The sequence below is a fragment of the Aquarana catesbeiana genome, linkage group LG07 (genome assembly GCF_042186555.1).
Source record: "Aquarana catesbeiana isolate 2022-GZ linkage group LG07, ASM4218655v1, whole genome shotgun sequence".
In the NCBI taxonomy this organism is placed as follows: Eukaryota; Metazoa; Chordata; class Amphibia; order Anura; family Ranidae; genus Aquarana; species Aquarana catesbeiana.
The window spans coordinates 78,290-150,378 of record NC_133330.1 but is presented as its reverse complement, the minus strand read 5'-3'; the positions used below and the strand labels follow the sequence as shown (position 1 = coordinate 150,378).

The following is a 72,089-nucleotide window of genomic DNA, read 5'->3' as shown; positions in this document are numbered from 1 at the left end:
ACAGACAGAGGACGGATCTCCTCCAATCAGAGCGCCACAGACAGACAGAGGACGGATCTCCTCCAATCAGAGCACCACAGACAGACAGAGGACGGATCTCCTCCAATCAGGAGCGCCACAGACAGACAGAGGACGGATCTCCTCCAATCAGGAGCGCCACAGACAGACAGAGGACGGATCTCCTCCAATCAGAGCACCACAGACAGACAGAGGACGGATCTCCTCCAATCAGAGCGCCACAGACAGACAGAGGACGGATCTCCTCCAATCAGGAGCGCCACAGACAGACAGAGGACGGATCTCCTCCAATCAGGAGCGCCACAGACAGACAGAGGACGGATCTCCTCCAATCAGAGCGCCACAGACAGAGGACGGATCTCCTCCAATCAGAGCGCCACAGACAGAGGACGGATCTCCTCCAATCAGAGCGCCACAGACAGACAGAGGACGGATCTCCTCCAATCAGAGCGCCACAGACAGAGGACGGATCTCCTCCAATCAGAGCGCCACAGACAGAGGACGGATCTCCTCCAATCAGAGCGCCACAGACAGAGGACGGATCTCCTCCAATCAGAGCGCCACAGACAGAGGACGGATCTCCTCCAATCAGAGCGCCACAGACAGAGGACGGATCTCCTCCAATCAGAGCGCCACAGACAGACAGAGGACGGATCTCCTCCAATCAGAGCGCCACAGACAGAGGACGGATCTCCTCCAATCAGAGCGCCACAGACAGACAGAGGACGGATCTCCTCCAATCAGAGCGCCACAGACAGACAGAGGACGGATCTCCTCCAATCAGAGCGCCACAGACAGACAGAGGACGGATCTCCTCCAATCAGAGCGCCACAGACAGACAGAGGACGGATCTCCTCCAATCAGGAGCGCCACAGACAGACAGAGGACGGATCTCCTCCAATCAGAGCGCCACAGACAGACAGAGGACGGATCTCCTCCAATCAGAGCACCACAGACAGACAGAGGACGGATCTCCTCCAATCAGAGCGCCACAGACAGACAGAGGACGGATCTCCTCCAATCAGAGCGCCACAGACAGAGGACGGATCTCCTCCAATCAGAGCGCCACAGACAGAGGACGGATCTCCTCCAATCAGAGCGCCACAGACAGACAGAGGACGGATCTCCTCCAATCAGAGCGCCACAGACAGAGGACGGATCTCCTCCAATCAGAGCGCCACAGACAGACAGAGGACGGATCTCCTCCAATCAGAGCGCCACAGACAGAGGACGGATCTCCTCCAATCAGAGCGCCACAGACAGAGGACGGATCTCCTCCAATCAGAGCGCCACAGACAGACAGAGGACGGATCTCCTCCAATCAGAGCGCCACAGACAGACAGAGGACGGATCTCCTCCAATCAGAGCGCCACAGACAGACAAAGGACGGATCTCCTCCAATCAGAGCGCCACAGACAGAGGACGGATCTCCTCCAATCAGAGCGCCACAGACAGACAGAGGACGGATCTCCTCCAATCAGAGCGCCACAGACAGAGGAAGGATCTCCTCCAATCAGAGCGCCACAGACAGAGGACGGATCTCCTCCAATCAGAGCGCCACAGACAGACAGAGGATGGATCTCCTCCAATCAGAGCGCCACAGACAGACAGAGGACGGATCTCCTCCAATCAGAGCGCCACAGACAGACAGAGGACGGATCTCCTCCAATCAGGAGCGCCACAGACAGACAGAGGACGGATCTCCTCCAATCAGAGCACCACAGACAGACAGAGGACGGATCTCCTCCAATCAGAGCGCCACAGACAGACAGAGGACGGATCTCCTCCAATCAGAGCGCCACAGACAGAGGACGGATCTCCTCCAATCAGAGCGCCACAGACAGACAGAGGACGGATCTCCTCCAATCAGAGCGCCACAGACAGACAGAGGACGGATCTCCTCCAATCAGAGCGCCACAGACAGACAGAGGACGGATCTCCTCCAATCAGAGCGCCACAGACAGAGGACGGATCTCCTCCAATCAGAGCGCCACAGACAGACAGAGGACGGATCTCCTCCAATCAGAGCGCCACAGACAGAGGACGGATCTCCTCCAATCAGAGCGCCACAGACAGACAGAGGACGGATCTCCTCCAATCAGAGCGCCACAGACAGACAGAGGACGGATCTCCTCCAATCAGAGCACCACAGACAGACAGAGGACGGATCTCCTCCAATCAGAGCACCACAGACAGACAGAGGACGGATCTCCTCCAATCAGAGCGCCACAGACAGACAGAGGACGGATCTCCTCCAATCAGAGCGCCACAGACAGACAGAGGACGGATCTCCTCCAATCAGGAGCGCCACAGACAGACAGAGGACGGATCTCCTCCAATCAGGAGCGCCACAGACAGACAGAGGACGGATCTCCTCCAATCAGGAGCGCCACAGACAGACAGAGGACGGATCTCCTCCAATCAGGAGCGCCACAGACAGACAGAGGACGGATCTCCTCCAATCAGAGCGCCACAGACAGACAGAGGACGGATCTCCTCCAATCAGAGCGCCACAGACAGACAGAGGACGGATCTCCTCCAATCAGAGCGCCACAGACAGAGGACGGATCTCCTCCAATCAGAGCGCCACAGACAGAGGACGGATCTCCTCCAATCAGAGCGCCACAGACAGAGGACGGATCTCCTCCAATCAGAGCGCCACAGACAGACAGAGGACGGATCTCCTCCAATCAGAGCGCCACAGACAGAGGACGGATCTCCTCCAATCAGAGCGCCACAGACAGACAGAGGACGGATCTCCTCCAATCAGAGCGCCACAGACAGACAGAGGACGGATCTCCTCCAATCAGGAGCGCCACAGACAGACAGAGGACGGATCTCCTCCAATCAGGAGCGCCACAGACAGACAGAGGACGGATCTCCTCCAATCAGGAGCGCCACAAACAGACAGAGGACGGATCTCCTCCAATCAGAGCGCCACAGACAGAGGACGGATCTCCTCCAATCAGAGCGCCACAGACAGAGGACGGATCTCCTCCAATCAGAGCGCCACAGACAGACAGAGGACGGATCTCCTCCAATCAGAGCGCCACAGACAGACAGAGGACGGATCTCCTCCAATCAGAGCGCCACAGACAGAGGACGGATCTCCTCCAATCAGAGCGCCACAGACAGACAGAGGACGGATCTCCTCCAATCAGAGCGCCACAGACAGAGGACGGATCTCCTCCAATCAGAGCGCCACAGACAGAGGACGGATCTCCTCCAATCAGAGCGCCACAGACAGACAGAGGACGGATCTCCTCCAATCAGAGCGCCACAGACAGACAGAGGACGGATCTCCTCCAATCAGAGCGCCACAGACAGAGGACGGATCTCCTCCAATCAGAGCGCCACAGACAGACAGAGGACGGATCTCCTCCAATCAGAGCGCCACAGACAGACAGAGGACGGATCTCCTCCAATCAGAGCGCCACAGACAGAGGACGGATCTCCTCCAATCAGAGCGCCACAGACAGAGGACGGATCTCCTCCAATCAGAGCGCCACAGACAGAGGACGGATCTCCTCCAATCAGAGCGCCACAGACAGAGGACGGATCTCCTCCAATCAGAGCGCCACAGACAGAGGACGGATCTCCTCCAATCAGAGCGCCACAGACAGACAGAGGACGGATCTCCTCCAATCAGAGCGCCACAGACAGACAGAGGACGGATCTCCTCCAATCAGAGCGCCACAGACAGACAGAGGACGGATCTCCTCCAATCAGAGCGCCACAGACAGAGGACGGATCTCCTCCAATCAGAGCGCCACAGACAGACAGAGGACGGATCTCCTCCAATCAGAGCGCCACAGACAGACAGAGGACGGATCTCCTCCAATCAGAGCGCCACAGACAGACAGAGGACGGATCTCCTCCAATCAGAGCGCCACAGACAGACAGAGGACGGATCTCCTCCAATCAGAGCACCACAGACAGACAGAGGACGGATCTCCTCCAATCAGAGCACCACAGACAGACAGAGGACGGATCTCCTCCAATCAGAGCGCCACAGACAGACAGAGGACGGATCTCCTCCAATCAGAGCGCCACAGACAGAGGACGGATCTCCTCCAATCAGAGCGCCACAGACAGAGGACGGATCTCCTCCAATCAGAGCGCCACAGACAGACAGAGGACGGATCTCCTCCAATCAGAGCGCCACAGACAGACAGAGGACGGATCTCCTCCAATCAGAGCGCCACAGACAGACAGAGGACGGATCTCCTCCAATCAGAGCGCCACAGACAGAGGACGGATCTCCTCCAATCAGAGCGCCACAGACAGACAGAGGACGGATCTCCTCCAATCAGAGCGCCACAGACAGACAGAGGACGGATCTCCTCCAATCAGAGCGCCACAGACAGACAGAGGACGGATCTCCTCCAATCAGAGCGCCACAGACAGACAGAGGACGGATCTCCTCCAATCAGAGCGCCACAGACAGAGGACGGATCTCCTCCAATCAGAGCGCCACAGACAGAGGACGGATCTCCTCCAATCAGAGCGCCACAGACAGAGGACGGATCTCCTCCAATCAGAGTGCCACAGAGGACGAATCTCCTCCAATCAGAGCCCATCCTGACCTGTGTGAGGCTGGAGACACAAGGCTGCAGCTAACAATAAGAAATAAAAGGAAGATTTTAGGAAAGCATGGCGGCCATCGGTCAGACCTGCAGGTCAGGTGATCCGGTCACATGACTCTGGACAGGTGAAGGCAGCATTAACCCCTTACATGCCAGAATCTTCCATCTCACACCTGAAGACCAGATGAAGATCTGAAGGAAGTATTTTCATGAGAAGTTTGAGCAGCGGATGACTCGTCACTCTTCTGCTTATTACACATCCAGTCCGGCCAATCAAAGCCACCCCTCCCCCGAGATCAATGGGCCAGATATGGCAAATCAAAAGTGTCCATTTTATGGGCTGATAGGCAGGAGGGGTCAAAAAAATAGAATCTGGGGGGGGGGAGGGGTGGTGATGGGCGCTGGGGGGGGGAGGGGTGGTGATGGGCGCTGCCCTGGGGAATATTTACCAATGCAAAAAATGTTTTTAATTTCCGTTAGTCCGGTGAGTGAAAATTCCTTTGTGGGGGAGGGGTCCCAATCCTGCCTGTGAAGGGGGAGGGACATCTCTGTGATGTACAGAAAGTGCTGCAGCAATGCGACATTTATCTGGTCTATTTCAGGTCCGAATTCAGCCAAAAACTCGGACCGAATTCTGATCTGACACAGAGAACGGGGAAGCATTGGACCCCACGGTGAGCCGCACGGCGGCGTGAACTCCGCCACAGAGGAAGACATTTTATTTCTCTCCCACTTCTTCTCTATATAAAAAGAACATATTATTATATAATTATATATATATTTGGGGACCTTTGTGTCTGTCTGCTGGTTTTTATTTTCTTCTCTGTAAATGTCGCATTGCTGCAGCACTTTCTGGACATCACAGAGACGCACATTTCCCGCCAATTCCATCTCTATGGTTTTCTCTTTGTAAATGTCACTTATCTTGTATTATGTCCTTCAGCAAACAATGGGAAAAATGCATCGAGTCCCCCCAAAAATCCATAGCAGACCCCCATCTGAGCATGCAGCGCCCCTCCCCACTCTGAGCATACCAGCCACACCATTACCAGGATGATGAGAATAAGGGTCTCTCCTAAAGTCTCCACCCCATCCCTTTAATATTGAACACATATTAATTACACAGATTCCGGGGCTAATTAAGGTGATCATTACAATCACTTGGTGCCTCATCTGCATTAAATCATCCTCAGAACCCGAATAATCCAGATCTAAAGGGATGGGGTGACAACCCAGGGGTCTCTCCCCCACAACCCTCGGCCCGTGCTTGTGGGGGTCTGTGGGCAGAGGATGGACGTATTGGACTCCAGAAGCCCCCTTTAGCCCCCCGTTCACATCAGGGCGATTTGTCCCAATCGGTGCGACGCCGTCTTTGCAGCACCAATTCCCAGAGGTAATTCCAGCAATACTCTTGGCGACTTCGGAGCGATTTCAATAGATATCTGAGCAGGAACCCCCCAGATGTCTCTCAAATCACCCCCCAACCTCACACTGAAATATCGGTGTCAGCTGAACGAGAGCCCCCCACCAGATACCACCCCTCTGTGAATGGGTGAGGGGTACATAGAACAATAGGGGGCCCCCCACCAGATACCACCTCTCTGTGAATGGGTGAGGGGTACATAGAACAATAGGGGGCCCCCCACCAGATACCACCCCTCTGTGAATGGGTGAGGGGTACATAGAACAATAGGAGGCCCCCCACCAGATACCACCCCTCTGTGAATGGGTGAGGGGTACATAGAACAATAGGAGGCCCCCCACCAGATACCACCCCTCTGTGAATGGGTGAGGGGTACATAGAACAATAGGAGGCCCCCCACCAGATACCACCCCTCTGTGAATGGGTGAGGGGTACATACAACAATAGGGGGCCCCCAGATACCACCCCTCTGTGAATGGGTGAGGGGTACATAGAACAATAGGGGCCCCCCACCAGATACAACCCCTCTCTGAATGGGTGAGGGGTACATAGAACAATAGGAGGCCCCCCACCAGATACCACCCCTCTGTGAATGGGTGAGGGGTACATACAACAATAGGGGCCCCCAGATACCACCCCTCTGTGAACGGGTGAGGGGTACATAGAACAATAGGGGGCCCCCAGATACCACCCCTCTGTGAACAGGTGAGGGGTACATAAAAAAAAAATATATATATATATATATATATATATATATATATATATATATATATAGTGATAGAGGGGGGGCGCTGTGACTGAGAGGATATAGGGAAGCTGACACGGGATCGGTATTATCAGGTAATGTGAGGATCAGAACTGTCATTTCTCAGTGCTGGAAAACGTATTTTTGTCTTTCTCTGAATTCTGTAGTTCTGGATTGAAACTTTTAGTTCTGTGTCCGGGTTTTGCTGGATGCCTGACTGAGTATACAGGTGTGGGGGACATTATATACTCAGGTGTGGGGGACATTATATACTCAGGTGTGGGGGGTCATTATATACTCAGGTGTGGGGGGGTCATTATATACTCAGGTGTGAAGGGTCATTATATACTCAGGTGTGGGGGGGTCATTATATACTCAGGTGTGGGGGGGTCATTATATACTCAGGTGTGGGGGGTCATTATATACTCAGGTGTGGGAGGGTCATTATATACTCAGGTGTGGGGGGGTCATTATATACTCAGGTGTGAAGGGTCATTATATACTCAGGTGTGGGGGGGTCATTATATACTCAGGTGTGGGGGGGTCATTATATACTCAGGTGTGGGGGGGTCATTATATACTCAGGTGTGAAGGGTCATTATATACTCAGGTGTGGGGGGGTCATTATATACTCAGGTGTGGGGGGGGTCATTATATACTCAGGTGTGGGGGGGTCATTATATACTCAGGTGTGAAGGGTCATTATATACTCAGGTGTGGGGGGGTCATTATATACTCAGGTGTGGGGGGGTCATTATATACTCAGGTGTGGGGGTCATTATATACTCAGGTGTGGGGGGGTCATTATATACTCAGGTGTGGGGGGTCATTATATACTCAGGTGTGGGGGGGTCATTATATACTCAGGTGTGGTGGGGTCATTATATACCCAGGTGTGGGGGGGTCATTATATACCCAGGTGTGGGGGGTCATTATATACTCAGGTGTGGAGGGGTCATTATATACACAGGTGTGGGGTGTCTTTATATACTCAGGTGTGAAGGGTCATTATATACACAGGTGTGGGGGTCATTGTATACCCAGGTGTGGGGGGTCATTATATACTCAGGTGTGGGGGGTCATTATATACACAGGTGTGAAGGGTCATTATATACTCAAGTGTGGGGGGTCATTATTTACTCAGGTGTGGGGGTCATTATATACCCAGGTGTGGGGGGGTCATTATATACACAGGTGTGGGGGGTCATTATATACACAGGTGTGGGGGGTCATTATATACTCAGATGTGAAGGGTCATTCTATACACAGGTGTGGGGGGTCATTATATACACAGGTGTGGGGGGTCATTATATACTCAGGTGTGGGGGGTCATTATATACACAGGTGTGGGGGGGTCATTATATACACAGGTGTGCGAGGTCATTATATAATCAGGTGTGGGGTGTTATTATATACACAGGTGTGTGGGGTGTCTTTATATTCTCAGGTGTGAAGAGTCATTATATACACAGGTGTGGGGGTCATTGTATACCCAGGTGTGGGGGTCATTATATACCCAGGTGTGGGGGTCATTATTTACTCAGGTGTGGGGGTCATTATATACCCAGGTGTGGGGGGTCATTATATACTCAGGTGTGGGGGGGTCATTATATACTCAGGTGTGGGGGGGTCATTATTTACTCAGGTGTGGGGGGGTCATTATATACACAGGTGTGAAGGGTCATTATATACTCAAGTGTAGGGGGTCATTATTTACTCAGGTGTGGGGGTCATTATATACACAGGTGTGGGGGGTCATTATATACTCAGGTGTGGTGGGTCATTATATACCCAGGTGTGGGGGGTCATTATATACTCAGGTGTGGGGGGTCATTATATACTCAGGTGTGGGGGGTCATTATATACTCAGGTGTGGTGGGTCATTATATACACAGGTGTGGGGGGTCATTATATACTCAGGTGTGGGGGGTCATTATATACTCAGGTGTGGGGGGGTCATTATATACTCAGGTGTGGGGGGGTCATTATATACCCAGGTGTGGGGGGTCATTATATACTCAGGTGTGGAGGGGTCATTATATACACAGGTGTGGGGGGGTCATTATATACTCAGGTGTAGGGGGTCATTATATACACAGGTGTGGGGGGTCATTATATACACAGGTGTGGGGGGTCATTATATACACAGGTGTGGGGGGTCATTATATACCCAGGTGTGGGGGGGTCATTATATACCCAGGTGTGGGGGGTCATTATATACACAGGTGTGGGGGTCATTACATACTCAGGTGTGGGGGTCATTGTATACCCAGGTGTGGGGGGGTCATTATATACCCAGGTGTGGGGGGGTCATTATATACCCAGGTGTGGGGGGGTCATTATATACACAGGTGTGGGGGTCATTACATACTCAGGTGTGGGGGTCATTGTATACCCAGGTGTGGGGGGGTCATTATATACTCAGGTGTGAAGGGTCATTATATACTCAAGTGTGGGGGGTCATTATTTACTCAGGTGTGGGGGTCATTATTTACTCAGGTGTGGGGGTCATTATTTACTCAGGTGTGGGGGGTAATTATTTACTCAGGTGTGGGGGGTCATTATTTACTCAGGTGTGAAGGGTAATTATATACACAAGTGTGGGGGGGGTCATTATATACACAGGTGTGGGGGGGGGTCATTATATACACAGGTGTGAGGGGGTCATTATATACTCAGGTGTGGGGGGTCATTATATACTCAGGTGTGGGGGGTCATTATATACTCAGGTGTGGGGGATCATTATATACTCAGGTGTGGGGGGGTCATTATATACTCAGGTGTGGTGGGTCATTATATACTCATGTGTGGAGGGGTCATTATATACACAGGTGTGGGGGGGTCATTATATACTCAGGTGTAGGGGGTCATTATATACACAGGTGTGGGGGGGTCATTATTTACTCAGGTGTGGGGGGTCATTATTTACTCAGGTGTGGGGGGTCATTATATACACAGGTGTGGGGGTCATTATATACTCAGGTGTGGGGGGTCATTATATACTCAGGTGTGGGGGGGTTATTATATACACAGGTGTGGTGGGTCATTATATACACAGGTGTGGGGGGTCATTATATACACAGGTGTGGGGGGGTCATTATATACTCAGGTGTGGGGGGGTCATTATATACACAGGTGTGCAAGGTCATTATATACTCAGGTGTGGGGTGTTATTATATACACAGGTGTGGGGGGGTCATTATATACACAGGTGTGGGGTGTCATTATATACACAGGTGTGGGGGATCATTGTATACTCAGGTGTGGGGGGTCATTATATACTCAGGTGTGGGGGGTCATTATATACTCAGGTGTGGGGGGGTCATTATATACACAGGTGTGGGGGGGTCATTATATACACAGGTGTGCGAGGTCATTATATAATCAGGTGTGGGGTGTTATTATATACACAGGTGTGTGGGGTGTCTTTATATTCTCAGGTGTGAAGAGTCATTATATACACAGGTGTGGGGGTCATTGTATACCCAGGTGTGGGGGTCATTATATACCCAGGTGTGGGGGTCATTATTTACTCAGGTGTGGGGGTCATTATATACTCAGGTGTGGGGGGTCATTATATACTCAGGTGTGGGGGGTCATTATATACTCAGGTGTGGGGGGGTCATTATTTACTCAGGTGTGGGGAGGTCATTATATACACAGGTGTGAAGGGTCATTATATACTCAAGTGTGGGGGGTCATTATTTACTCAGGTGTGGGGGTCATTATATACACAGGTGTGGGGGGTCATTATATACTCAGGTGTTGTGGGTCATTATATACCCAGGTGTGGGGGGTCATTATATACTCAGGTGTGGGGGGTCATTATATACTCAGGTGTGGGGGGGGGTTATTATATACACAGGTGTGGTGGGTCATTATATACACAGGTGTGGGGGGTCATTATATACTCAGGTGTGGGGGGGTCATTATATACTCAGGTGTGCAAGGTCATTATATACTCAGGTGTGGGGTGGTATTATATACACAGGTGTGGGGGGGTCATTATATACACAGGTGTGGGGTGTCTTTATATACTCAGGTGTGAAGGGTCATTATATACACAGGTGTGGGGGATCATTGTATACTCAGGTGTGGGGGGTCATTATATACTCAGGTGTGGGGGGTCATTATATACTCAGGTGTGGGGGGGTCATTATATACTCAGGTGTGGGGGGCCATTATATACTCAGGTGTGGGGGTCATTATATACACAGGTGTGGGGGGTCATTATATACACAGGTGTGGGGGGGTCATTATATACACAGGTGTGCGAGGTCATTATATACACAGGTGTGGGGTGTTATTATATACACAGGTGTGTGGGGTGTCTTTATATTCTCAGGTGTGAAGAGTCATTATATACACTCAGGTGTGGGGGTCATTGTATACCCAGGTGTGGGGGTCATTATATACTCAGGTGTGGGGAGGTCATTATATACACAGGTGTGAAGGGTCATTATATACTCAAGTGTGGGGGGTCATTATTTACTCAGGTGTGGGGGGTCATTATATACTCAGGTGTGGTGGGTCATTATATACTCAGGTGTGGTGGGTCATTATATACTCAGGTGTGGTGGGTCATTATATACACAGGTGTGGAGGGTCATTATATACACAGGTGTGGAGGGTCATTATATACACAGGTGTGGGGGGTCATTATATACTCAGGTGTGGGGGGTCATTATATACACAGGTGTGGGGGGGTCATTATATACACAGGTGTGGGGGGTCATTATATACTCAGGTGTGGGGGGGTCATTATATACTCAGGTGTGGGGGGTCATTATATACACAGGTGTGGGGGGGTCATTATATACTCAGGTGTGGGGGGTCATTATATACACAGGTGTGGGGGGTCATTATATACTCAGGTGTGGGGGGTCATTATATACACAGGTGTGGGGGGGTCATTATATACACAGGTGTGCAAGGTCATTATATACTCAGGTGTGGGGTGTTATTATATACACAGGTGTGGGGTGTCTTTATATACTCAGATGTGAAGGGTCATTATATACACAGGTGTGGGGGGTCATTATATACTCAGGTGTGGGGGGGCATTATATACACAGGTGTGGGGGGGGACATTGTATACCCAGGTGTGGGGGGTCATTATATACTCAGGTGTGGGGGTATTATATACTCAGGTGTGGGGGGGTCATTATATACACAGGTGTGAAGGGTCATTATATACTCACGTGTGGGGGGGGGCATTATTTACTCAGGTGTGGGGGTCATTATATACACAGGTGTGGGGGGTCATTATATACTCAGGTGTGGTGGGTCATTATATACACAGGTGTGGGGGTCATTATATACACAGGTGTGGGGGGTCATTATATACACAGTTGTGGGGGGTCATTATATACTCAGATGTGAAGGGTCATTCTATACACAGGTGTGGGGGGTCATTATATACTCAGGTGTGGGGGGTCATTATATACACAGGTGTGTGAGGTCATTATATAATCAGGTGTGGGGTGTTATTATATACACAGGTGTGTGGGGTGTCTTTATATTCTCAGGTGTGAAGAGTCATTATATACACAGGTGTGGGGGTCATTGTATACCCAGGTGTGGGGGTCAATTTATACTCAGGTGTGGGGAGGTCATTATATACACAGGTGTGAAGGGTCATTATATACTCAAGTGTGGGGGGTCATTATTTACTCAGGTGTGGGGGTCATTATAAACACAGGTGTGGGGGGTCATTATATACTCAGGTGTGGTGGGTCATTATATACACAGGTGTGGGGGTCATTATATACACAGGTGTGGAGGGTCATTATATACACAGGTGTGGGGGGTCATTATATACTCAGGTGTGGGGGTCATTATATACACAGGTGTGGGGGGGTCATTATATACACAGGTGTGGGGGGTCATTATATACTCAGGTGTGGGGTGTTATTATATACACAGGTGTGGGGGGTCATTATATACACAGGTGTGGGGGGTCATTATATACTCAGGTGTGGGGAGGTCATTATATACACAGGTGTGAAGGGTAATTATATACTCAAGTGTGGGGGGTCATTATTTACTCAGGTGTGGGGGTCATTATAAACACAGGTGTGGGGGGTCATTATATACTCAGGTGTGGTGGGTCATTATATACACAGGTGTGGGGGTCATTATATACACAGGTGTGGAGGGTCATTATATACACAGGTGTGGGGGGTCATTATATACTCAGGTGTGGGGGTCATTATATACACAGGTGTGGGGGGGTCATTATATACACAGGTGTGGGGGGTCATTATATACTCAGGTGTGGGGTGTTATTATATACACAGGTGTGGGGGGTCATTATATACACAGGTGTGGGGGGTCATTATATACTCAGGTGTGGGGGGGGTCATTATATACTCTGGTGTGGGGGGTCATTATATACTCAGGTGTGGGGGGGTCATTATATACTCAGGTGTGGGGGGTCATTATATACTCAGGTGTGGGGGGGTCATTATATACTCAGGTGTGGGGGGTCATTATATACTCAGGTGTGGGGGGTCATTATATACACAGGTGTGGGGGGGGGTCATTATATACACAGGTGTGCAAGCTCATTATATACTCAGGTGTGGGGTGTTATTATATACACAGGTGTGGGGTGTCTTTATATACTCAGATGTGAAGGGTCATTATATACACAGGTGTGGGGGGGGACATTGTATACCCAGGTGTGGGGGGTCATTGTATACTCAGGTGTGGGGGTATTATATACTCAGGTGTGGGGGGGTCATTATATACACAGGTGTGAAGGGTCATTATATACTCACGTGTGGGGAGGCATTATTTACTCAGGTGTGGGGGTCATTATATACACAGGTGTGGGGGGTCATTATATACTCAGGTGTGGTGGGTCATTATATACACAGGTGTGGGGGTCATTATATACACAGGTGTGGGGGGTCATTATATACACAGGTGTGGGGGGTCATTATATACTCAGATGTGAAGGGTCATTCTATACACAGGTGTGGGGGGTCATTATATACTCAGGTGTGGGGGGTCATTATATACACAGGTGTGGGGGGTCATTATATACACAGGTGTGGGGGGTCATTATATACTCAGGTGTGGGGGGTATTATATACTCAGGTGTGGGGGGTCATTATATACACAGGTGTGAAGGGTCATTATATACTCAAGTGTGGGGGGTCATTATTTACACAGGTGTGGGGGGTCATTATATACTCAGGTGTGGTGGGTCATTATATACACAGATGTGGGGGTCATTGTATACACAGGTGTGGGGGGTCATTGTATACACAGGTGTGGGGGGTCATTATATACTCAGGTGTGGGGGGGTCATTATATACACAGGTGTGCGTGGTCATTATATACTCAGGTGTGGGGTGTTATTATATACACAGGTGTGGGGGGGTCATTATATACACAGGTGTGGGGTGTCTTTATATACTCAGGTGTGAAGGGACATTATATACACAGGTGTGGGGGATCATTGTATACCCAGGTGTGGGGGGTCATTATATACTCAGGTGTGGGGGGTGTCACAGACCTAGCCGGGACAGAGGCTGTTGGAGAGGACTGTATGCAAGCCTGTTGCCTTTTGATTATGGGCCCTGGATTTTCAATGGATTCATTCTGTTGGGACACATCCTGTGAGGAGATGCTGGTGTCATCAACCTGTGTTTATGTTAATTGAATGAGCTAATGACAATGTCCCCTATACAATGTAGGAGACGGGACGACTGCTATTGTGTTGATATAACTGTGTGAAGCTCGGTGACCACAAGTCTGGGCGAAAGGTCATGTCTCAGTCACCTAGGCTGTATAAAGGATTAGATAATTAGCTCATGTTAATTAAGTTACAGTTGTATTGTTAGAGGAGGTTCCAACGGCATATAAAGTCTTGTAACTTTGATTCATAATAAACAGTCCATGTTAGCAGTGAAGCAAGTGTCGCCTTGTTTTCTGCTCAGAGAGGTTGGAATATCTGATATCTGTATACAGACTGGGAGGAAGTGGTATATGACGGAAGCACTCAAGCGGAGTGTGGGACGTTCCGTGACAGGGGGGTCATTATATACTCAGGTTTGGGGGTCATTATATACTCAGGTGTGGGGGGTCATTATATACTCAGGTGTGGGGTGTTATTATATACACAGGTGTGTGGGGTGTCTTTATATTCTCAGGTGTGAAGAGTCATTATATACACAGGTGTGGGGGTCATTGTATACCCAGGTGTGGGGGTCATTATTTACTCAGGTGTGGGGGTCATTATATACCCAGGTGTGGGGGGTCATTATATACTCAGATGTGGGGGGGTCATTATATACTCAGGTGTGGGGGGGTCATTATATACTCAGGTGTGGGGGGGTCATTATATACTCAGGTGTGGGGGGGTCATTATATACTCAGGTGTGGGGGGGTCATTATATACACAAGTGTGGGGGGGTCATTATTTACTCAGGTGTGGGGGTCATTATATACACGGGTGTGGGGGGTCATTATATACTCAGGTGTGGTGGGTCATTATATACACAGGTGTGGTGGGTCATTATATACACAGGTGTGGGGGGTCATTATATACTCAGGTGTGGGGGGTCATTATATACTCAGGTGTGGGGGTCATTATATACACAGGTGTGGGGGGGTCATTATATATACAGGTGTGCAAGGTCATTATATACTCAGTGTCACGGAACGTCCCACACTCCGCTTGAGTGCTTCCGTCATATACCACTTCCTCCCAGTCTGTATACAGATATCAGAAATTCCAACCTCTCTGAGCACAAAACAAGGCGACACTTGCTTCACTCAGGGCCGGATTTCCCACAAGGCCACCGAGGCCAGGCCTTGGGGCGGCAGTGGTACAGGGGCGGCGCCGCGGCCGCCCACAGGCTATTTTTTTTTTTTTTTCGGAGTATGGAGCACGGCTGCAGCGGGGTGTGTTATTAGAAAGCCACTACGCTGTGGCATTCTGGGAGCTGTAGTCCAGACGAGCACCCTGTGATTGGCCGAACAGGGTCATGTGCGGGCGGCCGTCATGGGCACCTTTGATTGGCCCAGGGGAGCTGGTCACTGTGGAGGCGGGGCTGCTCTGTGGGTGATCTGCTGTGGGAATCCCGCCTCTCTGCCTGGCGTGCTGACTGTATGTCTTCTGAGGTCTCTCATCTGCCCCCTCACAGACAGTGTACCCTCTCTCTATCAGCCCGTCCCTCTCTCTATGCCCCGCCCCTCTCGGTCAGCCCGTCCCTCTCTGTCAGTGCCCCCCCTCTGTCAACCCCCCTCTATCAGCCCACCCTTCTGTCAGCCCCTCCTTTCTGTCAGTGCCCCCCCTCTCAGTGCCCACCCCCTCTCTGTCAGTGCCCACCCCCTCTCTGTCAGTGCCCACCCCCTCTCTGTCAGTGCCCCCCTCTCTGTCAGTGCCCCCCTCTCTGTCAGTGCCCACCCCCTCTCTGTCAGTGCCCACCCCCTCTCTGTCAGTGCCCCCCCTCTCAGTGCCCACCCCCTCTCTGTCAGTGCCCCCCCTCTCAGTGCCCACCCCCTCTCTGTCAGTGCCCCCCCCTCTCAGTGCCCACCCCCTCTCTGTCAGTGCCCCCCCTCTCTGTCAGTGCCCCCCCTCTCTGTCAGTGCCCACCCCCTCTCTGTCAGTGCCCACCCCCTCTCTGTCAGTGCCCCCCCTCTCTGTCAGTGCCCTTCCCTGTCAGTGCCCCCCTCTCTGTCAGTGCCCTTCCCTGTCAGTGCCCCCCTCTCTGTCAGTGCCCCCCCTCTCTGTCAGTCCCCCCCTCTGTCAGTCCCCCCCCTCTGTCAGTGCCCTCCCCTCTCTGTCAGTGCCCCCCTCTCTGTCAGTGCCCTCCCCTCTCTGTCAGTGCCCTCCCCTCTCTGTCAGTGCCCTCCCCTCTCTGTCAGTGCCCCCCTCTCTGTCAGTGCCCTCCCCTCTCTGTCAGTGCCCTCCCCTCTCTGTCAGTGCCCTCCCCTCTCTGTCAGTGCCCCCCTCTCTGTCAGTGCCCCCCTCTGTCAATGCCCCCCTCTCTCTGTCAGTGCCCCCCTCTCTCTGTCAGTGCCCCCCTCTCTCTGTCAGTGCCCCCCCTCTCTGTCAGTGCCCCCCCTCTCTGTCAGTGCCCCCCCTCTCTGTCAGTGCCCTCCCCTCTTTGTCAGTGCCCCCCCTCTCTGTCAGAGCTCACTCCTCTGTCAGTGCCCCCCCCCTCTGTCAGCCGCAGCAGAGTGCACCTTGCCAGCCAGCCAGCCACCCACTGACCTACAGCAGGGATCCAGGCCAGCCTACCGCAGCAGTGTGCACCGTGCCAGCCACCCACCCACCCACTGACCCACAGCAGAAAACCAGCCAGCCACAACAGGAGCCACCCACGGTGACCCACCCACACCAGGGAGCCAGCCAGGCACAGCAGGGTGCTGACCAGCCACCCACTGGAACCAGCCACAGAGGACGTGGGAGCCAGCCACCAACAGCAGCCAGCCACAGAGGACACGTGAGCCAGCCAGCCACAAAGGACACAGGAGCCAACCAGCCACAGAGGACGCGGGAGCCAGCCAGCCACAGAGGACGCGGGAGCCAGCCAGCCACAGAGGACGCGGGAGCCAGCCAGCCACAGAGGACGCGGGAGCCAGCCAGCCACAGAGGACGCGGGAGCCAGCCAGCCACAGAGGACGCGGGAGCCAGCCAGCCACAGAGGACGCGGGAGCCAGCCAGCCACAGAGGACGCGGGAGCCAGCCAGCCACAGAGGACGCGGGAGCCAGCCAGCCACAGAGGACGCGGGAGCCAGCCAGCCACAGAGGACGCGGGAGCCAGCCAGCCACAGAGGACGCGGGAGCCAACCAGCCACAGAGGACGCGGGAGCCAACCAGCCACAGAGGACGCGGGAGCCAGCCAGCCACAGAGGACGCGGGAGCCAGCCAGCCACAGAGGACGCGGGAGCCAGCCAGCCACAGAGGACGCGGGAGCCAACCAGCCACAGAGGACGCGGGAGCCAACCAGCCACAGAGGACGCGGGAGCCAGCCAGCCACAGGAGGACGCGGGAGCCAGCCAGCCACAGAGGACGCGGGAGCCAGCCAGCCACAGAGGATGCGGGAGCCAGCCAGCCACAGAGGATGCGGGAGCCAGCCAGCCACAGAGGATGCGGGAGCCAGCCAGCCACAGAGGACGCGGGAGCCAGCCAGCCACAGAGGACGCGGGAGCCAGCCAGCCACCAACAGGAGTCAGCCACAGAGGACGCGGGAGTCAGCCAGCCACAGAGGACGCGGGAGCCAGCCAGCCACCAACAGGAGTCAGCCACAGAGGACGCGGGAGCCAGCCAGCCACAGAGGACGCGGGAGCCAGCCAGCCACAGAGGACGCGGGAGCCAGCCAGCCACAGAGGACGCGGGAGCCAGCCAGCCACAGAGGACGCGGGAGCCAGCCAGCCACAGAGGACGCGGGAGCCAGCCAGCCACAGAGGACGCGGGAGCCAGCCAGCCACAGAGGACGCGGGAGCCAGCCAGCCACCAACAGGAGTCAGCCACAGAGGACGCGGGAGTCAGCAACATCTGCAGTACCCATAGTTAAGGTAAGAGGAGCGCTACACAGTGCCAATTTTATTTTTACTTTGTGAGAGGTTGGGGGAGGGGTGAGAGTCATGGCACAAGGAGGGTGTCCATGAGGAACAGAGTGAATGAAGGTGTTCACTGTACACTCTGTTAGATAGAGGCCCCCTCCAGGTCCCATTATACCCCTTTTCAGTCTCTAATGGGACCTGGTGGGGACTCTTTCTAACAGATTCTATAATGGACACTGAATGGGCCTCTGTTAGAGAGACCCCCCTCCAGGTCCCATTAGACTCCTTTTGAAGTCTGTAATGAGGGTCTGTGACGGGGGTTTGTGATGAGGCAGGGGGGATGTGACGTAAGGGGGGGGGGGCTAAGGACACTGATGTAAAAGGGTGTTGTGATGTAAAAGGGGGTATGTGATGTAAAGGGGGGACTGAGGACACTGATGTAAAAGGGGGTCTGTGATGTGATGTGAAGGGGGGGACTGAAGACACTGATGTAAAAGGGGGTCTGTGATTTCTGCACTAGCAAAACACAGGTCTCTCCAAGGGCAATAGAAAACAATTGTTTTCTATGTGTCCTGTTTACACTGCAACAGCGCCACTGCATGCTGAGCAGTGTGGTGCAAAATGCATGCTGTTTCTATGCACTGCAACTGAGCTGTGGTGCATAAAAATGAATGAAATGTATTTGCATAAAGAACTAGTTACGATCATCTTTGGGTCAAGAAGGACTGAACAGTTTAGCTTTACTTGCCATTGAGTCAGAACTTTTAAATACTTTGTCCTACGAAGATATTATCGATGAGTTTGCCAAAAAAAGTTAGAACTAAAAAATTGTAGGGAGTTTCTTACTACTATAATCTTTAAAAGGCATTTTCTGCATTACAGAGTATTTTCAGTCTGTACAATTAAAGCCAGTTATTTTCAGTGTTCTCGTGTGTGGAGATATGTTTTTAATTGATCTATTGTAGCAGTCATCGATAAAGGACCAGAATGGTGGTGTGGGTGTGTGTGTGTGGGGGGGGGGCATTGAAGGACCCGGCCTTGGGGCGGCAAAGGGGGTAAATCCGGGCCTGGCTTCACTGCTAACATGGACTGTTTATTATGAATCAAAGTTACAAGACTTTATATGCCGTTGGAACCTCCTCTAACAATACAACTGTAACTTAATTAACATGAGCTAATTATCTAATCCTTTATACAGCCTAGGTGACTGAGACATGACCTTTCGCCCAGACTTGTGGTCACCGAGCTTCACACAGTTATAGCAGTCGTCCCGTCTCCTACATTGTATAGAGGACAATGTCATCAGCTCATTCAATTAACATAAACACAGGTTGATGACACCAGCATCTCCTCACAGGATGTGTCCCAACAGAATGAATCCATTGAAAATCCAGGGCCCATAATCAAAAGGCAACAGGCTTGCATACAGTCCTCTCCAACAGCCTCTGTTCTGGCTAGGACTGTGACACTCAGGTGTGGGGTGTTATTATATACACAGGTGTGGGGGGACATTATATACTCAGGTGTGGGGGGACATTATATACTCAGGTGTGGGGGGACATTATATACACAGGTGTGGGGGGTCATTATATACTCAGGTGTGGGGGGGGTCATTATATACACAGGTGTGGGGGGGTCATTATATATTCAGGTGTGGGGGGGTCATTATATATTCAGGTGTGGGGGGGTCATTATATATTTAGGTGTGGGGGGACATTATATACACAGGTGTGGGGGGACATTATATACACAGGTGTGGGGGGACATTATATACTCAGGTGTGGGGGGACATTATATACACAGGTGTGGGGGGGTCATTATATACTCAGGTGTGGGGGGACATTATATACTCAGGTGTGGGGGGGTCATTATATACACAGGTGTGGGGGGGTCATTATATACACAGGTGTGGGGGGGTCATTATATACACAGGTGTGGGGGGGTCATTATATATTCAGGTGTGGGGGGGTCATTATATACTCAGATGTGGGGTCCTGCATATAGGAAATACAAATTCTAGAAGGAAATTGATGGATGTGAAGGATCGGTGACACCAGAACAGATCCATTGTGAATAAACATTAAGGAGGAACTCCGGGTGGGAAGTTGTAATCGCCGTTCTCCAACCTTTTCCTTGTTTCTCCCATTATTTACCCTGAAGGGTGACTTCAATCTTCTGAGGTGGTCTATGCTAAAACGCAGCGTCTCTCCGGAAGGCGAGTGGTGTGACCGGTGCTGGTCGGGGTTTCCGGCTCATCGGGCTCAGCGAAGGACTACAGGAACATGGCGCTCAGCCGCACACGGGATCCATGGATAAGATAGGATTGGGTCCCACCAGGGTGAAATGCTTTGGGGGGGCCTCTGTTGGTGGAGAACGAGTCCAATTCTCACCACCATTTATGTGGATCCTGTGTGAGGCCGGTGTCTTGCCGAGAAAGTTCCCCCGGCAGATAAGGACCCCCCTGTACTGCGCAGGCGCAGCGCTTGCGCAGTACAAACGACTAGGAGCCGCCGAAAATAGCCGAAGCTGAAAAACTTCAATCAGCTGTACGCAGAGCCTGCGCCCCGAGTCCGGGTTCAACCCCCTCCATCCAAGTGGACCTAGATGGGGAATAAAAAAGTGCCGAAGCGAGGGGCCCGACTACAGGCGCCGTGTACAGCTGATTTCTATTCTATTTAGCTTTGGCTATTTCCTCCGGCTCCTACTGCGCAAGCGCTGCGCCTGCGCAGTAGAGGGGGGTCCTTATCCGCCGAGGGGAACTTTCTCGGCAGAACACCGGGTGCCTTTTTCTTACATTTCCCAATGAAGTCTCTGACTGGCCCCCGGGAACTTACTGCCTGCGCTCCAATGCCCCTCCCCCCTGCTCCATCAGTCTTTCCTTTGTCTCTCCCTTCCCCCACACTGACAGTCTTATTTGATATTTCAGATGGCATGCCGGGGAATGGAGGATGAGAAGCGTGGTGTGTGTGTGTATATGATGGTGGCGGTGGGAGGTCACATGACCATGCAGCAGCACTTCTGTGGATTGTTGTCGGTGAATACTTTGTTCTCTTTTTTTCCCATATACAAAGTAATCGTGTGAATCTCCATCCCAGATGTAATCCACCTTGGTGAGAAGAAGTCACTCCACCGTCTGACGCTGAGAGAGAAGAAAATAATATTATCACAATCATCCCCAATTTCCACCACTAGGGCGGTGCTCATTGTATCAGAACATAAAAGAGCCATTACTCTATCAGCCAGTTTCCAGATGTCAGTTTTTGGATGGAAATAGTGAGAGCTACAAAATCCAGAGCTGAAGAGGTATATTCCTGTGTCCGGGTATCTCTCTCCTATTCGGGGATTAGAACCCTGATGAAGAGGGTCGGAACCCCTGAAACTTGTTGCCGCTGTTCCTGCAGACTTTTATAATGAAATGATTGCACTTGAACTCTAAGTCATTGGCCGGACGCTCTCTTTCTCTTACATCTTTAGCGCCCCCTAGAGGCGGTTTGATTTTGGGAGCTCTTCTACCATTATTATTCTTACACCCCAGACCCTGCAATACCAGTCCGGTCCTCAGACCTGAAATCCTTCCTGGGAGAATGGAGGAACGTATCTGAGAGCGGCACATCCATCCTCCCACCGTACATATAGAAGTGTACTATGATGTCATCCAAGGATTTCACATTCAGAGCCAAGAGGAGGATGAAGCTGCTGGACTGTCATGGCCGCCCTCTCCATTATTTCCAATAATCCTCTCTTATCGGAAGGTGTTCAGAGAAAGATTTTTTATTTGATCCAGAACAGAACATAGAAATGTTCTAACGCTTCAATACTCACAGTCATACATTTACTGGCATCAACCCCCTTCTTCAGAGCTCCGCCCCCCTTCCTCAGAGCTCCGCCACCCCCCCTTCCTCAGAGCTCTAAACCCCTTCTTCAGAGCTCCGCCCCCTGTGACAGACCTAGCCGGGACAGAAGCTGTTGGAGAGGACTGAATGCCAGCCTGTTGCCTTTTGATTATGGGCCCTAGCATTTGGGGGAATGGTGCTCTCTGTGAGCTGTATGCCTGGGGACCCTGGGGTTGGTGTTACTTTGGATTCAGCTCCATGTCCCCCAAAACACACAGACTCTGGAACCCGTTATATGCCATATTAGAATGATAAGACTGAATTATACTGTTGGGACACATCCTGTGAGGAGATGCTAATGTCATCAACTCCAACTACCTGTGTTTATGTTAATTGAATGAGCTGATCACATTGTCCTCTATACAATGTAGGAGACGGGACGACTCCTATTGGAGCTGCTGCTATTATGAGAAATGTCCTGTGATAATTAACTCAGTCTGGGTAATAGGTCATGTCTCAATCACCTAGGCTGTATAAAGGATTAGTTAATTAGCTCATGTTAATTAGGTTATAGTTGTATTGTTACAGGAGGTTCCAACGGCATATAAAGTCTTGTAATTTTGATTCTAAATAAAGTGAGTTCATGTTAGCAACAAGCGTCGCCTTGTTTTGTGCTCAGAGAGGTTGGAATATCTGATATCTGTATACAGACTGGGAGGAAGTGGTATATGACGGAAGCACTCAAGCGGAGTGTGGGACGTTCCGTGACACCCCCCCTTCCTCAGAGCTCCGCCCCCCTTCCTCAGAGCATTTCCCTGGAACGCGTCAATCTTCCAGCCTCAGTGAATACGGCATCACCTAAAGCTGGAGTTAAGTTTTAATCGCTGGTCGAAATGCTGCAGAAGCGGAAATACACTTTAAGTAGACACGTGCCATTCATTTCATTACAAATAGAAATTCAGATTTGTATTATTCTGAGATTTGGATGTTTTCAAGTTTCCAAATGACAATAGTAAAAAAAATTAACAAATCCAACAAATTAGAACGTGACAAAATTAACAAATTATCCAGACTCAAATTTGAAAATGAATTCAAAATGAAAAAACATATTGCAATAAATATACAGCGCGGTATAAAAGTGAAATAAGATGATGATTCCTACTTAGGCTGCTTTTATAGAATAGAAAAAAAATAGAATAAAATACATTAGAAATAAAATAGATTAAAAGGAATAGAATAGAAAAAGATTAGAAAGAATAGAAAATATTAGAATAGATTGAATATAGACGTCTTCCAAAATTCAAATCAGTTTGAAAATAACAAATATATGAAAGCGATTTATTCCAACATAATGAATGACAAAACTAAATTTCAGACAGACTGCACGGATCTACAAGACCCTCCTCAGACCACGCCCCTTCCCCCCATGAACCCGGAAAGGGGTGGAGTCTGATTCTATTACCAGCTCCTCTATGATCGCCTTCTCCCGTTCACATTCCAGAAGGGATCTGTCGGGAATTCCAAGTTGTGCTCCAATATAAACTCATAGATGTTATTCTTCCTGGAATCTGAGAGAAAATCACCAGGAATAAACTCCTCCCATAATACACCCCCCCACCCCCCAATAATGTCACTGGAAATAATGTAATTAGTGTAGCTGCCGACTGTTAATCAGACACTCACCTGTCCCACGGTCCAGCGATGCGTCTGTCCGAAGCCTCACTCCTCTCCCCCTCCTCTCCGCATTGTAATTGTGGGTGCCCGGCTGTGTCTTCACACCCCCCCCCCCCCCGGAATGCAAAGGGGGGGATCCCGAGTATTACTTGTGTTTCAATAAACAGTTCATGTTGAGAAACCAAACGAGTACTGCCTAGTTATTGGTTGTCAGTGGTTGGAATTTCTGATATCTACATTCAGACTGGGAGGAAGCGGTATATGACGAAAGCACTCAAGCGGAATGTGCGACATTTTGTTACACCAATTCACCAAAAAAAAAGTGTCAAAATTAAGGACTGCAAGAGACAGTTTGACAAATATTTTTTTTTTTTTTAATAAAAAGTGTCCCATGATATAAATCCATCAATCACGACACCTGACAGACCCGAAAAATATAAAAAATGGAAAACACTCCGCCTCCATGGGAGGCCCCCCGCCAACTGCTCTCTCTGCACTTAGACAGCTCTTATAGGCAAGGGTGGGGGCACCCAGTGGCGTAAACGGGTGACCCCGCTTCTTCTGATGTCCACATTCCGATAAGCGCCCCCCCCCCAGACCCGACAATTACAGCCCAGGGTTGTCGGGAAGAGGTCCTTGTCCCCATCAACATGTTGAGGGCAAGTAGCCTGGTTCAGGAGTGGGGGGGGGGGCACTCGACCCAAAGACCTGGGTATGGATTTTGGGGGGATTTTGCCTTAAAATCTATAGCAGACTCAAAGGGCCTGGTATGGATTGGGGGGGGGTTCATGCCGTTTTTTTTTTCCTAATTCTGTCATAGGATTCCCCTTAACCACTTCAATACACTGCGTTATATAAACTATATACACTACACTATAGTAACCCTCTACCAACAGGTAGGTGCTAGTTAGGGATTTTTTTTTACCAGGGCGACTGAGCACAGGTACATTTAGGTAGGCCTATGCTTTGAGCTAGGCCTGCCTGTTTTGATCTGGGAGTGGTTAGAGTAGCAGTGGGTGTGACCACCTGTGCTCTGGTTCTGAGGTGCCTCCCCTGCTTTTAGGAAGAATGTTCTGGAAGAGGGGCAGGGCCTAGAACTTGAGTGGCAGTCAGCTCATGTGGGAGCCCTGACCAATCCCCAACTGGTATTGGCAGGGGGTGGGCCTCCTATATAAGCTGAGGTAACGTGCCACTGGAGAGAGTTGTTGGCAGGGTGAAGTGGAGAATGGAGTATTAGACAGCAGCAGGAGGGCACCCCCATCTGAGGAGGGGGGGGGGGGGGTTGCGCGATCGCAGGAGGAGGCCCGGGGAGAACTTTGCCTCTACATGGTCATTGGCAATGTCCTTATTACACGGTCATTGATGAGGAACTCCTGGAGTAGAGGGGCAGGTGAAGCTGTCAGAATGTCCGGTCAAGTTCTCCATCAAGGACTTGGGGGCAGAGAAAGGTCAGTGAGTGTACCACAAAGGAGGGCTTCATTACACGGTCAATGATGAGGGCTTCATTACACGGTCAATGATGAGGGCTTCATTACACGGTCAATGATGAGGAGTCCAGAGGAGAGACTGTGGGGAGTTGTGTCAAACTGATGTTGCCTGAGGACACAGGATTTGCGAGCAAGTCTAGCTGGGAACTGTAGTCCACCGCTCAGAATGTGCTTTTAAACTACTAGGCCCTCCGGGGAGAGGTACCAAAGGCCTCTGGCCTAGTAGCAGCAACCAACCAGAGCCTACAATAGGAACTATTCAGAGTGGGTCCTTCTTGCTTACAGAATAAGATGTGACACATTACACTAACAACTACAGGATAAGTTTGTGCAGGAGGAGAGGATTTCTGGGAACGTCACCCTACAAGGTCAAGAGTGATGTCCTCATCCTTACACGGTTATGGGTGAGGAAGTTCTGGAAGCAATAGTCTGGTGGTGCAGGAAAAAAGACTGTAGCTTTGAACCATGTAAATCCTTCCTTCAGACTCAAACTAAGTGTTAATCTGAAAGATCTACAAATATGATGGCAAAGTGAACTATCCTATGGGCATCCCATATACCCCTTTCCCCAACCAAATCGTACAAAAACAAAAAACACAGCAAACGACTTTTCATTGTCTCTGTAAATGATATATGTGAGTCTGGCAGCGGGGTGATTTGGCGGATGTTTGTTAGTAGTGGCAACTACACCACTACACTATATACTCTACACTGCATTATATACATATGGGGCGCCATACACAGTGAGCAAAGCTGTACATAGGGGTGCAGTGCCGACGGGGGTACATTTTCCCCTGTTTATGTGGCTATACTAATCTGAGCCCTAACAAAAGGACCCCCCTATGGGATAAGTGCATTATTCACATATTCAGACATGCTTCACATATTCAGACATGCTATCGGTCTCTATACTTAAAGGGATTGAGCACTCATCCATTTAAACTAGTGGTTCTGTACCCATGGGCCATTTCTTGGTACTACTGATACTGTATACATTTATAGCAGGAATCTGTGACTACTTACCGCTGTGTGAGATTTATATTCTAATATACTTCTACATGACCGTTGCATATCAGCACCTACCCAGTTTTTGTCCTGAGGAAGCCAATATCTTAGTGAAATGCGTTAACTAGCAAGTTTTTGGAGGCATTACTGATCAGAAATTTTTCTCCTCCTATTTGATACATTATGACATAATTTCTGTACCTTAGATCCAGCCCTCTATAACTGTATCATTAGGTAACTGTGTCCATACAGGGTGTTTGTTATTTGTTTTTGTAATTTTAATTCTGCTGTAATAAAAATGTATACTTTATTGATTTTCCCTCTCATTGTGTGCCCACAAAAGTCCACCAATTTTTGACTTGGTCAATCTTTGTATATATATTTTGGATGTTGGCATGGTGAGGGTCCCCCCTCGCTATGTTACATATCAATTATAAATCATTTTTTTTTCATGAATAAAAGGACAATATTTTTATAATAAATTGTTTATTATATCAGTAATTTCCATTTAAAAAACAAAATACACAAAAAAACAAAAAAAGGGTACACAATATAAAAAAAAGTTCTCTCCCTAAAACATAAAACTTCAGTTTGTTACATTGTTTGCAACTTGTATGTAGCAGATTTGTAGTGCCGATATTCCAGACACAACCCCCCCCCCCCCCCCCCCATTTATCAAAACTGCTATGCAAATGCCTCCAGCAGGCAAATCATCGCTGTAATGTGTCTAATATGTTTATTTCCTATGACCAGCAGCTCCATCTAGTGGCCAAAATGTGGAAATTTTCAAATGGAGGTATTTTAGGAAATATCACACTATGACCACTAGATGGAACCAGCAAAGAAAGGAATCAAACATATTAGATACATTGATTGCAGAGATTATCAATGAGGGCAGTGCGGGGGGGGGGGACCCCAAAGTGACAAATGTAATTTCCAGCATGAATCATTAGAACGGTTTGTAGGTGGCGCTCAGTCATAAAAGTATGAAATCTTCAGAGAACTAGGAGGCTAAAAATGTGACATTACCATGATGGTGACTTCCAGACAAAGTCGATATTTCAATTCTGATTGGATTACTCGCAGACTCAGCCCCCCCCCACTTCAGCCAAGTCTGTAATGACCTTTTCTATTGGTGGACCTGAACATTAGATCCGAGTCCTGGAGAGCTGGAGAGAACTAAAATATCATGCTTTGGATGGGGGTCGCCTTCTACAAGGTGCAGTCAGGTTGGCGGATCCGGTCGGCGCTCACAGGATGACGCAGCAGCATGTGATGGATAATCCTTTGTCTCCACCCGATTCTCCCGTCCATACACAAAGTAGCTGCAGTTCTTCCCCTTCCAGCTGTACTCCACCTTGGTGAGGGGCAGCCACTCTATGGACTGTTTCTGGGGGGACACAGGAGATATTTAGGGTCACAGTACAATCACCACAATTCTTTAGACTGGCAAAGCTGAACACTGAGCTCTGCTTATAGAAATATTGCTGTGAATGCCTCAGTATTCCTACAGCCGTCCTCACCAATGTGTTTCCTATGATGATGTCACCTCCATCTAGTGGCCACAATGCGATACTTTCCTGAAACACCTCACCCAAACAAATACTGCATTATGGCCACTAGATGGAGCCAGCGATCATAGCAAATATGCATGTTGCACACATTAGGGGGGGAATGATATTAACCCTCTAACTGCCACTTTAGCTGGTCAGCTTGGCCCATAAAAACCGTCTCTAAACAAACCTTTACCTTCACTAACAGAGATCAGATAAGTGCTGTATAACCCTTATATAGAATCTGCGATATTCAGTATGGAGACCTCCCATCCCAGAACAAAATCAAGTCGGGTAAGCGATGCTCAGCCATTCACAGGAGGCTTTTTATTGAATAAATTAATACAAAATGACCTCACGATTGCCAACACCTCAGCCAACCAGAGGAAGCCTTGTATAAATTCAATACAAAGCCTCCTGTGAATGAAAAAAAAATTAATAATGGCGAGAACCGGCCAGAACATTAGAAATCTTTGTAATGGTGATTCCGGCACACCTAAGCTGAACTCCGCCCACAATTCATTTCATATCCCCCGAGAGACACGAGGACACAAATCCACTCTGTGTGCTCCGAATGCTTCCACAACCCAGATATTACCTTGTAAAAAGTATCTGACATCATCACTGTGCTGTACATAGCCTGAGCTGTGGGAGTGGCTCAGCAGGCTCCACCCACTACAGGAGGGGGCGGAGATGAGACCAGTCCCCCTGCACAAGGAGAGAGATCAGCAGTGGGCGGTCTTTATTACAGGAAGTCTCACACTGGATTACTGCACAGATCTGGGAGAAGATTCCGGAAGAAGTCACATGACCGATTGATTTATTATCCCGGGGGTCAGATATAAAGTGCTCTGTACCTCTGAATGCACCCCTCAGGATCCAGAAATCACAGGTAAGTGGTATCTCTGTACTTACCTGCTTCAGTATGCGGGAGCTAGAGATGAACTGAGAGTAATGCTGCTGGACAGCCGTCTGAGACGCCTGATTGATGGACGCATCGGGGAAGTTCAGCAGAGGCGGCACCTACAAACAGACAACCAATCACCATCCATGAATGGAGGAAAACCTTCCAAGATAAGAGTGCAATAGTAGCCCCCCCCAGACACCTAGCTAGGGGCTCCATTTATGGTCAGATGGGCCACCCTTCGTGTCAGCCAGGGGCTCCATCCATGGTCAGATGGGCCACCCTTCGTGTCAGCCAGGGGCTCCATCCATGGTCAGATGGGCCACCCTTCGTGTCAGCCAGGGGCTCCATCCATGGTCAGATGGGCCACCCTTCGTGTCAGCCAGGGGCTCCATCCATGGTCAGATGGGCCACCCTTCGTGTCAGCCAGGGGCTCCATCCATGGTCAGATGGGCCACCCTTCGTGTCAGCCAGGGGCTCCATCCATGGTCAGATGGGCCACCCTTCGTGTCAGCCAGGGGCTCCATCCATGGTCAGATGGGCCACCCTTCGTGTCAGCCAGGGGCTCCATCCATGGTCAGATGGGCCACCCTTCGTGTCAGCCAGGGGCTCCATCCATGGTCAGATGGGCCACCCTTCGTGTCAGCCAGGGGCTCCATCCATGGTCAGATGGGCCACCCTTCGTGTCAGCCAGGGGCTCCATCCATGGTCAGATGGGCCACCCTTCATGTCAGCCAGGGGCACCAAAAATGTTGGATAAACAAAATTATTCAACATCAGATACAGCTGCAAAAAAGAAAATCTCACCAATGGCTGCTCATCCACGAAGATTTTTTCGCCGGTCACCTTCTTGAACAGGTCAGTGTTGAATTCGGAGTGGTGGTCAGGTATGAACTCATACAGGTTGTTCTTCCTACAGAATAAAATATCAAATCCGTATACTGGACTTCTCTTCATATACACTTTTGAGTGTTGACAGAAAAGAAAAAAAAAAAAAAAAAAAAAAAAAAAAAAAAAAGAAAAATCTCCACTTACAATCCTCAGTTCTAAACTACGCCCACACTCCCTTGAAACCACACCCCTTTCCGGCCTCCAAGGAACAAAGATTTTACAGTTGGGATTCGCACCCAATGAAGGTTTACTCCTCGTGCCACACACAGTATACTCACCATGTAACCGTCAGCTCAATGTAGGAGATCACTTGCCCCTTTCCCGTACAGCCGGGGCAGGTCTGAACGTTCGTCTGGTGGCAGGTTTTGCATCTGTTCACAGAACAAAATATAGTGAAAGGATTACGGCTGATCGGAGGAATTTTCACCAGGCAGTTCAGTAGACAAATTTACTTCTAGCAATTTGTTTAGAATTGAGTAGGAAAGGGTTAGAGACCTCATTGGTTTATATTTTTCCCCGTCTATTGAAGGGAGAAGTTTTGGATATAAATATTCCTTAAACAGACAAAATTATTATACAAGAAATATACTGAAGGGCTCATTCTTGTAGAGTTTACCTTAAAATCAACACATTTACAAGCTTGTGCTTTCAGATTTTTATTATAAAGTATTTACAGATTGGCCCCCCAGAGTTGGATATCTGCTCTCGGTGAAGTCACTTGGCATTTTTATTCACAACTGTTCAGATATCAGCCGCACAAGGAGTGCATGGGTTTCTAGTTTGCTGGATTATAATGCAATGGGGGGAGGACAATAAAACTCAACCATTGTGAGCAGAACCCGACGATGTATTGTGAATGGACCCTGAAAGTACACACGTTCTTCCTTGGTCGCTCTTCATTGACTCTTTGGGCATTCTAACCTACAAACCACATGAATTTGGGAAGCAGTGTTATAGGCCGGTCTGCCACCCCAGCTGCTGATTACTGATCTCACACACCACGTGTTAAGTACTGAAGGGCAGGAGGGGGAAGGAGGAAAGATGGATACAGTCAGAACTCCAGGTCGGTATACTGCTAGAGTCAATGACTTAGAAAGTTCTGCAGACATTGTGAAGAGATTTTCAGAACGAAATCAACAGTGGCAGGCTCCATGTTTCTTCAGAATACATTTCCTCTAAAGTGGCCCTGTCATTTACGCAAGGAAATCCCCATGGAAACATCCTGCAATAGAGGTATAAGTTACCCATCTGGCAGTCTATGTCTTCTACCTGCCCATTCCAGCTTTGCAGCCTCCACCAGACAAACAGAGGAATGCCTGTGTCCCCAACCACTGACCCTCTACATCAGGGATATGCAACAGATCTCCAGCTGCTGCAGAACTACAACTCCCATGAGGGATAGCAAGACTGACAGCCACAAGTATGACACCCAGAGGCAGAGGCATGATGGGACTTGTAGTTTTGCAACAGCTGGAGGTCCGCTAATTGCATATCCCTGCCCTACATCAATACAGGACTCTGTACTAATGTGGGGAATGGGAGGGTAGGGCCACAGCATACAGCAAGGGACAGAGGTATAGGACACTCCTAAAGTGTCAAAGTGTGCAACATGGATGAAGGCTACAGTGCTGAACGGAGGAAGGTAGCAGACATGGCCAGAGCTGAGAGAGGGAGTTCATTTTTACATTAGGATTTCTTCAGAATTATGTTGCATTTTGTGAAAGGATACAAGACCAAAACTCACAGTAACAGTATGAGAATTACAAAGTTATTTTAGAATATACAGATGCAGCATAACACCCATCGCAGACCCTCTTCACTAGAGGCATGGCACCCATCGCAGACCCTCTTCACTAGAGGCATGGTACCCATCGCAGACCCTCTTCACTAGAGGCATGGCACCCATCGCAGACCCTCTTCACTAGAGGCATGGCACCCATCGCAGACCCTCTTCACTAGAGGCATGGCACCCATCGCAGACCCTCTTCACTAGAGGCATGGCACCCATCGCAGACCCTCTTCACTAGAGGCATGGCACCCATCGCAGACCCTCTTCACTAGAGGCATGGCACCCATCGCAGACCCTCTTCACTAGAGGCATGGCACCCATCGCAGACCCTCTTCACTAGAGGCATGGCACCCATCGCAGACCCTCTTCACTAGAGGCATGGCACCCATCGCAGACCCTCTTCACCAGCTGTACTGAGGTCATCTGGGATTGCTGCCTCGATGCACAATGTTTATACAGAAGACATGTACTCCCAATCATTTCTGTCCCAATACTTACCCTTCTGACCCGGTTCCACTGCAGGGTGAACATTCTTCTCCAGCACTGCGTCCAGACCCATTACAGTGCTCACATTTTACCTGGGAGGAAGAACAACAAAAAACACCACAATGAATCATTGGCAAGGTTTACTTATTGCCGGTACAAGCTCAATTTATTAAGTGTTCTTGCATAGCAAGACCACTTACTTTTATCTCACATATATATTATTATAGCCAAATTTACCACCCTAACTCCTCCCACAATTTTTACACTACATAGACAAGTAATATACCGAAACGTGCGGATTGTTCCCGAATGGTGTGCTATTACTTTGTGGAACGTTTCGCCGAATGGTGCACGAAATATCGTTGTTTTGCCGTGAAACTGGTCCCATAGGAATGAATGGCGAAATGTTCAAAACTAGAGTGGAAGGTGACAAAAGCTGACAACCCCATGATCAGCCAAAACATTATGACCACCCCATGAAAAAAAAAAAAAAAAAAAAAAAAAAAAAAAAAAAAAAAATGTTCAGCTCTTTCAGCTAATGATGGGACTTCAACTTTTTTACTACTATTTAAAATATTAAGCTGTTTAACACTTTTTACAGTTACTCCAGCCACACAATTACTCAAGCCACTCCACCCACTCCAGTTGTCGAGGCAAGAACACTTTTCACAATTTCCCCAGAAATTGTAGCTTTTCTAGTTGAAAATGCTATTATATTCTGAACACAGCCAACAATCTACTCTTCCTCTATAGACCCACATGCGGTCAGAGGATGGACTAACAAAATTAGGACTGTCAATGAGACAATTCCTCCATGGACAAGACACAGGGACCTCCATGGATTAAAATCATCTGAAAGGTTGTTGAAGAAAAGGAAAACTGGGCTCACAATGGAGTAAAAAGTGGAAGTGTTGGCTGGCTTGGCAAAGGGAGAAAAGTCCCCGAAATGGATCATCATAGCAACCTTCAACCGTGAAAGAAGGGTCCCCCTGAGCTGCGAGAACACTGCCTCTTCCCATCACTTCCAGTGGAGGTCCACTATGGAGTTCCTCCTTCCACAGCCCTGGCACTGGCCATGGAGGACTATTACAGGACATCATCACCACACGATCGCGAGTGCCCTCTTCTGTTCCATTGTGAGTGTAGCTTTACTGTTCTACAAACATTGGAAGTCCGTACTGACAGACAGGCCTTTGCCCATTATCTTCTATTTTACTTCTGTCCTACTGATATGACAGGAGGTGAGAAAATAGACTCACAGCAACAAAGACCTGCCAGGGGTCCTAGCCCTTCCCCACGCAACGCTTTGTCTTGAGTGTCACTTTCCATATTGCATCTATTCCATCCCGGTCATTTGAATGATGGATACAATATTCATTTACAATAACAGCTGCAGTGTTTTCACCAGAACTATGAGACTTACCCGTCCATTTCCATTACACTTCTGACAGATGATCTTCCCTTTTCCATGGCACTCTTCACATTCCTGGAGGAGAAGACAGACGGGTCACCAAAGTGCAGACTTCCCCAATCTGTGTAACAGAGCTTGTAGCCAAATATCGCACAGCTCTGCAGAACAAGTATAACCCCGGCCTGTACTAGAACACAATATGGCCAACTCTATAGTAAGACACTAGAATATGACATTCTATATACAAGACACATTTACTCGTGAGCAACAATAAGTCTGAGTCAAAGACTTACAAAAGGTTACAATGACAATTGGACAACAAGATGTGAAAATCATATTTTTCTTGAAATGTTATTTGTGGGACCCGGTTCTGCATGTCTAAACAAGAACGCACCACCCCTCCCCCCGCACAAAACCTCCTGAAAATGCTAATCAAGTAACCCAGGAGGCTTTGGGGCACTGCACCCCATTGGGTGGGGCACAGAAGATGGCGGTGCGGAATCTGGAGTACGTCTACAGAGTGAAGATTACACCAGACAATGCCGAATTCACAGCAAGTATTACATTTTAGAACAACCCAGCAGTCCATAGATAGAAGAGATCGATCACACCCTTCGTCTTGTACTTCCCTCTATGGGGAAGATTTCTTACCTTTTTGGAGGAGGTGTGGGGTACTGGCTGTTTTTTGGTTTCATCATGGAAGAGGGCCGGAGGTTCCAGGATGATCTCCCAGGGCTGAGGAGCTTGCCCATTGGATGGACCATCCAGCTTCTCACCTGCAGGAAAGCGAATACAAGGAATTCTATATACCGATAATTCTCATTCTGAAGATTCTTTTCACCAAATCACTTTACATTTCATTTCATCTCCTGCTCTTGTGATTGGCTTATTGATATCTACAGAACAGAAGGAAACAGCAAATCACAAATTATACAGATCCTCCTGAAGGAAATCCTCCTTCAAAAATGTCCCCAAGTCTTTGCCAGGCCCAGAAATTGGTCTACAGCAGTTTGTTGGATGATGACCAATCAGAACCGAGAGATTTCACAATGCAGTGCACCATAACACACACTAGAGCTGCACAATTGTTAAAAAAAAAATTGCCATCTCGATTTAACCCCCCTCACGATCATCCAGCATTTCCACGATTGATGTAAAATTGCTCAGCGCTGAAAGAGATAAGAAAAATTGTATTGTTCTGTTCTTTTAGAGATCAAAAAGGGATGAACTTGGGTCTGCAAATGAGCTCAGTTTAACCACTTAAGGGAAGGTTTTGTTTATTAGGTTCATACTTGCCTAGGTGAATGCTGCATCAGTCCCCCAGTGCCTGAGAGACGAGCGACCAATCACCGTTTGGTTTTCAGAGCGCCTGTCAGTTCCCTCCTCGCTCACTGGAGCGCTGGGCTGTGGAGGGGGCGGGGGCAGCCGGTTCAGGCTCTCAGTGGCTCGCTGAGTGGCTGAGCTGGGTGTCAGTCCAGGTACCTGGCAGATGCCGAATTTATTGTAATAACGCGGTGTCTGGACTGACATCCGTGACGTCAGCAGAGGGCGGACTTCAGCCCGCTGTCTGCTGAAAACGGGTCACAGGAGTGCAAAACGAAATTCCCTCCTGTGATCCATAGGAGAATCCCAGACAAACCAGCTTTCCCCGTACTTCTCCTTTAAAGACTAAACCTTTTTCTGACACTTGTTGCTTACAAGTTAAAATCTGTATTTTTTGCTGGAAAATTACTTAGAACCCCCAAACATTATGTATTTTTCTAGCGACACTCCAAGTATGAAAGGGGTTAAAGCCGTTTAGGACATTCCATTTCCAAACACAAAAGGCAGCTACCGAACACTCCAACCAGCCGAACAAGAAACCCATACAAATAATTCCTCCCCCCAAGTACGAGACGAGGCTCTGTACGGAGGGTCAAACAGGAATCAGAATCTTTATTAGAACCAGAATACAGTCTTATATACAGTAGAAGAGGAGGTTCCCCCCCTCCTGCTCATATTACTCTAACAATACACCTGTAACCAGAAACCTAACAAGAGCTAATTAACTAATCCCTTAAAGCAGCCGATGTGACTCCGTGTCCTCCTGAGCATTGTTCTGATTAATCAGGATTTCACTACAGGTCAGACTTGTTGTCATCGAGCTTCACACATTAGTATAAACACAGGACTCCTTCACACAATAGCAGAAGATAATTACAATTATCAATACAAACAGTGATCCCCCCCCCTCCTCAGCCTAGGAGGCAACAAACTATAGTAGGAGTAGATGGTCCGGCTCCTACCCAGTTCTAGAGCCCAATGTGATCAGATCTCTCAACTAACATGTTGAGTTCAGAATCAAACAAACCAAGAATAGTCTTTACATACATCCTGGGAGATATTGTGGAGAAAGATTACTGTCCCATTTTAAGTAATCCAAGATATATTTTCTTAGTCACCCTGTGCCCAAAAGTGACTCCTGTCACATTTTTTAAGAAGAGACCCTAGAGAATAAAATGCCATCACACTGTATTTCAAATGTAATTTTGTAGAAGAAAATACACTTCAATTAAAAAACTAAAAACAGTAAAGTTAGCCCAATTTTTTTGTATAATGTGAAATGTTACGCTGCAAGAATCGTGATCTTTATTCTAAGAAAGAAAAAAAAAAAAAAAAAAGATTCTCATTTTATCCAGAATCGTGCAGCTCCAACGCACATTATGTGTATTCTGGTACAAGGCAGTGCATTGGAAGCCACTCTACAGCACAATAAGAGTTCTTTCACAATTAGTGCCACTGCAACAAATGGGTGACCCCATAGGGAGGTTTTGCTGCAACAATTTCACAATCGGCATGTGTGGATCATCATTATGTACTTAGCACTCATTTACTTCAGATGAAGTCTCATAGCGATTGTTCTTCAGTTCCTTTCTAGGTGTGAATCTCAGATGTTCAACAGAAAACATTGCGTGGCCAAGAGTCCTGTGCCTGGGAGGTGACCAGGAAATAACGTATTGGTCACTAGAACCTTCCGGAACCCAGCAGAGCCCTCAGAGGAACACGGGGGGGGGGGGCAAGGAATGGCCCCGTGTATTCACCGCTGCTAAGAAGCTGCTGGCAGGACTTTTTGTGATGCCCTTCCAGCGCAGCGCCCCCGTCTGAGCACTCGGCTTTCACACTGGATTTACAGCTGAGGCTTTTTTCAGGCGCCTGGACAGTGTGAAAGGGGTCTTATTCAGAGAGGTCTAACCATGTGCTGACTGAGGGGAATCCAGGATTGATCAGTAGAGAAGGTGGAGGTGACTCAAATGATGAGCTGGAGGAGTGTGGAGCTTTAGAGACTTCCAATATAGATCCAAAATCGTTTGTTCAATTTACCAAGATCAATTATCTGGGCATCCCATGTCCTTTTTCCCCATCCAAGTTAAATCCCCTCAATAAAAATAAGCTCAAAGACTGTTCATTGTCTGGCAATGTGTGAGTGGAGGTGAATGCCGGGCTGAGCAGGGTGATGGGTGGAACTACTACACTCAGCAACCCCTCGGGGGCACCGCTACACGAGGATTAGAGATGAGCGAGGGAGTGAAGATCCCCATAGTGGGTGTACACAGCCATTGAATTAAAGTGTTTATTAGGGCAATAATATAAGACTATGTCAGCCCCTCTATTAGAGGTTGGCATAGCACACTGTATAAAAATGAGCGCTGAATCTGAGCCGTCTTCAGGCCGGTCACGTGACTCGCGGCCACTTTCCATCCCCGATAGATGACTTCTGTGGGGGGGGGCGTGATCTCCTGACATCAGTCGGGGAGATCACGTGGTCGCTCGTCTCCCATCGGAGAGGAAAAGTAGCCGCGAGTCACGTGACCGGTCTGAAGACGGATCAAATTCAATATTTACAATACTCGTTTTTAAAAACAGTGTGCTATGCCAACCTCTAATAGAGGGGCTGGCAGTGACAAATTTAAGATTTTATTATAATAGCAGCGGGGGGGGGGGGGGGGGGGGGGGGGGGGAGGAGCAGGGCAGCCTTACATGGAGGGAGGCGATTTGACCACGGTGATCGGGGCGGAGCAGCCGCACACAGAGGGAGGCAATCTGACCACGGTGATCAGGGCGGAGCAGCCCCACACAGAGGGAGGCAATCTGACCACGGTGATCGGGGCGGAGCAGCCCCACACAGAGGGAGGCAATCTGACCACGGTGATCGGGGCGGAGCAGCCCCACACAGAGGGAGGCAATCTGACCACGGTGATCGGGGCGGAGCAGCCCCACACAGAGGCAATCTGACCACGGTGATCAGGGCGGAGCAGCCCTACACGGAGGGAGGCGATTTGACCACGGTGATCGGGGCGGAGCAGCCCCACACAGAGGCAATCTGACCACGGTGATCAGGGCGGAGCAGCCCTACACGGAGGGAGGCGATTTGACCACGGTGATCGGGGCGGAGCAGCCCTGGTTATCGTGGTCTGTTTAAAGAGGGCATACAGGAAGTGGCAGGTTCCAGGTTTTTTTTTTTTTTTTTTTACAGTTTAGAGGGGGGCGGATTAAATAGCACAAGCGCTGTGCAGTTTTATCTGCTTTAAGGGACCAGAATCTATTTTTTTTGGGGTTAAAAAAAAGCTTTAAGGTCAGCCGATGCCCAAGGTCAACAATTCCCCAAATCCCACCTATGAATGGTCCCCTCAGATCCTGAAATACGACACTCACTTGTTAGCGGTTTGGTTGTCCAATCACAGGACCGTGACTCTGTGAAGGTTTCCAATCGATACTACCAATAAAAGAAGACAAGAGTTATTAATCCATAGGAGGAGACATTTGGGGTCCTCATTGGTCAGTAAAGACCTCCAGCAGTATTCTCACCCTATATGTATTGAACGGCTTCATTTGCTGGATTGCCATCTCTTCCACGGGGGAGGAGCCATAGCAGCACTGGCCATTGACGTAATCCAGAAGGGCCTGTTTTGCCGTCTCCTGGCTAATTGAGGGAATCCTGCCAAAGGGGAAAATTACAACTGATGTCATATGAAGGAAAAGTATCTAACTTTATGGTCATCGGGAGTATAATTATCAGACCCAACACTGATTTTGTTAGGCTCCTAAAATAAGAAAACAATCAAAAGAAATAACAGGGAAGTGCGTGATCTTGTGCATTTAATCATTTATTGAAGTGAATAAAGTCAGATTAGATTGCACTGACATTTGTCGGATGAACATTGCACACAGGCTCATAGCGGGGGGAGGATGGAAGCTGCACCATTGTCAGCCATGAAGGAAGACGCAGCTTCAGGTGGAATCCTCATTTGTAGAGCCAATGGAAAGCGGAGACCCCCTGCGCTCAGGACTGCGCAGCGCACCGGAGCCCCCAGCATACAGACTTGTCCGACACGACTTCCTCCAGGGGATGACAATTACCGAGGCTCAGCACTGCCACTAATCCAACCAAACCGACCAATCTCCCTACAATACTGACCATGGTGCAGCTTCCATCCTCCCCGCTATGAGCCTGGGTGCAATGCTCATCCTTTATACTGTTTAATGTCAGTGCAATCTAATTTGGTTTAATTCAATAAAGTGATTCATTGCACCAGATCACACATGTAAAGTAACCAACCATACAAGACGCTCTAATATACACATTATCTTAAATCTGGGAAACTTGAGAAATACAGATGTGGCTGCACTGGTTATGAAGGACAAACCCCAATATCGACGCGTTTCTTCACCTTTAAACTACACTGGGGAGGAGCATTGAACAAGGAAAGGTCAGCACACATTTTCTGAGTCACCGGGAGTGGAAATCCTCCTCTTCCGGATCAGCAACGTTCTCTCTGGTACTGGATTACCTGCGATTGTCTATAAGATGACAATCTGTACAGATCATGGAGGAGGAATACCAGGATAGAGGTGGGGGAGATCAATTAATGTGTGGACACAAGATAAGTCCTCTGCAGACAACTTCAGTTCCTTTAACGGAGAGTTATCAATGAACCCCATAAGGGGAACTTTCATTGCAGACCAGTGGCAGCTGATGCTGTATATTTGGGGGGGCAAACAAGACATCCCACCGCAACCCCTCCCGGGTCGGTCGGCCTAGCCACACGTAGTCAACTGTCCTAAACCAGGCAACTCAAGGCATTGCAACGAGCCAAAGCAGGAAACCAGCTGGAAGATCTCTATTGGAAAGCATTATGGTTGTCTCCCAGTGGATGTCACTGAAGTTTCCACATAGAGACACTTGATAGGTACTGAGAAGACATGCTTCTCCAGAACCTATAATGACCACCAAGAGGCAAGGAACCAAAGCTGACACAATTCAAGACTATGATATTACAAATACCCAATACCAATGTGCCTCTTTATAATCCTTCATTCAACTCAATCCCCTAGTTCTTAGTTAATGGTCTGTGACAAGCATCAAGCATACCCATGATCTCCGGTGGCCACAAGTATATAGCACTCCCCCAGAGACAGACTGCGGACAGGAAGGTGGCAATCGCACCCAGAGCCCACCCTTTTTTGAAGCCTCACGCTCTAATCATGTGCTAAAAACAAATAAATAAATTAAAAAAAAAACACCCCTTTGGAATCCATGCGTCTGGTGCCCTCCATATAGATTAGGGGGGCGGCACCCCTGCGCCCCGTATGGACAGGCTGCCACTGCAGACTAAACTCACTTTAAAAATGCATATGCAATGGAGCGTTCTCTGCTTCTGGCAGAGATCCCAAAATCTGGTGTTCACTGTGCCAGGGTAACACCAATCACTCTCCTGATGCCTATGGACATCCTTCAGATGTGACCATCAATGTTGGTATGAAGTCCAGTTATCTTGAATTGTCTTCCCTCTGGACCTCATTATTAGAAACACAATGCAGCTGAATGTAGAGCTAGAGATCTCCTGCGTGCACACCCCTGTGGTCACACCCCTTTAGCATCTGAGATTATATACCTGTACAAGCCATTGGGATCTGAGCACAGGTAGGTCTTGTTTTTTGTTGCAATGCAGGTCAGTGACCAGACCTGAACCTAGTAGGGTTAAGTTGGAAGATAACAAAAGACTAAAGAAAAAACTTTTTGGGACTTTCAAGGCACAACTGTAGTGAACTACACAGCATATATAAAAAAGTTTGAATTTTATTGGTAATATACAAAAAACAAGGAGAATAGACAAAACATCATTAAAAACACATCAAATCTAGACATACAATGCATATCATGACACCATTGAGGATCCTATCCTGCAGTTGTGTGTATTCCTATATATTCGTATACAGTTCAATCATAATCCAAATAAAGGAAAAAAGTAAACTTCCCCTAAAAAGTTGGAATTGGGGGAGCACTGCAGGTCTGGTGTTCCCAGAATGGTGTATTCTCCAATTGCTCTACATGTTTCACGTTGACAAGGAATGCTTCTTCAGGAGCTAGAGGTTCAGATAGGTGTGTGAAAAGAAAAATTATTCACATAGATGAATTTGATCAGTAAGTCGCAAAAAGCGATCGAGGTAGAGATGTGTTGGTATAAATCAGGCGAGCAATAACTGGACACCAGGGTCTCCCAGATCTATCACATCAAGTAGTTGCAGATAGGGAGAGCTCATATAAGCTACAATTCCCATGGTAAAGAACAAAAGGGAAATCTGGGAGTACACCGTCCTGTTGCGTTGCTGCCTGTTGTACGTCTACAACAGGCAGCAACGCAACAGGACGGTGTACTCCCAGATTTCCCTTTTGTTCTTTACCATGGGAATTGTAGCTTATATGAGCTCTCCCTATCTGCAACTACTTGATGTGATAGATCTGGGAGACCCTGGTGTCCAGTTATTGCTCGCCTGATTTTTACCAACACATCTCTACCTCGATCGCTTTTTGCGACTTACTGATCAAATTCATCTATGTGAATAATTTTTCTTTTCACACACCTATCTGAACCTCTAGCTCCTGAAGAAGCATTCCTTGTCAACGTGAAACATGTAGAGCAATTGGAGAATACACCATTCTGGGAACACCAGACCTGCAGTGCTCCCCCAATTCCAACTTTTTAGGGGAAGTTTACTTTTTTCCTTTATTTGGATTATGATTGAACTGTATACAAATATATAGGAATACACACAAAACTGCAGGATAGGCTCCTCAATGGTGTCATGATATGCATTGTATGTCTAGATTTGATGTGTTTTTAATGATGTTTTGTCTATTCTCCTTGTTTTTTGTATATTACCAATAAAATTCAAACTTTTTTATATATGCTGTGTAGTTCACTACAGTTGTGCCTTGAAAGTCCCAAAAAGTTTTTTCTTTAGTCTTTTGTTATCTTCCAACTTAGTATCAGGGACGTTGGCACAAGTAACTTCCAAGTACCTACAGAGTCACCCTGTATATTAGGTACTTTAACAGTAGGACCCCCTCTTTTGCTAGTAGGGTTAAGGTTGATTTTTTGACACAGGGTCTAGTTCCACTTTAAGTATCATGAATCACCAAGTTTCAGGGACTAAAGCCGGCCATACATGGATCGAGTCTCCCTGCTGAACCGGCCAAGATTTGGTCCATCTATGGGCAAACCGATTGTGTCCAAGTTGATCCATTGATAGAGCTGGGTTCAACCAGCCTGTTGTATTTTATACATTCGATTACTGCTGGGGGGCTATAGCCAACAGCAGCAATCATTGTGTTCTGCAGGACGAGAAGGTTCCCCCACTATCCCACAGATCAATAATTGTTCCTAGTGTGTAGCTGGATAGTAATTAGTGTTTGGACCACCAACTTAATCCAGATGATCTTCTGTACGTGAGACAACTAAGAGTCATCAATGGGGGCATCTAATTGTTCCATTTCGGTGTTAAAATGAGATAAGCAAAAGGGGTTCCCAGACTGGACGTCACTTTACATAAGGTTTCCACATGGTTGCTGGCCCAGCTGACACACATGATCTGTTTCAGGAACAAGTGTCACCAAAGCAAACAGTATGGCTGCCCTCTGCACCCCGATGTAAGCCCGCCATTTTTATTTTGTGTGTAAACAATGAACTTCTCTTATTTGTTGTTCTATCTGCTTGATAAAGAAAATCAATAAAAAAAAATACCCAACATTCAATTCAGAGCGATGTCCTGTCTACCCTTTTATTGCTTATCTGGGGACTACAGAATGATTAGTCTGGGTTGTGAAGAATGGGATATGGGGGGGGTTGGAGTAGTTTTGGAAAACTGGGCAGGGCTTACACCACTTATCCCTCAATATTCCTGTGAGTTTGACTGATCTGTATTTTCTGTACCTGCAGCTCTAAAGGGAAAAGAACGTGAGGAAAGTCATGCATTGCAGAGAACTCATTCCATTCTTTACCCCACATACACTTCTATACAAGGAAAACCTCTTACGTCCAATCGTTGTTTGAAGGTGTGGGGTGGGCATCAGGTCCGGGTCCTACCACTGGTGGAGGAGGAAGAAATTTCCCAACTGTAATAGAAAAGTAAAAGTTTTGGGTCTAGTCCTGGCAGACGGTTCTCCTAAATCCTACCTATTCAGCTTTAAGATGTTCTCCCCGCCTACAGCCTGGATGCCAAAAATCTGTGTTGTCTTTGCCTACATTCTCCTGGATACCCCAACAACTGCCGATCAGCAGGAGAGGACGAGGGCACAGACCTAGTGAGCGGAACCGGTCCAGTCAGAACTTGAGATACAAAAATGACATCCAGAGAAGGAAAACCTCCAAAAATAATCCGTCCAGGTGGTCTTATTTCCGGTCATGTCGTTTTTTGTGGTTTCTTCTCTTGGGGGGGTTGAAGTCATTCTCTTCTACAAACTATAAATTCCCAGAAGTTAGGGGACAATGACCATCTGGCCTTACACATTTATACAACCTCTACAAAATCTCCTCTCAATTGGCCAAAACTATTTACATGAGGCCCCCCACAATGAGGACCCACCCCCATAGTCCTACAACACACTCAATATTCAGTTTGGATCCATCAGGCGGGTCCTCACACGATGTCGCTATTCCAATTCTACAGGACATTGTGCCTGAGAATGTGTGGCTAGAAAAGATGCTTAATAAAATGGGGAAATATTGATCCCTGACAATGGACACATCATTCAGGTAATAGATGGGGCCCCCCGTCAATATTTCTATATAATTCATTGGACTCTTTATTAAATCCCACAGAGTTTCCAACATGAAAGTATTTTACAGAGTAAAGTTTCTCACCAAAGACACAGTCTGGCCAACTTACCTCCATCCCCATCCATTCCTTCGTAGCCAGGTATGCCGGAGAACTGGGGATAGGGGGCGTTCTGAGGTACGAGGGGGTTTGTGTTGACTGGTGGATAGAACCCAGGAGCCATGGCCGGATTCATAACAGGGGGGTAGTTTGGTCCTGGAGGTATCATGGGATTTGCTCCAACTGAGGAAGAACAATAAATCTTAGGTGGTGATAAAATAATAATCAGATGTGGTCTGTTCATGGAGGAGCGAGGCCATAGATTGTAGATGCCAGCACTTCCACTAAAATGGAGACATACCTGTATTCATTGGATATCCCGGCTGAACCGGCTGCCCCATCATTCCATAATTCGGCACCTCCATGGTTCTGGAAAGAAAGAAAGAAAAAAAAAGGGATATGAATACAAAAGAAATCTAATAAGCTGATGTCCTGGCCCTCATCCAGCCAATTAGCAGCATGTAAGGGAAGCCTTCAGAATTTCCTCTTACCAGAAGATGGAGGAAATGTTATTCCTGTCAGAAGAAAGAGTGGATGGTGGGTGAGGGGGGCATACCACCAATATAGGACCGCGCCACATGGATAATATAATTATTGTGCAGCCACTAAAAACAACAACAAGCCGATGAGGTGTGAAAAATGCTGCGATAAACACAAATAACAGAAAGTTCAAAACTTCGTCAATCTAAAATCATTCCTCATATAAATACATGTGAAAGAAATCATCATATAATACATGTACCAAGGAAGTCCATATAATGAATCCAGGAGCTGCAATCCACCAAAGTGCAAAAAAGTGCTGTGCAAAATTAGATGCAACAATCTTCACAGTGCAAACCGCCACAGTAAACTCCGCCCTGCGCGGCCACCGCCGTCTGTTCCCCAATTTATTGGACTATGGCGGGGGTGGGGCTCCGTCTGTTCCCCAATTTATTGGACTATGGTGGGGGTGGGGGGGCCCTCTGTCTGTTCCGCAATTTGACCGTTTTGCACAGAATATGTGCAGTTAATGGTGCAGATAATGAGAAGAGGTCGCTGTGCGTTGTTACAATGTATCGCTGGATTTCTTTTATTCTCGGATTACTCTTCACCTGTAGCACAGCAGTGCGTTGTGATGCGTTTCTATGAACGGGCTCTGCACACAACCAGGACTTCTGCCTCGTCTGTGTTGGTGAAATTGCTGGAATGTGAATGAGCCCCACCTGTGCTAACATTCTAATTTATAATGAAGGAGGAGGAAGGAGCAGAACAGTCCAGAGACCCTTCCCCCCCTCAATCACAAACCATGATCCCACCACAGATTAGTGATCCTTCCATTGCGTCCCATTCCAACCCCTCCCCCACCTCATTCCTCAACACTTCTCAGGATCTCCGCAACACAACAGGCGAGTCTTCTAAAGATCCCGATATTCCATTATTAGTCCATCAGATGATCCTCTAGGAATGTGGGGGCGGGGCTATCCCTAGAGGCTCTGAGTACACTGGCTGTATTTATAACCTCGGGGGGGGGGGGTTAAAATGACGATAAACCTGTTTTTGAGCCCCATTATAATAGAGTCTTAATAGCTTTTAGGAGGTTTAGTGTTTTAGGAGCATTTTTACAATAAAAGAAGAAAAAAAAAAAAAAAACACAAGAAAACCGCAATCTGAGGTCATAGATAGCAATATAGATCGATATTCTCAGATTCCAACAAGCTGTACACCGACCCCTCCTATATATACACTGTATACGGATTGTACACCGACCCCTCCTATATATACACTGTATACGGATTGTACACCGACCCCTCCTATATATACACACTGTATACGGATTGTACACCGACCCCTCCTATATATACACTGTATACGGATTGTACACCGACCCCTCCTATATACAGTGGGGACAGAAAGTATTCAGACCCCCTTAAATTTTTCACTGTTATATTGCAGCCATTTGCTACAATCATTAGTTTTTTTCCTCATTAATGTACACACAGCCCCCCCATATTGTACACACAGCCCCCCCAGGTCTGTCGCTCGGTCCTGCCTCCCCCCCCCCCCCCCCCGGTCGGCAGCTCGGTCCTGCCTCCCCCCACCCCCCCCCCCCCCCCGGTCTGTAGCTCGGTCCTGCCTCCCCCCACCCCCCCCCCCCCCGGTCTGTAGCTCGGTCCTGCCTCCCCCCAATACCCCCCCCCCGGTCTGTAGCTCGGTCCTGCCTCCCCCAATACCCCCCCCCCCGGTCTGTAGCTCGGTCCTGCCTCCCCCCAATACCCCCCCCCCCCCGGTCTGTAGCTCGGTCCTGCCTCCCCCAATACCCCCCCCCCCCGGTCTGTAGCTCGGTCCTGCCTCCCCCCAATACCCCCCCCCCCCGGTCTGTAGCTCGGTCCTGCCTCCCCCCCAATACCCCCCCCCCCCCCGGTCTGTAGCTCGGTCCTGCCTCCCCCCCAATACCCCCCCCCCCCGGTCTGTAGCTCGGTCCCTGCCTCCCCCCCAATACCCCCCCCCCCCGGTCTGTAGCTCGGTCCTGCCTCCCCCCAATACCCCCCCCCCCGGTCTGTAGCTCGGTCCTGCCTCCCCCCAATACCCCCCCCCCCCCCGGTCTGTAGCTCGGTCCTGCCTCCCCCCAATACCCCCCCCCCGGTCTGTAGCTCGGTCCTGCCTCCCCCCAATACCCCCCCCCCCCCGGTCTGTAGCTCGGTCCTGCCTCCCCCCAATACCCCCCCCCCCGGTCTGTAGCTCGGTCCTGCCTCCCCCCAATACCCCCCCCCCGGTCTGTAGCTCGGTCCTGCCTCCCCCCAATACCCCCCCCCCCGGTCTGTAGCTCGGTCCTGCCTCCCCCCCCCCGGTCTGTAGCTCGGTGCAGCTTTACATATAATCCAATCAGCCTCCAGGGACTGAAGTTAGAAACCAATCGGCTTCTATGCAAAGCTGCAACCAATTATGACCTCATCACTGACTTCATCATTAAAGGGGAAGATTACAGGGGTTCCAGCACAGCCCAGAGCCCCCCGGAGGAGCACCAATGGGAATCAAGAGAATAAAATTCCAATTGGTTGCCGTCCCATGAAAGGTGATGGTGACCGACTTCAGCCAATCGATGTCATTTCCCTGATATCAGTTCATCTATGTGGATGGCCTTTGTAGAGAGGCTATAGTTAGGGGGGGGGGGGGGGGGGGGGGGGGGGGTGTGTCCTTAGAACAGCTTCAGGTCCAATAAACAAGACTTCCTCTACTCCGCATAACCGGCACATATTATTTTCCAGGAAAAGGGTTTACAAAACACACAAAAAACAAAAAAACTCCTCAACTAAAAGACGCACAAAAATCACTTCCATGGTGCAAATGGGGGGACAGAGCGACCGGACCCCCATCATAGATCTCCAGCTCTGTGCACACCCCTCCCCCACAACACTCCCTACTGGGACCCCAATGTACACATTATGGGGCCCCTGAGCCAGATACATGGGGGTCACCATCTCTGATCTGTCCCTGGAAAGTATAGAAAAAAGAAATCCACAGGTCCAAATCTGGAGTAGCACCCAAATAGATCAAATATTAGTAACAATGTATTAAAAGTGGAGGAGAAATGTTCCTACATACCTCCTGTGTGCGGGATGTCCTATGCTGAGATCCCTACAATCTTCTATAGGAGGGGGATGGGTGGGGGCTCTGCACTCCTAATAGGAAGGGGGTGGGGGATGGGTGTGACTTCACTTCTGCAATCTGAGCCCGAGGCCGGGTGTGGAGTCTTCAGTCTGGGGGGAGGAGATCCGCATTCCGTACACTTCCCACACAAATCTACACAATGTATCAACACAAATAAAAAAGATACACAAATAAAAAATGTATAAAATATAGAGCAAAGCTTTTCCTGTTGCACACAATACATCCCCCACACCCACCCGTGTACAATACACCCCCCACACCCACCCGTGTACAATACACCCCCCACACCCACCCGTGTACAATACATCCCCCACACCCACCCATGTACAATACGCCCCCCACACCCACCCATGTACAATACGCCCCCCACACCCACCCATGTACAATACGCCCCCCACACCCACCCATGTACAATACGCCCCCCACACCCACCCATGTACAATACGCCCCCCCACACCCACCCATGTACAATACGCCCCCCACACCCACCCATGTACAATACGCCCCCCACACCCACCCATGTACAATACGCCCCCCACACCCACCCATGTACAATACGCCCCCCACACCCACCCATGTACAATACGCCCCCCACACCCACCCATGTACAATACGCCCCCCACACCCACCCATGTACAATACGCCCCCCACACCCACCCATGTACAATACGCCCCCCACACCCACCCATGTACAATACGCCCCCCCACACCCACCCATGTACAATACGCCCCCCCACACCCACCCATGTACAATACGCCCCCCACACCCACCCATGTACAATACGCCCCCCACACCCACCCATGTACAATACACCCCCCACACCCACCCATGTACAATACGCCCCCCCCACACCCACCCATGTACAATACGCCCCCCCACACCCACCCATGTACAATACACCCCCCACACCCACCCATGTACAATACACCCCCCCACACCCACCCATGTACAATACATCCCCCACACCCACCCATGTACAATACACCCCCCACACCCACCCATGTACAATACATCCCCCACACCCACCCATGTACAATACACCCCCCACACCCACCCATGTACAATACACCCCCCACACCCACCCATGTACAATACGCCCCCCACACCCACCCATGTACAATACACCCCCCACACCCACCCATGTACAATACGCCCCCCACACCCACCCATGTACAATACGCCCCCCACACCCACCCATGTACAATACGCCCCCCACACCCACCCATGTACAATACGCCCCCCACACCCACCCATGTACAATACGCCCCCCCACACCCACCCATGTACAATACGTCCCCCACACCCACCCGTGTACAATACACCCCCCACACCCACCCGTGTACAATACATCCCCCACACCCACCCGTGTACAATACATCCCCCACACCCACCCGTGTACAATACGCCCCCCACACCCACCCGTGTACAATACGCCCCCCACACCCACCCATGTACAATACACCCACCCATGTACAATACAATACACCCCCCACACATGTACAATACGTCCCCACACCCACCCATGTACAATACGTCCCCCACACCCACCCATGTACAATACATCCCCCCACACCCACCCATGTACAATAGGCCCCCCACACCCACCCATGTACAATACGTCCCCCACACCCACCCATGTACAATACGTCCCCCACACCCACCCATGTACAATACATCCCCCACACCCACCCATGTACAATAGGCCCCCCACACCCACCCATGTACAATAGGCCCCCCACACCCACCCAGAGCCCTGACTTAAACCCAATTGAGCATCTCTGGAGAGACCTAAAAATGGCCGTCCACCAATGTTTACCATCCCCCCTGACAGAACTGGAGAGGATCTACAAGGCGGAATGGCAGAGGATCCCCAAATCCAGGTGTGAAAAACTTGTTGTATCTTTCCCAAAAAGACTCATCAAAGGGGCTTCTACTAAATACTGAGCAAAGGGTCTGAATACTTAGGAGCATGTGATATTTCAGGTTTTCTTTTATATAAATCTGCAAAAATGTCAACAATTCTGTGTTTTTCTGTCAATATGGGGGCGCCGTGTGTACAATATGGGGGCGCCCTGTGTGTACAATATGAGGTGCTGTGTGTACAATATGGAGTGTTGTGTGTACAATATGGGGGGCTGTGTGTACAATATGGGGTGATGTGTGTACAATATGGGGTGCTGTGTGTACAATATGGGGTGCTGTGTGTACAATATGGGGTGCTGTGTGTACAATATGGGGGGCTGTGTGTACAATATGGGGTGCTGTGTGTACAATATGAGGTGCTGTGTGTACAATATGGGGTGCTGTGTGTACAATATGGGGTGCTGTGTGTACAATATGGAGTGCTGTGTGTACAATATGGGGGGCTGTGTGTACAATATGGGGGGGCTGTGTGTACAATATGGGGGGCTGTGTGTACAATATGGGGGGCTGTGTGTACAATATGGGGGGCTGTGTGTACAATATGGGGGCTGTGTGTATAATATGGGGGGCCGTGTGTACAATATGGGGGGCTGTGTGTACAATATGGGGGGCTGTGTGTACAATATGGGGGGCTGTGTGTACAATATGGGGGGCTGTGTGTACAATATGGGGGGCTGTGTGTACAATATGGGGGGCTGTGTGTACAATATGGGGGCTGTGTGTATAATATGAGGTGCCGTGTGTACAATATGGGGGGCCGTGTGTACAATATGGGGGGCTGTGTGTACAATATGGGGGGCTGTGTGTACAATATGAGGGGCTGTGTGTACAATATGGGGGGCTGTGTGTACAATATGGGGGGCCGTGTGTACAATATGGGGGGCCGTGTGTACAATATGGGGGGCCGTGTGTACAATATGGGGGGCCGTGTGTGTACAATATGGGGGCGCCGTGTGTGTACAATATGGGGGCGCCGTGTGTGTACAATATGGGGGCGCCGTGTGTGTACAATATGGGGGCGCCGTGTGTGTACAATATGGGGGCGCCGTGTGTGTACAATATGGGGGGCGCCGTGTGTGTACAATATGGGGGCGCCGTGTGTGTACAATATGGGGCGCCGTGTGTGTACAATATGGGGGCGCCGTGTGTGTACAATATGGGGGCGCCGTGTGTGTACAATATGGGGGCGCCGTGTGTGTACAATATGGGGGCGCCGTGTGTGTACAATATGGGGGGCTGTGTGTACAATATGGGGGGCTGTGTGTACAATATGGGGGGCTGTGTGTACAATATGGGGGGCTGTGTGTACAATATGGGGGGCTGTGTGTACAATATGGGGGGCTGTGTGTACAATATGGGGGGCTGTGTGTACAATATGGGGGCTGTGTGTACAATATGGGGGGGCTGTGTGTACAATATGGGGTGCTGTGTGTACAATATGGGGTGCTGTGTGTACAATATGGGGGGCTGTGTGTACAATATGGGGTGCTGTGTGTACAATATGGGGTGCTGTGTGTACAATAATGAGGAAAAAAATGAACTTAAATGATTTTAGCAAATGGCTGCAATATAACAAAAAGAGTGAAAAATTTAAGGGGGTCTGAATACTTTCACCCCCACTGTACACACTGTATACATCACCCCTTACAGGACTGCGCTACTCTAAATGAACACCCCATTAGGGCGGAGTTCACAGAACACGACATACAATTTTACATTAGCATTCTTGGCAAAGAATCTCCCCAATGCTTCATGTGTTGGCAGATGCAATCTACTTTCTCCACTGCAGGTGGCGCTCAACCGCAGAGCAGAGGAAGTCAAGAGGAACACGGATCTTCTATGGTTTCCTGGGCCATTGGCTACTGACAGCCCATGTGACTCAGGCAGCCATCTTGGGTCAGGCAGAGTCTATTTAAGACCCTGGCTCCTGAGTTTGGCATACATTTAGTGTGACAGATCTCCTTTCTGTCCGGGACAGTATTAGTGGAAGGGAGTTTGTGCTCAGACCGGCCAGGACACATTCCGCCCCTCAAGATAGATGCTGTCAGTTCGATCTGCTCCGCTGCCTTCCGCACGGCTTGTAGCAGTTGTTATACTTAAATACAAGTTCTTTCTATTGTAACCCCCCCAATCTGCCCCCACACATTCATCGTTTAAATATTCCCTCTCGCCAACCTAAATTGCAGGTAAAAATCCAATATTTTAAATGATCCCTTGCCGGGTTTTCCTTTCCATAAAGGATTTTTATTCTCTTGCCATGTGCCTCTGGATGTGCAAATAATTCCTCTCCTCCCACTGCAGGTTGTACCCCAATCCTTTTCTAGAGGCGTTGAATTATTGCCTGTGCTGGCCCAGCTCCTTCCATAGCATACCCTGTCCTCTTCCAGGGGTGTTTAATTACAAAAGTGTCATTGTGATAAATTCACTTCATTTCCCTTCATCCAAGTTGTGGAAGATTCCACCAACCACCCCCAAGGGGCAGCACACTAAAGCCGGGTACACAGGAGCCGAATATCAGCCAGTTCAATCACATTCGACCTTTGTGTAAATCAGCCGCTCCGACAGAAGCCGGCATGCTGGAAAACCAACAGCCAATAGCTGAGCTGTTGACAGAGGATTCTGGCAGGGGGAGGGGTGTCAGAACACAATAGCTCAGCGGGGAGATCAATGTACTAACATCGGATGTGTTAGTAAAGGATCCCCTCCCCCAAGCTCCTTTTTTTTGTTCAGCCTGCCGAGTTGAATGAGACCCTCCCAGGGTGTATGAGGCAGAAGAGTTCCGGCGTGAATCTTGGCGGTAATATAACTCATGCCGTATTTATCTCCCGGCAATTCCCGGGAGGGAGGAGTCTCTGGTTGTTAGGATGCTGGCGGCTCCCTGACGACTTTTCCTGAACTGAAGGGTCACATTTGGCGGAAGGAATAACGATGCAAACGCGTCGTCTCTCATTTTATACATTCGGTAAATAGCGAATGTTGGGACCACAAGATCATTTATGGGGTTTTTGTTTGTAAATTGATAATTATCTGCATTGAACGTTATCGATCGCCTGTGACAAATGGCCCCTCGCTGAGCATTTCCTAACCCTGGAACTTCCCCCTCCGTTTCCTGATTCACCCGACTTTCACACGTTTTGTAATATCACGGGAAGTGTGCCAAGTTTAGAAAAGTCAGCTGAGCAGCCGAGTCCTGTCCGGGGTCCAGGCGGTTATCCGATGTAGGAAGGGGAGGAACGGCTTCGGAGAGCCCTCTGCCGACATTATACTGTATATAAATCGTGAATAACAATAATAACAATAATAACAATAATACTCCCCACTCATGACCGGGCAGAACACTGCTCTGCGGGAGCCTCTCCTGTTCCAGCTTGGCCCTGGCCCCCCCCCCAGTCTGTACCTCAGTCCTGCCTTCCCCCCCAGTCTGTACCTCAGGCCTTCCCCCCCCCCAGGTCTGTAGCTCGGCCCTGCCCCCCCAGTCTGTACCTCGGTCCTGCCTTCCCCCCCCAGTCTGTACCTCGGTCCTGCCTCTCCCCCCCCCCCCCCCCCCCAGTCTGTAGCTCGGTCCTGCCTCCCCCCCCCCCCCCCCAGGTCTGTAGCTCGGTCCTGCCTCCCCCCCCCCAGTCTGTAGCTCGGTCCTGCCTCTCCCCCCCCCCCCCAGTCTGTAGCTCGGTCCTGCCTTCCCCCCCCCAGGTCTGTAGCTCGGTCCTGCCTTCCCCCCCCCAGGTCTGTAGCTCGGTCCTGCCTTCCCCCCCCCCCCAGGTCTGTAGCTCGGTCCTGCCTTCCCCCCCCCCCCCCAGGTCTGTAGCTCGGTCCTGCCTTCCCCCCCCCCCCCGACCCCCCCCCCCCCAGGTCTGTAGCTCGGTCCTGCCTTCCCCCCCCCCAGGTCTGTAGCTCGGTCCTGCCTCCCCCCCCCCCCCAGGTCTGTAGCTCGGTCCTGCCTTCCCCCCCCCCCCCAGGTCTGTAGCTCGGTCCTGCCTTCCCCCCCCCCCCAGGTCTGTAGCTCGGTCCTGCCTTGCCTTCCCCCCCCCAGGTCTGTAGCTCGGTCCTGCCTCCCCCCCCCAGGTCTGTAGCTCAGTCCTGCCTCCCCCCCCCCCCCCCCGTCTGTAGCTCGGTCCTGCCTTCCCCCCCCCCCCCCCCCAGGTCTGTAGCTCGGTCCTGCCTCCCCCCCCAGGTCTGTAGCTCAGTCCTGCCTTCCCCCCCCCCAGGTCTGTAGCTCGGTCCTGCCTTCCCCCCCCCCCCCCAGGTCTGTAGCTCGGTCCTGCCTTCCCCCCCCCCCCCCCAGGTCTGTAGCTCGGTCCTGCCTTCCCCCCCCCCCCCCCAGGTCTGTAGCTCGGTCCTGCCTCCCCCCCCCAGGTCTGTAGCTCAGTCCTGCCTTCCCCCCCCCCCAGGTCTGTAGCTCGGTCCTGCCTTCCCCCCCCCCCGGTCTGTAGCTCGGTCCTGCCTCCCCCCCCCCAGGTCTGTAGCTCAGTCCTGCCTTCCCCCCCCCCAGGTCTGTAGCTCGGTCCTGCCTTCCCCCCCCCCCCCAGGTCTGTAGCTCGGTCCTGCCTTCCACCCCCCAGGTCTGTAGCTCGGTCCTGCCTCCCCCCCCAGGTCTGTAGCTCGGTCCTGCCTCCCCCCCCCAGGTCTGTAGCTCGGTCCTGCCCCCCCCCCCCCCAGGTCTGTAGCTCGGTCCTGCCTCCCCCCCCCCCCCCCAGGTCTGTAGCTCGGTCCTGCCTCCCCCCCCCCCCAGGTCTGTAGCTCGGTCCTGCCTCCCCCCCCCCCCAGGTCTGTAGCTCGGTCCTGCCTTCCCCCCCCCCAGTCTGTAGCTCGGTCCTGCCTTCCCCCCCCCCCCAGTCTGTACCTCAGTCCTGCCTTCCCCCCCAGTCTGTACCTCAGGCCTCCCCCCCCCCAGGTCTGTAGCTCGGCCCTGCCCCCCCCCCCCCCCAGTCTGTACCTCGGTCCTGCCTTCCCCCCCCAGTCTGTAGCTCGGTCCTGCCTCTCCCCCCCCCCCCCCCCAGTCTGTAGCTCGGTCCTGCCTCCCCCCCCCCCAGTCTGTAGCTCGGTCCTGCCTCCCCCCCCCCAGTCTGTAGCTCGGTCCTGCCTCTCCCCCCCCCCCCCCCCAGTCTGTAGCTCGGTCCTGCCTTCCCCCCCCCAGGTCTGTAGCTCGGTCCCTGCCTTCCCCCCCCCAGGTCTGTAGCTCGGTCCTGCCTTCCCCCCCCCCCCCCAGGTCTGTAGCTCGGTCCTGCCTTCCCCCCCCCCCCCAGGTCTGTAGCTCGGTCCTGCCTTCCCCCCCCCCCCCCCCCCCCCCAGGTCTGTAGCTCGGTCCTGCCTTCCCCCCCCCCAGGTCTGTAGCTCGGTCCTGCCTCCCCCCCCCCCCCCCAGGTCTGTAGCTCGGTCCTGCCTTCCCCCCCCCCCAGTCTGTACCTCAGTCCTGCCTTCCCCCCCAGTCTGTACCTCAGGCCTTCCCCCCCCCCAGGTCTGTAAGCTCGGCCCTGCCCCCCCCCCCCCAGTCTGTAGCTCGGTCCTGCCTCCCCCCCCCAGTCTGTAGCTCGGTCCTGCCTCTCCCCCCCCCCCCCCCCCAGTCTGTAGCTCGGTCCTGCCTTCCCCCCCCCAGGTCTGTAGCTCGGTCCTGCCTTCCCCCCCCCAGGTCTGTAGCTCGGTCCTGCCTTCCCCCCCCCAGGTCTGTAGCTCGGTCCTGCCTTCCCCCCCCCCCCCAGGTCTGTAGCTCGGTCCTGCCTTCCCCCCCCCCCAGGTCTGTAGCTCGGTCCTGCCTTCCCCCCCCCCCAGGTCTGTAGCTCGGTCCTGCCTCCCCCCCCCCCCCCCAGGTCTGTAGCTCGGTCCTGCCTTCCCCCCCCCCCCCCCCCAGGTCTGTAGCTCGGTCCTGCCTTCCCCCCCCCCCCAGGTCTGTAGCTCGGTCCTGCCTCCCCCCCCCAGGTCTGTAGCTCAGTCCTGCCTTCCCCCCCCCCCCCCAGGTCTGTAGCTCGGTCCTGCCTTCCCCCCCCCCAGGTCTGTAGCTCGGTCCTGCCTCCCCCCCCAGGTCTGTAGCTCAGTCCTGCCTCCCCCCCCCCCCCCCCCCCCCCCAGGTCTGTAGCTCGGTCCTGCCTTCCCCCCCCCCCCCAGGTCTGTAGCTCGGTCCTGCCTTCCCCCCCCCCCCAGGTCTGTAGCTCGGTCCTGCCTTCCCCCCCCCCCCAGGTCTGTAGCTCGGTCCTGCCTTCCCCCCCCCCCCAGGTCTGTAGCTCGGTCCTGCCTCCCCCCCCCAGGTCTGTAGCTCAGTCCTGCCTTCCCCCCCCCCCCCCAGGTCTGTAGCTCGGTCCTGCCTTCCCCCCCCCCCGGTCTGTAGCTCGGTCCTGCCTCCCCCCCCCGGTCTGTAGCTCGGTCCTGCCTCCCCCCCCCAGGTCTGTAGCTCGGTCCTGCCTTCCCCCCCCCCAGGTCTGTAGCTCGGTCCTGCCTTCCCCCCCCCCCCCAGGTCTGTAGCTCGGTCCTGCCTTCCCCCCCCCCCCAGGTCTGTAGCTCGGTCCTGCCTTCCACCCCCCAGGTCTGTAGCTCGGTCCTGCCTCCCCCCCCCCCCAGGTCTGTAGCTCGGTCCTGCCTCCCCCCCCCCAGGTCTGTAGCTCGGTCCTGCCTCCCCCCCCCCCCCCAGGTCTGTAGCTCGGTCCTGCCTCCCCCCCCCCCCCAGGTCTGTAGCTCGGTCCTGCCTCCCCCCCCCCCCAGGTCTGTAGCTCGGTCCTGCCTCCCCCCCCCCCAGGTCTGTAGCTCGGTCCTGCCTTCCCCCCCCCCCAGTCTGTAGCTCGGTCCTGCCTTCCCCCCCCCCCCAGTCTGTAGCTCGGTCCTGCCTTCCCCCCCCCCCCCAGTCTGTAGCTCGGTCCTGCCTTCCCCCCCCCCGGTCTGTAGCTCGGTCCTGCCTCCCCCCCCCCCAGGTCTGTAGCTCGGTGCAGCTTTACATATAATCCAATCAGCCTCCAGGGACTGAAGTTAGAAGCCGATTGGTTTCTATGCAAAGCTGCAACCAATTTATGACCTCATCACTGACTTCATCATTAAAGGGGAAGATTACAGGGGTTCCAGCACAGCCCAGAGCCCCCCGGAGGAGCACCAATGGGAATCAAGAGAATAAAATTCCAATTGGTTGCCGTCCCATGAAAGGTGATGGTGACCGACTTCAGCCAATCGATGTCATTTCCCTGATATCAGTTCATCTATGTGGATGGCCTTTGTAGAGAGGCTATAGTTCCATTTCCTACAGCCACCCTACAGAGAGGGGGGGGGGGGGGGGGGTCATTTATAAAGAGCAAATGAAGACACCCAAACTCCCCTCCCCCAAAAGGAAAAAAGGATGGACCCCGGGGGGGGGGGGGGTCCTTAGAACAGCTTCAGGTCCAATAAACAAGACTTCCTCTACTCCGCATAACCGGCACATATTATTTTCCAGGAAAAGGGTTTACAAAACACAAAAAAACTCCTCAACTAAAAGACGCACAAAAATCACTTCTATGGTGCAAATGGGGGGACAGAGCGACCGGACCCCCATCATAGATCTCCAGCTCTGTGCACACCCCTCCCCCACAACACTCCCTACTGGGACCCCAATATACACATTATGGGGCCCCTGAGCCAGATACATGGGGGTCACCATCTCTGATCTGTCCCTGGAAAGTATAGAAAAAAGAAATCCACAGGTCCAAATCTGGAGCAGCACCCAAATAGATCAAATATTAGTAACAATGTATTAAAAGTGGAGGAGAAATGTTCCTACATACCTCCTGTGTGCGGATGTCCTCTGCTGAGATCCCTACAATCTTCTATAGGAGGGGGATGGGTGGGGGCTCTGCACTCCTCTAATAGGAAGGGGGTGGGGGATGGGTGTGACTTCAGGCCGGGTGTGGAGTCTTCAGTCTGGGGGGAGGAGATCCGCATTCCGTACACTTCCCACACAAATCTACACAATGTATCAACACAAATAAAAAAGATACACAAATAAAAAAAATACACAAATAAAAAAATGTATAAAATATAGAGCAAAGCTTTTCCTGTTGCACACAATACATCCCCCACACCCACCCATGTACAATACACCCCCCACACCCACCCATGTACAATACGCCCCCCACACCCACCCATGTACAATACATCCCCCACACCCACCCATGTACAATACACCCCCCACACCCACCCATGTACAATACACCCCCCACACCCACCCATGTACAATACGCCCCCCACACCCACCCATGTACAATACGCCCCCCACACCCACCCATGTACAATACACCCCCCACACCCACCCATGTACAATACACCCCCCACACCCACCCATGTACAATACGCCCCCCACACCCACCCATGTACAATACACCCCCCACACCTACCCATGTACAATACATCCCCCACACCCACCCATGTACAATACACCCCCCACACCCACCCATGTACAATACACCCCCCACACCCACCCATGTACAATACGCCCCCCACACCCACCCATGTACAATACGCCCCCCCACACCCACCCATGTACAATACACCCCCCACACCCACCCATGTACAATACGCCCCCCACACCCACCCATGTACAATACACCCCCCACACCCACCCATGTACAATACACCCCCCCACACCCACCCATGTACAATACACCCCCCACACCCACCCATGTACAATACGCCCCCCCACACCCACCCGTGTACAATACATCCCCACACCCACCCATGTACAATACACCCCCCACACCCACCCATGTACAATACACCCCCCACACCCACCCATGTACAATACGCCCCCCACACCCACCCGTGTACAATACACCCCCACACCCACCCATGTACAATACGCCCCCCACACCCACCCGTGTACAATACGCCCCCCACACCCACCCATGTACAATACGCCCCCCACACCCACCCATGTACAATACGCCCCCCACACCCACCCATGTACAATACGCCCCCCCACACCCACCCATGTACAATACATCCCCCACACCCACCCGTGTACAATACACCCCCCACACCCACCCATGTACAATAGGCCCCCCACACCCACCCATGTACAATACACCCCCCACACCCACCCATGTACAATACACCCCCCACACCCACCCATGTACAATACATCCCCCACACCCACCCATGTACAATACACCCCCCACACCCACCCGTGTACAATACACCCCCACACCCACCCATGTACAATACATCCCCCACACCCACCCATGTACAATACGCTCCCCACACCCACCCATGTACAATACACCCCCCCACACCCACCCATGTACAATACATCCCCCACACCCACCCATGTACAATACACCCCCACACCCACCCATGTACAATACATCCCCCACACCCACCCATGTACAATACACCCCCCACACCCACCCATGTACAATACATCCCCCACACCCACCCATGTACAATACACCCCCCACACCCACCCATGTACAATACACCCCCCACACCCACCCATGTACAATACATCCCCCACACCCACCCATGTACAATACACCCCCCACACCCACCCATGTACAATACATCCCCCACACCCACCCATGTACAATACATCCCCCACACCCACCCATGTACAATACATCCCCCACACCCACCCATGTACAATACGCTCCCCACACCCACCCATGTACAATACACCCCCCACACCCACCCATGTACAATACATCCCCCACACCCACCCATGTACAATACACCCCCCACACCCACCCATGTACAATACATCCCCCACACCCACCCATGTACAATACATCCCCCACACCCACCCATGTACAATACACCCCCCACACCCACCCATGTACAATACATCCCCACACCCACCCATGTACAATACACCCCCCACACCCACCCATGTACAATACATCCCCCACACCCACCCATGTACAATACATCCCCCACACCCACCCATGTACAATACGCTCCCCACACCTACCCATGTAGATCCCCCCCCACCCACCCATGTACAATACTCTCCCCACACCCACCCATGTACAATACACCCACCCATGTACAATACGCCCCCCACACCCAAACATGTACAATATACGGGGCAATTTAGGTAACAGCGATCACAGGTCAATTAGTTTCAGTATAAATCACACAAATAAGAAACATGAAGGGAACACAAAGACACTGAATTTCAAAAGAGCCAACTTCCCTAAACTACAAACCTGGCTAAAAGGCATAAATTGGGATAAAATATTAGGAACAAAGAATACGGAGGAGAGATGGGTTTGCTTTAAGAGCATATTAAATAAGGGCATTAGCCAATGTATCCCATTGGGTAATAAATTTAAAAAGATCAAAAATCCTGGATGGCTTAACTCCAATGTAAAAATGCATATAAAAGCAAAGGAGAAGGCCTTCAAAAAATACAAGGTTGAGGGATCATCCACAGCATTCAGAATTTATAAAGAATGCAATAAGAAATGTAAGGGTGCAATTAGGATGGCTAAGATAGAACATGAAAGACACATAGCGGAGGAGAGCAAAAAAAATCCCAAGAAATTCTTTAAGTATGTAAACAGTAAAAAAGGGAGGACAGACCATATTGGCCCCATAAAGAATGAGGAAGGACATCTGGTTACAAAGGATGGGGAGATGGCAAAGGTATTGAATTTATTCTTCTCCTCAGTCTTCACGAGTGAATCGGGGGGCTTCAGTAACCAAAACTGCAGTGTTTATCCTCAGGACACAACACAGGAAGCACCTACATGGTTAACAGAGGACGGAATTAAAATTAGACTTGAGAAACTTAACATTAATAAATCACCGGGACCAGATGGCTTGCATCCGAGGGTACTTAGGGAACTCAGTCAGGTGATTGCCAGACCGTTGTTCCTAATTTTTACTGACAGTCTATTGACTGGAATGGTACCAGCTGATTGGAGAAAAGCCAATGTAGCACCAATATTTAAAAAGGGCCCAAAAAACATCCCTGGGAATTACAGACCAGTTAGCCTAACATCAATAGTATGTAAACTCTTGGAGGGGATGATAAGGGACTATATACAAGATTTTAGTAATAAGAACGATATCATTAGCAGTAATCAGCATGGATTCATGAAGAATCGTTCTTGCCAAACCAATCTATTAACCTTCTATGAGGAGGTGAGTTGCCATCTAGATAAAGGAAGGCCCGTAGACGTGGTGTATCTGGATTTTGCAAAAGCATTTGACACAGTTCCCCATAAACGTTTACTGTACAAAATAAGGTGCGTTGGCATGGACCATAGGGTGAGTACCTGGATTGAAAACTGGCTACAAGGGCGAGTTCAGAGGGTGGTGATAAATGGGGAGTACTCAGAATGGTCAGGGGTGGGTAGTGGGGTCCCCCAGGGTTCTGTGCTGGGACCAATCCTATTTAATTTGTTCATAAACGACCTGGAGGATGGGATAAACAGTTCAATCTCTGTATTTGCAGACGATACTAAGCTAAGCAGGGCAATAACTTCTCCGCAGGATGTGGAAATCTTGCAAAAAGACCTGAACAAATTAATGGGGTGGGCGACTACATGGCAAATGAGGTTCAATGTAGAAAAATGTAAAATAATGTATTTGGGTGGTAAAAATCTGAATGCAATCTATAGACTGGGGGGAGAACCTCTGGGGGGATCTAGGATGGAAAAGGACCTGGGGGTCCTAGTAGATGATAGGCTCAGCAATGACATGCAATGCCAAGCTGCTGCTAATAAAGCAAACAGAATATTGGCATTAAAAGGGGGATCAACTCCAGAGATAAAACGATAATTCTCCCGCTCTACAAGACTCTGGTCCGGCCGCACCTGGAGTATGCTGTCCAGTTCTGGGCACCAGTCCTCAGGAAGGATGTACTGGAAATGGAGCGAGTACAAAGAAGGGCAACAAAGCTAATAAAGGGTCTGGAGGATCTTAGTTATGAGGAAAGGTTGCGAGCACTGAACTTATTCTCTCTGGAGAAGAGACGCTTGAGAGGGGATATGATTTCAATTTACAAATACTGTACTGGTGACCCCACAATAGGGATAAAACTTTTTCGCAGAAGAGAGTTTAATAAGACTCGTGGCCACTCATTACAATTAGAAGAAAAGAGGTTTAACCTTAAACTACGTAGAGGGTTCTTTACTGTAAGAGCGGCAAGGATGTGGAATACCCTTCCACAGGCGGTGGTCTCAGCGGGGAGCATTGATAGCTTCAAGAAACTATTAGATAATCACCTGAATGACCGCAACATACAGAGATATATAATGTAATATGACACATAATCACACACATAGGTTGGACTTGATGGACTTGTGTCTTTTTTCAACCTCACCTACTATGTAACTATGTAACTATGTCCCTCACACCCACCCATGTACAATACGCTCCCCACACCCACCCATGTACAATACGCTCCCCACACCCACCCATGTACAATACATCCCCCACACCCACCCATGTACAATACATTCCCCACACCCACCCATGTACAATACGCTCCCCACACCTACCCATGTAGATTCCCCCCCCACCCACCCATGTACAATACTCTCCCCACACCCACCCATGTACAATACGCTCCCCACACCCACCCATGTACAATACACCCCCCACACCCACCCATGTACAATACATTCCCCACACCCACCCATGTACAATACGCTCCCCACACCCACCCATGTACAATACGCTCCCCACACCCACCCATGTACAATACGCTCCCCACACCCACCCATGTACAATACTCTCCCCACACCCACCCATGTACAATACGCTCCCCACACCCACCCATGTACAATACACCCCCCACACCCACCCATGTACAATACGCTCCCCACACCCACCCATGTACAATACATCCCCCACACCCACCCATGTACAATACATCCCCCACACCCACCCATGTACAATACGCTCCCCACACCCACCCATGTACAATACATCCCCCACACCCACCCATGTACAATACGCTCCCCACACCTACCCATGTAGATTCCCCCCCCACCCACCCATGTACAATACGCTCCCCACACCCACCCATGTACAATACATCCCCCACACCCACCCATGTACAATACATCCCCCACACCCACCCATGTACAATACATCCCCCACACCCACCCATGTACAATACATCCCCCACACCCACCCATGTACAATACATCCCCCACACCCACCCATGTACAATACACCCCCCACACCCACCCATGTACAATACACCCCCCACACCCACCCATGTACAATACGCTCCCCACACCCACCCGTGTACAATACGCTCCCCACACCCACCCATGTAAAATACATCCCCCACACCCACCCATGTACAACACGCTCCCCAAACCCACCCATGTACAATACATCCCCCACACCCACCCATGTACAATACGCTCCCCACACCCACCCATGTACAATACATCCCCCACACCCACCCATGTACAATACGCTCCCCACACCCACCCGTGTACAATACGCTCCCCACACCCACCCATGTACAATACATCCCCCACACCCACCCATGTACAATAGGTCCCCCACGCCCACCCATGTACAATACATCCCCCACACCCACCCATGTACAATACATCCCCCACACCCACCCATGTACAATACATCCCCCACACCCACCCATGTACAATACGCTCCCCACACCCACCCGTGTACAATACGCTCCCCACACCCACCCATGTACAATACACCCCCCACACCCACCCATGTACAATACATCCCCCACACCCACCCATGTACAATACGTCCCCCACGCCCACCCATGTACAATACATCCCCCACACCCACCCATGTACAATACATCCCCCACAGCCACCCGTGTACAATACACCCCCCACAGCCACCCATGTAGATTCCCCCCCCCACACCCACCCATGTACAATACACTTCCCACACCCACGCCAAGGACTGAGAAACAAACATCCTCCAGACAGGACAATGTAACCCAACCAGTTCCTGAACACACCGGAGATGCTCCATACAGGAGGACAAGAGAAGAGATTGGAGGAATTGACTTGTTTGGTCCTTTGCTGTGGGCGGGTCTGTGGGCGGGGTCAGCGAGCTCTTAAGCTGGTCACGCATGATACAATTTTCTTGTTCATTTTACCAAACCCGTCTAATATGAGGTCACACCCAAATACTTTCCATTTGTATTCATTCAGGCCGGCACTATACTAACGCCTCGTACACATGATCAGATTTTCAGACGTTTTCTGTGGCTTGCGAGTCTCATGTAGAAAGTGAAGAGGTTTCTCACAATATGAAAATTCTCGTATGACAGAATTCAACCTCAGAAGTGACGGAATGTGTTGAATAGTTTTCTATGTATTCTTTCGTTTCTGAGCATGCGTAGTCTTGATCTTACCATTTTTTTTTTAAGAAAACCATACTAATGAAACGAAAATCAGACGTTCACATCCGACAAAAATGTTCTGGTCTGCACATCCAGCTTTTGTCTGACATAGGGATGAGCCGAACAACCCCCCCCGGATCGGTTCTCAGCAGAACATGCAAACATGTGCGAACACGCGAACACCGTCTATGGGACTCAAACGTGAAAAATCAAAAGTGATCATTTTAAAGGCTAATATGCAAGTTATTGTCATAAAAAGTGTTTGGGGACCCGGGTCCTGCCCCAGGGGACAAGGATCAATGCAAAAAAAAGTTATAAAAACGACTGTTTTTCGGGGAGCAGTGATTATAATAATGCTTAAAGTGAAATAGTAAAAATGAAATATTCCTTTAAATGTCGTGCCTTGGGGGTTGGGGGGGTGTCCCCTTAGTATGCCTGTAACGTATCGCATCTTTCCCATGTTTATAACAGTGCCACAGAAAAATGACATTTCTAAAGAAAAAAATGTCTTTTAAAACTGCTCACGGCTGTAATGTATTGTCGGTCCCGGAAATATAGATAAAAATTATTTTTAAAAATGGTGTGGTTTCCCCCTCCCCCCAGTCCATTACCAGGCCCTTTGGGTCTGGTATGAATATTAAGGCGAACCCCACGCCACAAAAAAAAAAATGGCGTGGATGACCCCCCCCAAATTCATACCAGGCCTTTCAGGGCTGGTATGGATATCAAGGGGAACCCCGCACCAAATTTTTTTTTTAAATGGCATGGGGGTCCCCCAGGCACTATATACTCTGAATAGTTACATCAGCATCAGGTACTTGATAGCTGCTGATCCAGGACTGATTCATTTTTATGAATGTGAGCCTATCAACGAAGTCTGTGGACAGACGCACTCTGTCATCCATTACAAACCCTCCAACAGCACTGAATTGCGTTCAGAAAGCACGCTGGATGGAGGACAGGCCAGTAGCTCAATTGCATATTGAGCAAGTTCTGGCCAATGGTCCATCCTCAAGACCCAGTAACCCAGTGGATGCTCTGTTAGAAAGGTCTCCAAGTTTGATCTTGCCCCTAGATATTCCAGCACCATATAATGTAGACACTGGCGATGGTTGCTTGAACCGACCAGACCTTGGCTCCTCCTGAAGATGTTTCATCCTCTGCTCCCTCTGCGAAGGCAGGATGAGTTCTGTAACCTTACCCTTGTAACGTGGATCAAGAAGGGTTGACAGCCAGTAATGATCCCTCTCCTTGATACCACGAATCCTAGGGTCCTTTCACAGGCTTTGCAGAATCAGGGAGGCCATGCAGCGTAAGTTTGCAGAGGCATTCGATTCAGAGTCCTCCGGGTCACTAAGGATCACATGATCCGTAACAACCTCCTCCCAGCCACGTACAACTCCTTGGGTTTCTGGGGACCGAAAACCATCCCTTGAAGACTACTGCTGAGTGTTATCCTCCACATCTATGCTGACACAATCCTCCTCCTCTTCTTCCTGTGTGTTTGACGGGCCCGCAGGAATGCTATCTGGATAAAGGGAGCCTTGAGAGGAAAGGAAGTCCTCCTCTTCCTCCCACTGTTCTGCCTCAAGTACCCTGTCCATTATTCCACGAAGCACATGTTCCAACAGGAAGACTAGAGGGACAGTGTCACTGATGCATGCATTGTCGCTGCTCACAATCCTTGTGGCCTCCTCAAATGGTGATAGGACAGTGCATGCATACTGGATCATTAGTCACTGGCGTGGCGAAAAGAAGCCAAGCTCTCCTGACCCTGTCCTGGTGCCATACTCGCACAGGTACTCATTGATGGCCCTTTGCTGTGTGTGCAGCCACTGCAGCATTGCCAACATTGAGTTCCACCTGGTGGGCATGTCACAAATGAGGAGGTTGATGGGCAGGTTGCATTCTCTTTGAATGTCAGCCAGCTGAGCACTGGCATTGTATGACTGGCGGGAATGACCGCAGACTTTTCTGGCCTGTCTCAGGAGATCCTGTAAGCCTGGGTACCTGCTCAAGAACCTCTGCACCACCAAATTCAGGATGTGTGCCAAACATGGAACATGGGTCAAGTGTCCCTATCAGAGGTATCTGGCTGAAGCTGGCGTGGCGTCAACCACCTCTGAGCCTGCCCCTGCAGAGCTGACAGAATCTCTACCCCAGTGTGGCTCCTGTCCCTTAGGCAGACCAACTCAAGCACCGCATGGCATCTTTTAGCCTGACCGCATGTGTAGTCCCTTGTACGCTTATGGAGCACCGCTGATTCAGAGGACAAATCTGCAGAAGAGGCTGTAACGAGCCCCTTGATCGCTCAGTTCCACTCTCCCGACACTCCTCTGCAGCTATTGAATCAGATTGCAACGTCTGATGGTTCGGTCATCCGATGCTCTGGGACTAGAACTACAGCTATGTGCCGTTCTAGTCCAGTTGTGATAGCTCAGAACAAACACCAGGCAGGCTGTATGTAAGTTCAAACAGGAATCTCTTTTATTGCAAAATCCAGGCTTTTATACACTAAAAGTGGAGGTGCAGACCTCCTGCTCATATTACTCTAACAATACAGCTGTAACCCAATTAACCTAATTAACATGAGCTAATTAACTAATCTCTTTAGACAGCCTAGATGACTCAGACATGACCGTTAGGCCAGACTGGCCGTCTTGTAGTTCAGAAAATACAATCAACATTATCACAATCAACATAGACTCTTCTTCACACAATAGCAGAGTTAATTAACACAAATAACAATGGGGATCTAATGACTCTTAGATCCCATAGTAGACTTATTTACAATACACATTTTAGCAGACAATAGACAGACAGGTGTTGGAATTTACATCAGCATCTCCTAACAGTATCTGTCCCAGCATTATGAATCAGCCACTATTCCAATATGGCAAATCCAGGGTCCCCAGAGTCTGTGTGTCCTGGGGGACCAGGACCCGAATCCACAGTAATACCACCTCAAGGGTCCCCAGGCATACAGCTCACAAAGAGCACCGTTCCCCCAAATGCAAGAGCCCCCAATCGATCGGCAAGAGGCTAGCATACAATCCCCTCCAAAAGTCTCTTTCCTGGCTAGGTCTGTCACAGAGGCCAACAAGGAAGAAGAAGAGTGGGTGGAGGAGAGAGCTACAGAGTCTACCAGCTGAAAAGGCAGCAGTTGCAGTGCTAGCAATTTGGCCAAGCTAGCATTTAGACGCTGAGCATGTGGATGGCTGCGACCGAATTTCTTTTTATGGTTCAGCAACTGTGGTGGAGAAATTTGCCTGCTAAAATCAGATGGTGGTGTACTGATAGCAGATTGGCTGCAAGTACTTGGGACACCTATTGCTATACCTTCATTCCTCTAAGTGCAGGTTTTTGAGAGGACTGGAGGTATAGTGTGGTTGGAGATCCCAGATGAGGAGCAAGGAGAAGTCTGCCTTTTTCTTTGATGTGGGTCTTTCAAGTGCTGTTGCCAACGGACTGCATGGGAGGTCATCATATGTCTGGTCAAGCATGTGGTGCCCAAGCGGCTGCTGTTCTGGCCATGCTTGATCCGCTTCAGACATAGGTTGCGATCTGCTGCACACGTGTCAAAGAAGCCCACACCAATTAACTTTTAAAAGTCAGCGGGTAGTCAGCAGCGCCCTGCACCTGCGGAGCTTTGCGGTTTGATGCAATAGGGTGGCTCCCCTTAAGTTGCCCCCTAGAGGACATCCTGCCTCATTGTAGTTGTGCCTCCTCCTCCTCCTCCTCTCGTCTATCAGGCACCCAAATAGAGTCAGTGACCTCATCACCCCCTCCCTCCTTGTCACTGGAGCAAACTTGGCAGTATGCTGCGGCTGGGGGAACATGACTGCCAGTTTCTTGGGCACACCCTCTCTCTAGGCTCACGTTACTCCCTTCCTCAAACTGGGAATTGTGACAGACCTACCCGGGACAGAGGCTTTTGGAGGGGACTGAATGCTAGCCTCTTGCCTACCGTTTATGGGCCCTGGCATTTGGGGGAACGGTGCTCTTTGTGAGCTGTAAGCCTGGGGACCCTTAAGATGGCATTACTTTAGGTCCATACCCCCAAGACTCACAGACTCTGGGGACCCTGTATATGCCTGTCATGGAACGTCCCACACTCCGCTTGAGTGCTTCCGTCATATACCACTTCCTCCCAGTCTGTATACAGATATCAGATATCCCAACCTCTCTGAGCACAAAACAAGGCGACACTTGCTTGTTGCTAACATGGACTCACTTTATTCAGAACCAGAATACAGTCTTATATACAGGAGAAAATATTACTCTAACAATACAAACGTAACCTAATTAACATGAGCTAATTAACTAATCCTTTATACAGCCTAGGTGATTGAGACATGACCTTTTGCCCAGACTGAGTTAATTATCACAGGACACCTAATCACAATAGCAGCAGCTCCAATAGGAGTCGTCCCGTCTCCTACATTGTATAGAGGACAATGTGATCAGCTCATTCAATTAACATAAACACAGGTAGTTGGAGTTGATGACACCAGCATCTCCTCACAGGATGTGTCCCAACAGTATAATTCAGTCTTATCATTCTAATATGGCATATAAAGGGTTCCCAGAGTCTGTGTGTTTTGGGGGGACATGGAGCTGAATCCAAAGTAACACCAACTCCAGGGTCCCCAGGCATACAGCTCACAGAGAGCACCATTCCCCCAAATGCTAGGGCCCATAATCAAAAGGCAACAGGCTTGCATTCAGTCCTCTCCAACAGCTTCTGTCCCGGCTAGGTCTGTCACAAGAGCTGACCCGGTGGCCTTCATGGAAGAGCTATTGCCGTCCCTGTTGCCCAAGGCTAAGTTCTCTCCTCACTTCTCCATAGAGCGGGCTCATCGTATCCCGGCGTCCAGGGGACCCCAGGGAGCCCCCCCCGCGCACCTTCATATTTAAATTGTTACACTACCGGGACCGAGACACAGTGCTGAGGGCGGCCAGACTACAAGGAGAGCTTAAATTTGAGAATACGAAACTCCTCATCTTCCCGGACTACACCGTGGAGCCGCAACGCCAGCGTAAGGCTTTTGATCACGTCAGAGGGATGCTGCGCCAAAAGGGAGTAAAATACAGCATGCTCTTTCCAGCGAGGTTGAGAGTCCAGGATGGGGAGAAAGTTCAATTCTTCACCTCGCCTAGGGAGGCTGCAAGATGGGCTGAGTCGCTCCCCAACTAACCTCTCCGCAGGTATGCTGCACTTCAGAACATGACTCTGAATTTCCCCTTTCTATAATTGCTTGCTTCCTTCCGTGGTAATTGCCTCCTTGACCGTCCGGTCTAGATGTGTCAGCCACAAATCCAATATGCTCCCATCTACTCCGGACTGGCGATAGTGGAGGCTTGCTCCCATATTACAAGTACTGACCCCACTATGCCTGCTGCCTTGGCTGCGTCCGATGGGGGGGAGACGAGGGGGTGAATGCTCCCCATGTTTTGCTGGTCTGGCGATGCATGGGTATTTCCCCTCAGGGAACTTTCTGTGCCCACCGGGATAAGGATGTGTTTCGGACTGTATGGAGGCTTGTCGATCAGGGCATGCACTGTGGAAAAGACTTCCAAATCCTTGTGGAGATTTGTCTGACATTCCCCTTTCGGAAGACACCCGACCGCTTGGGATAGCCTGCAGGCGTCCCTTTTCCCCTCCTGGTCCTTTCCCTCCCCCCCTCCGCCGGGTGATGAGGTGGCGGGCGGACAAGACAACTACGGAATCCTGCCCGGACACACTTACCCGTAGATCTAATCACGGAAGGAGCAAGACTTCTCACTTTTAGAACCTTGGTCTATCAGATCCTATGATGCAACACTGGGATGGTGCCCCAGGAAATAGAAGATTGTGCCCCCGGGGATCCGGGAGATCCACACCCGATATCCTTGCCGGAACTACAGAAACACCCTCTTTTTCTTTTCTTTTTTCTTGCAAAAGGAAAAATTTTTTTTTTGTTTTTTTGACAAATCTGTAGTGAGAGGCGGTGCGCCTCTTTCACATTGCCCTCATGTTAGGCTGGAAAGCCAACTTCTGTTTGGGAATAGAAGCCCTCCTGCGGGACTGGGGGATGGGCAGGGAGGGGGGGGGGGGACATCTGGTTATGTTGGCCTGCCGTTGCAGACCCTGTGTTATTGACTTCATTGTTTTTATGGTTTATGACAGTATTGCTAAATACCATCTTGACTTATGTGGTGCTAAGGTCACTGTGTTATGCTAGCCCAGACGGATCTGGAGATACTGGGGAGAGAGGCCTGACCCTCTCTCATTATCCTACAGGACTCCCACATAGATATAATGTCCTCTCTTAAGATCATATCCTGGAACACGAGGGGATTGAACTCTCCTATCAAGAGATCACTAATATTCCAATTTGTTAAATCCTATCATCCCCAAATTTGCGTGTTCCAGGAGACCCACCTCGTTGGGAAAAAAACCTTTAGCCTCAAAAAACCTTGGGTGGGGTATCACTACCACTCTACTCACTCTACCTTTTCCAGAGGAGTGAGTATTCTTATCCTTAAAACCCAGGCTTCTCGATCTGGCTCTAGATCCGGAGGGCAGATTTGTAGTGTTACATGCCTTAATATATAATGTACCCTGGGTGATAGTGGGCCTGTATCTCCCTCCCCCAGCCTCTCTTCATGTACTGAATCAAATCACAGGCAAGATAGCAGAATTTCATACTGAAAATGTGCTCCTATTAGGAGACTTTAATCTCGTTCCCGATGCGAGTCTGGACAGACTCTCTACCGCTGGTACCACTAGACAAGGACTCTCAGACTGGGCTGACACTTATGGGCTCTATGACATATGGCGATGGAAGTACCCCCAGACCAAGGCATATACTTTCCATTCAGCTTCACATAAGACATTCTCCCGTATTGACTTAGTGTATGCGGGGGGACCAGTTCTCTCTAAGGTTCGCGACGTTACGATCCTTCCCCGGGGCATCTCGGACCACGCTCCGATTCTTTTAGATTTAGACGTCTCCATAGCCCCGACAGATAAACTCTGGCGTCTCTCCAGATATTGGGTTTCGGATGTAGATGTAGAAGCAAAATTCAAGGACGAGCTGGAGTCATACTGGCAGTTAAATCCGGGCTCCGCCTCGCCCTTCTCGGTTTGGGATGCTTTCAAAGCATACTCCAGGGGACAGTACCAGACCATTATTGGGCAAGTCCGGGTGTCGCGCAGAAGAGAGCTCACAGTTCTTGAGGCAGAGGCACAAAGGCAAGAAGCTTTATATATTAGATCCCTAAACCCACAAATTTACACTAGGCTACAATCTCTTCTGGGAGAAGTTCTGTCCTTGAGGACGGCGCTGACGCAAAAGAGGCTCCTCCACCAAAAACAGAGAATATTTGAACAGGGAGAGAGGACGGGGCATCTGTTGGCATGGCTCTCCAGGGAGCAATCAGCGGGCATGACCATAGGCCAAATTCAGGCTGGAGATGGCACTCTCACCTCCACACCTGAAGGCATTAACGGCGCATTTGCCTCTTACTATCAAACACTATACCAATCCCAGACTACTTATGCTCCAGAAGACTTACTAGCCTATCTTGAAAAGATTGACATACCGATCCTCACACAGACTTACGCCGACAAATTAGACGCCCCCATTAATATAGAGGAAATCCAAAAGGCGCTTAAGATGATGCAGACGGGGAAAACACCAGGACCTGACGGCTTCCCGGTGGAATTTTATAAAACATATGCTGAACAATTAGCCCCCAGACTTCAATCCCTCTTCAATCACTCCTTCCAAAAGGGCCACCTTCCCGACTCTATGCACGAAGCGGTAATAGTAGTCATCCATAAGCAAGGAAAGGACCCCAGTCTCTGCTCCTCATACCGTCCCATTTCTCTCCTAAATGTGGATGCAAAAATAATCGCAAAAATCCTGGCCAATAGGCTCAACACTGTCATTACGGCCCTGATACACCCGGACCAGACGGGATTTATGCCGGGCAGGGGGACGGACATAAACATCCGCAGACTACACACTCATATAGCTATCGCCTCTCCCGACAGGCCGGGAGTAGTGGCCTCACTCGACGCGGAGAAAGCGTTTGATTTGGTCGAGTGGGGCTACTTATGGGCAGTTCTCTCCAGGTTCGGGTTTGGACCGCGGTTCCGAGCCTGGATCCAGATGCTCTATGCCCAGCCAAGAGCACGCATCCGCACAAATGGGGTCCTTTCTAAGGTGTTCCGGTTGGAGAGGGGCACCAGGCAGGGGTGCCCCCTCTCTCCGGCCCTATTTTCCCTAGCACTTGAGCCACTGGCCATACTTCTTAGAGCAGAAGAACAAATTAAGGGTATCAGGGTGGGCTCATTGACAGAAAAGGTTTCACTGTACGCAGATGACACTATCCTTTATTTAGCAGATGCCTCTACATCCCTCAAAACAGCCCTTGCCATGTTTGATCATTTTGGCCGATTTTCGGGAATCCAAATAAATTGGAATAAGTCGATTCTGTTTCCCCTCTGCCGGGCGGTGTCGGAGACGGAGACTGGTACCCCGCTGAAATGGGTAGACGAGTTTACCTATCTGGGAATCAGAATAGGGAGGGCGTTGCCAGGCTTCCTGGAGAAAAATGTACTTCCTCTCTTAAACCAACTTCAGCAGAAATGCTCCGCCTGGAAGTCCCTTCCTTTGACCCCGGTGGGCAGAGGGAACCTCTTA

General features: G+C 50.3%; 1 protein-coding gene across 1 annotated transcript; it reads right to left on the bottom strand.

Moving 5' to 3' along the window:
* Positions 1-27,170: 27,170 nt before the first annotated feature.
* Positions 27,171-56,847, bottom strand: LOC141102604 (protein SSUH2 homolog). Its single transcript, XM_073591506.1, is given in 15 exon segments — positions 27,171-27,573; positions 27,576-27,687; positions 28,766-28,873; positions 29,562-29,667; positions 29,924-30,016; positions 31,933-32,012; positions 33,344-33,406; positions 33,983-34,107; positions 38,024-38,084; positions 38,177-38,306; positions 42,686-42,764; positions 43,538-43,708; positions 43,827-43,894; positions 47,108-47,305; positions 56,834-56,847. Coding segments are annotated over 13 exon segments (1,218 nt in total). The 5' UTR covers positions 43,891-43,894; positions 47,108-47,305; positions 56,834-56,847; the 3' UTR covers positions 27,171-27,547.
* Between the last annotated feature and the right edge of the window lie 15,242 nt (positions 56,848-72,089).